Raw genomic sequence first — 72,089 nt, 5'->3', positions numbered from 1 at the left:
CTTCTACTAAGAAAGATGTATGGTTTTAATCTTCTGCTCTCTTATAAAATTAACATCAATCATCACTTTTTTTCATTTTATCCTAATTATGTATGTAAGCTGTTGTTAGGTAGTCTGATCTTATTTAAGTTTTAATAGTTAAGCTTCAATATCAATACAGTTTTACCTCTTTGCACTTGCAATAAAAGTATAGATTCCCATGAATACCAGCCTCATTATTTCAAGTTATTTAATTGTTTCAAAATATGTCCATCTTCTTAGTGTGTGACAAATACCCATTGTCTATCTCCAATATTTGCAAGGCTGGGTTATTGAAATAGAGGCTTGGTTTGGTAAGCAAATTTGTAGCATTAAATCAGCATCAGATGGCTAACAAAGCACTCTTGGGTCCAGCTCTGTAAATTTCAGTCGTGATGGGTCAACCAGGAGGAGTACAGCCACCAACATCAGCATGCTCCATCGATCGGCATCTAGAAAGAAAACGGTAGCTCTCTCCATGCCGGCAACTGCTGCCAACATGTCTGCTCCCAGGCTGATGGAAGAGGAGACATCTTTAGTCACATCCCCAGACCGCAATGTACCAATACACCACTTAGACAGTTTCCATGGGCGGTCCAGGCATCATAGTGTCCATCATACCAAAGGCCACCACCATGGAAGAGGAGGAAGGCATAGAAGCTCTGCTCAAAGTATCGGAAGTGATGGTAAAATTTTGATACTGAGTTCACACAGAAAAAAAAGCAATTCCAGCAATGGTGTCAATGGAAGCAAGGTGCAGAGGGATAGTTTAAAGAACCTTAACAATGATATATCGATAAATTGCTCATAGTCAAAGGTTCTGATCTCCTAGAAATTCCTTAACTTTTGTAGGGACATTATGAATCACCAGTTTTTTGGAATGCTCGCAGACTATGAAGGCAAGTTTGTTTGCCTGTGTCATTACCACTAAATGTGGAAAACAATATTTCTTGGATCAAGAGTAAATCTATTTACATGAAGAGTATTTTGGACTGAGTCTAACATATGAATCAGCACTTGAATATTATAGACTGAAGTTAGTGAGAGAGTGAATGAATTAACTTTCTCTATTAGCAGATCTCTCTCTCTCTTTTTAGACTCAGGGTATCCAATAATGGCTTACTTATTTGCATGGGAGCGCATTTACACAAAAGAGACAAAAAGATTTCGTGATTAGTAGCTACTACTACACAGTTGTACATTATTACCCAGTGTTAGTACTTATCTCTGAATAACAGTGATTGATGTGAGGCATATATTTTAGAGAAATCTCTTGTCAACATGAAATGAATGTTAAGAATCAGTGTACGTCCTTGTGTGTTTTATGGTTAACACCCATAGCATAATGGCTTACAAATTGCATTTGGTGCTTATTTGTGAAATTAATGTTATTAGATTCTATTGCTGAAGTCTCTTCCTGTTTTGACTTCTTGCTCAGATATTTCACCCACTCCATTTTTCTCATGTAAGTGACTTTGGTTTCACATGAAAAATTTACTATTTCCAATCAGGTACACCAAATCAAATTTACCTGCAGTTAGAAATGGTTTTATTTATGGTTAAATGAATAGATTTAATGTATATTTGTAATAAGGAATTCTTTACTGTAAATTATGCTCTCATCTCTAAGCTACAATGATTTCAACCAGCATTGGTAAATCATATCAATCCATTGTGAACAATAATCTTAACATCACGTGAGCCAGGCAGAAATCAAATGAGCAAGGCTTCCAAAGTTTAAGTGATAATTAGACCATAAAAAGCTGTGTTAACTCAGGTTACAATTCAATACCTAGATATGGGGGGACTGCATTCTTCACATTTTTCTGAGGAATTGTCATATATTTTAGTTTCCTTATCATAATTATGTCTCAATGCCCTTGGGTGGTCAACTCAGGATGTCATACGTCATTTTTCTTACCTCATAGTTAGCAATTTTATGAGGTGTGTTCAAGTTCTAAGGTCACACAGTTTTTTCTCATGACTGTGAGTAATTAGAAAGAGTGGCAGTCTTTATAAATGCATATGTAGATGTATAGTAGGGCATAATACAGTGCCCAGGGTTTGTATTGTGAGTACCATTTTTATTACCCAAAATGGTATCATTTAGTGTACTAGAACAATGTACAATAATTCGTTTTCTCTGCTTGCGTTGTTTAACACCCATAAATGTTCTATGTCATTTGAGTGAGGCATGAAGTTTGGTGTTATGGATGTGTATAAAATATGTATTTTTGGGTGCAAAAGTTCACAGAAGGCTAAACATCTTGTGACAATGAATTCAATAATCCTTGGCCACATACCATCAGTAATTTCCCTGTGGGTAAAATTAGCCCCAACAGATGACAGAAAGGAATCATGACTTCAATGTTGTGAAAAAGGTGTGCTCTAGAGGAAGACTATGTTGAGAAACCAGAGAAGTTTCAATTTTCTAGTGAATGTAGCTTATCGGAAAAAGTAGGAGACCATTGAGCTTGAAGGCACCTCATTATTTTCATGTAGCAATAATTACACAGCATGACACCAAGAACTTGATTCGGTTACTTATTTGAACAGACATATGAAAAATTATGATTCATTCATCTCCAGTCCAAAAAATACTGCAAAATAGACCGTACGACCTTTTTCTAATTAAAAATATAATTACACTTACAATAATGAAAATGTAAAATGTTCAATTTTTTTTTAATACACACCCGTGATATCTCGCTGTCTAAAAGTAATGACTCTTCTATTAGATAGCAAAAATTTTCTCTGAAATTGGTTTATTTCCAGCATACAAAAGTGTGCACTTGAATCAAGCACATAATGTTTCAGCATCCACATAATGCAACTTTGACACCTATGGCCTTATCATATAAATCTTCATACTCACACTTAAATGCTGATTGGCAGTATCAATTAGATGGTTACAAATAATCTTCTAGCTTAGGAATCAGTTGCTGAATATTTGGAAAGGATTATCAATAATTTTTTTTGTAAATGCTTTAGGCCTGCACACAAGCTTCACCACCAAATCAAATTGCTCACAACTACGTAGCATTCTAGCATGGTCATTCACCAGATTCACAGAATCATGTGCTGAAATTTATCTCAGAAAACTCCTGATCTGATGGGGAGTGAGAAAAGAAGTTTTATGCTCATTCAAACAATACCAAATGAAACACTCAAAACTGTTCTTCATATGAAGCTCTATGGTATACACAATGTACATGTGGGCAGAAACAGTTTCTGTGGCTTCTTATAAAATTCTTGTCCCAGAAAAATCATACTCTTTTGAGTTTTGGCTAGGATTAGAAGTTGTGTGAGGGTATCAGAACCCTTTGGCTAGCAGCGGAACAAAGTGAGCCATAACAAAGTAAAATCTCTGCTCATCCGTCAAAAATAATTTACGGGTTGATTTGCTTTGTGGTATAAAAATTTGCTACCCCTGAAAATGTGTCTATAAATAATATTGGATGATGGTTTGGTCAATGAAATTTTATCCAATGCTCAATACAAATGTGTTGATACTTAAAAATTTGCATTTTAAATAGAAGATAAGCATTTTTGTAATAATTCAATCAAATTACATTGTATTCTATTGTTTCAGGCTTCACTTCGTGGAAGTAATTAATATCCATTACTAAAAAAGAAAGAAAGACTCGTACTTTTCCACAGATTTCTGAAATCTGTGGAAAAGTACGAGTCTTTCTTTCTTTTTTAGTAATGGAAATTACATTGTATTCCCTTTGTTGTGGGCTCTAACAGGAAGTTTGATACTTGCTTGATACAATTCACACATTCCAATTGTGTGCATTCTTGGAAATTTTATGAATCTATTTTTGGATTTGAGTGCTCTCATTGCAAACTTTGCTATATTTTTTAGGCAATACTGGTTAAGGTAGGTTTTGGATGGACACAACTACCAAATAAGTATCTCCTAACAAAAAATATCCCAGCATCCTACACTACAACAAGTCCCCGTTCATCTCTGAGTACTTCCTTCCTCATTTCATTCTGTCCAGCATTCCTATCCTATTCCTGCCCTACCCACATTTGTCTCCCCTATATTACAGTTGTCAACATTCCAATGCCGATCCATATGCTTTTCATCCTTTTTTCCTGCCTCCTTATGATTTCTCCCAACCATCCCCTCTTCTGGCCCACCATACTTACATACACTTCCTCGGTTGTTTTCTTTTTGATGCATTTCACCTTCTCAATTCTCCTCCATACCCATATTTCAAAAGCCTCCAATCTATGCCTATCCTCCTGCATCAGTGAATATGTTTCCACGCCGTGCATAGCTATGCTCCTTGTCAAAGTTTTGATGAGCCTTTTCTAACATCCTTACTCAATGTCCCAGTCATCAACTTCCTTCTCCTTGTGAAAGTCTCTTAGCACAATTCTTCTCCTTAAATCCCTACCACTTTGACCAAGTTGGTCTAAGGAACTTCCAAGATATGTAAATTGTTCTACCTGCTCTAGTTTTTGCCCTTCTATTTTAATGTTCAACTTAGCCTTTGTCTTTCTGAAAATCGAAATACCTTTGTTTTATATATACTGAGTCTTACCCAATATCTCTCGCATTGAGTTTCCAAGCCACTCCGCAATGCTTGCAACCACTTTGGCTGACTGACAAACTTAAGCTTGGTCATCAGCAAACCTAACTAATTTAAACAAATTTCCCGCCGACTTTTGTACCAATCTCCAGTTCTTCCCATGCCTCTTTAATCATTTCCTCCATGTATACATTGAACAACATGGGTGATAATGGACAACCCTACCTTAACCTCTTCCTAACACTGCCCATCCTGACTCTCGATTCCCCACTTGCATCTGAGCAGTCTGAGACATGTCTAGGTTGCGGATTAGCCTCCTTTTTCTCCAACCTATTCCTATTTTCTACAATATACTCATTAGTTTTTCCCAATTCACTCCATCAAACACCTTTTTGAAATATACTAAACAGGCAAATACATCCTGATTGTATTCTATATTCCCCTTAATTAGTGATCTCATTACTGCAATGGCATCACGTGTGCTTCTCCCCTTCCTAAAACAAAACTGACATCCCCGAAGTAATCATTTGCCTTGCTTTCCATCCATTTGTTGATGATCCTGAGAACCAATTTAGCTGCATTCAACATCAAACTTATTGTTCTCAAGTACTCACATGATTTAGCCTTTACCTTTTTAGGAATAGGAACTAACGCTGATGTCAAAAAGTCTTCCAGCCAGATTCCTTCCTCATAGATGCTATGAATCAGTCCATATCTTCTTATCATTCCACATTTTCCTAACCTTTTAGTAGCTCTGCTTTATGTTGCCTAACCCCATGGCCTTATTTGATTTCATCTCCCCTTATGCCCTTTCTATCTCATTGTCTAGTATGCCTGGGCCTAAGCTATCTTCATCTACATCATGTTCTATTTCTATGTCTAAGCTTTCTGGCCTAAGTTCTTTACCAAAAACTTCTTATATATATTCCTTCCATCTCTCTTGGACCTTTTATGTTTCAACTATTATCTTGCCCGACTTATCTCTAACTGTTTACACAGATCTTTCATTCTTACTTCATGTTAGTGCTTTAACCTTCTTCTTGACCTTGCATTATATTTTACACCACGTTTCTTTTGCTGTATTTGTAACTTGTCTCAAACGATTATTTAACTCTTTGTACTTCTCTCCTCATATTTCTGTGTTTATGGTCTTAATTTTTCCTTTTTCTTCAAACTTTCTAAATATCTCATCCATGATTTATGCTTTTCCCGTCCTTTTTCCAAAAAAAGTTCCTTAATTTCATTTTAGGCTTTCAAAATATCTTTTTTGATATATTCCCATTTTCCTGCATCTCACACTCTACTTCTTTTGCTTTATTTGTTGCCCGTCTCAATTTATTATTTAACTCTTTGTACTTCATTTTGCCTAAATCGGTATTTACATTCTTCAATTTTCTTCTCTCATCCATCTTTGTTATCATATCATCCGTGATCAAGGGTTTTCTTGTCCTTTTGCCATTTACGGTTTCTATAGTTTCTTTTGTGGCTTCTGATATCCCTTTTTAGATATATTTCCATTTTTCATCGATAGTACTCGACTCTTTTCCGTCATCCATGATTTCCTCTAGGGCCTGCTGACACTCCTTCCTTATCAGTCCAGTTAATGCTTCTGCATTACATTTGCTAACCTGCTGCCCCTGCTTTATCTTTTTGAAATGGACCCTACCTTTTATAAGTACTAAATTGTGAGTCAGCATCAGCTCCCGGGTAATCTTTGGCTCTTATCCCCACCACTGTATATTACTCTATAATTATCACTCTCACCTCGCATAGACCTACATTGTCGATACATCCTCATTCTTACTCTCACTTAAATTTTCTAATTTTTGTGTCCTCAGCATTGTCCTAATATACCAAGTTTCTATTCAAACTATTTCAGTCTTCTTCTTCTGCGTCCTCTGTCTTGCTGCTATCTGTTTTGCTTTGAAAGGGTTTCATGAGTTGACGACTAAGAAGCCTTGCCTCTCCCTCTACCAGGCACGACATATTGCCTTTAGGGCTGAGTCCCATAGTTACCAGGACTTATTTTCTCCATACTGTCCATAATAAAAATCATGGTATTAAAATTGGGTAGGTTTCCCTTTGCCATCCTCAATAGTGTATTTAAGGTGACACCATCACTCAACCGCCGTCCCACTGGGGTCAGATGCCTTTGCAGCCACCTCATTGAGGAACAGATTCCACATGGACTACCTTTCATTTGGCTCCTAACCTTTGATCTATCTGGCATGGGTGACCCTACCAGGAGCAATTATGATTGCTCCCGCTAGCACAGCTCTAGGGGTCATTGGGACACACACCCTTCCACCACGTCAAGGTTGTAGTCCACGGGAGGGGCTTCCCTATACATCTTTCTGATAAACAATTCCGCAATGGCTTCCTTATTTTATGACTTGGTTTAAATAATGAATTCAGGCTATATGATATATTTTTGGATTTCAGGATTATGGTATATTTTTGTCGTGCCATACATTTGCCCTTAATGCGCTGCAGTCTTGTCAAAAATAGAGAGGTACATTTGCTGGTTAGTTAGATCCAAGCTATTAGCAGACCTAGGAAATCTCCAAGGGGGAACGCTATTTTTTTTAATAATTATAGAACCTCTTTTCCTACAGAGAAATTAAATTTTTTTAAATTTGTAATTAATCAAATTATTTAATTTCATACTCAGTAGGTATTCAAAAGTGGGGTCAGCATAACTGTTTTCAAGCATATTAAAGCCAGAAATGTCCCCTGGGATATTGGGGACATACATTATGACAGATAGAAGTTATTTATACATGTTGCATATATGATTAAGGGAATAATTTTGAAAATAAAACCTAATGCTAATATTTTGGTAACCATACCCACTCATGGATAAAACACTTAAATTTATGACAAATAGTATAATATTATTGTCGGGTAATGCTAGGTACTGTAGCTCTGATTAAATGTGTTTTGGCGACTTGGAACTTTGCAAATACACATAAATACAAGAGAAAGGTTATTCCTAATAAATGCGCTTCTATTGTTCATGTTATATTTAACCAGCTAAAAAGCATTTTTATGCTTCAACTTTTTGTGGTGAACCAACAGCAACTGTGAAGATTGAAGGAAAACATTAAGGGATCATTGCTCAGATGTTTGTGCCCAGTGTGTATATAGATTCTTAATTCAATATGGCCAAACAATGAGAGGCCCAAGGGATTGTTTTGTGCAGCATTAGATCTCATGCGAATGGAGTGGTGTTTCTTATGACTTTTATTACTTATATATGACTTACTTCATGATTTTTATTCCTGACCCCAGGGCCAGATTATTTGAAAGTTCAACTCTTTTTCCAAGACTCATTGGTTTGCAATTCTGAGTGAAGAAGTGTATATAATGCCCTTAATCTAATGTATTGTGTTCACTGTGCACTATAATTCAGGGTTGCAATAATTAAAAATGCCTACTACTGTTTAAAAGTTCATGGTTATTTGTAAAGCATCTGATATCAAGTCTCTAAATGTATCTAGGTATTATATACCTTAAGAAATGATATATTTGCTGTCATTTAAATTGATATTGTCAACGAAGTAGTTATACTTTGTTAAATTGAATGTACAAACTATTTATTAATAAGTGTCATTAATGATTACCATGGATATTTTTTAATATTTAAGACAATTTAAGTCTGTGGTTGAGACTTTTCTTTCATTCTTTTGTAATGGGAGTACCTATACTATGTAATTTTCAACATGTAAAGAGTGGAGTGTTTAAAAGTTTGATGTATGTGATTATGTAAATACATTGTGATCTTTATAGGTCTAGCATTTATTGCATAGCTTTTCATTTAAATTTAAAATTTCTCTGTCTGTATCAAAAATTACATGTTATCATTACGGTCGAATATTGCTTGTTCACTAAGGAAAAGAACTAGTTAAAGTTCTACTCATTCTTTTCCTGAAAGAAGGCTAAAGTCAAGGAGATGGATGCAATTTTCCAAGCAAGTTGCAAGGAATGGGATTTTTGAATGGTCAGTATCGCTGAAAAAGAAAAGAGCTTCCTTATATGTGTGACTTAATTGTTTTCAATTAAGCTAGTCCTCTTCCAAGTTTCTTTCAATGTGTCATTGACAACCTATCGAGTGGTAAAAATGGCTAGTATTGGGTGGGGATGATAAAATGACAGCGGTTACTTAATATTTGGACTGAAATACTGATGAAGTCCCAATGCTGCCAGTACTTGTTATGAGCATGATATTGACTAATTCATTTTGTCTTCTACCTTGATATTGTCTTTTTGACTACCTTTAAGTTAAAAAATGATGAACATTTATTTCAATTTCTTTAAGATTCTAATATAAGATGTGTGAGACCAGTGGTAAGAAAACCGAATTACTGACATAACTGCCCAGGTTTATTTCCTCATCATGCCACTGAGCACACTCAAATTCACCCTAGGTGTGTGACTTTTTTGAAACCAAATTGCCTTAGAAATCACAGGCGACATAGAAAAAGGAACTGCCGCTGTCAGGAAGTGTAAATTTACCATGCCAATTGCCAGGGACCTAGGTAAGCCCTATCTTCCCTAATAATACCAACCTTCATGTTAATTACTGTGATGGTGGTTAACTTGCTGAAACAACCCTTTTTTGGGGATATGGCATTATATTAGTTTTGGATGCAAATTAATTCAAACTCACTGCATTATATAAAATAATTCGATTATGTATAATAACCATATATAAGTACACATGCAAAATTAACCATTAAGTAATACATCCAAGCCTACCAAATGAACCACCATAGAGACTCATTAAAATCTTGCAGGATAAAACAGAAACTTTCTCTGCACAGCTTGGAAAATTTCTATGGATACTCACTACAATTCAATTACATTACAACAGAATTGCATTTTCTTTTCGAACTTCAGAGAATTGAAAAAAATAGAAAAAACTAGAATACTAGAGAAACGAGATCTATTATAAGTGAAAACATCCTTCCATTGAAGAAAGATCTGCAGTCATCCCGTGCAGTATAATAAATGGACTTGGTCAATTGGACATGGACTTATTCCGTCGGGATTTCAGTCGGCTTAAGTTAGTTGTTGTTCAATTGCATCTCCGCATCTTGTCCTCCCCTGGATCGTCCCTACTCAATACCCTATCGCACTTGCCACGTTATTCGTAGCCCGCTTTGTCATCCTAGCCGTCTCATTCACCGTCCTACCCCTTCGAGGGATCACGTGGATGCCGGCCCTGGATGTGCGCCAAACTTCTTTTTTATTCGACCATCGGAACTGTTGCTTACGCTGAAGTTCCCCCCACGGGGGAACCGCAAAAATGTCGTCCGTTTTGCTGTATCTTTCGCCGTTTCCGAGATATGGCGCTTCAAAGATTTTTCGAAAATTTTCGAAAATTTTTAGCCGAGGACCTCTTGGCATACCGAAAACTCGAAAAACCTTTTTTCCGCGATATCTCGGAAACGGTGAGAGATACAGCAAAACGGACGAAATTGGGGGGGGAATCCTAAAGGGGGGTACCGGATTTTCCACCCCCTCACGATGCTCCGATCAAAAACTGATTTAGGACACATCCAGGGCCGGCATCCCCAGGGCCGCCATTCTCCTTCCCAACACGGTGACGGTGATTTAGACGGCTAGTTTGACATTACCAAACATTGATGGCGTAGGATTGTGGTCAGTACCGGATCCAGGGGTGGCCAAAGACCCCCCCGAGGCGAGAGATGCTTTCCATGGTGCGGTCATGTCTTTCACTCGTTTCCAATGCACCCTTTACCTCCCGAAAGCCATTTCAATTACATTTTAAGAAAATTGTGACGACGTTTCAAATCCTATTGCCCTCACCGCACAACCTTTGGGCCCTTCCGGAAGTCGACCCTGCTTGGGCGGTGGGCAATCCGCAATAATATTTTGCGACGCGCGAAACCGGCGCATCCTCTGAGAAACGGGACGCCACTGCTGTATCTTGTTGAAATCCCTCACCGACACCCAAGACATATTTAAAAATAAACGGAAATAATGTATGAAAAATTTTCGAAAATTCGAAAAATATTTGAGGTGCCATATCTCGGAAACCCTGAGCGATACAGAAAAACGGACGAAATTTTTTCGGTTCCCCTCCGGAGGAAACCTCATCGTAAGCAACCGTTCCGATGGTCGAATAAAAAAGAAGTTTGGCACACATCCAGGGCCGGCATCAACGTGCTCCCTCGAAGGGGTAGGACGGTGAATTATACGGCTAGGATGACAAAGCGGGCTACGAATGTCGTGGCAAGGGTGATGGCGTTGCGAGTATTGACGATCCAGGGGATGACAAGATGCGGTGACACGACCAATTTAAGCCGGCTGAGATCCCGAGTAGATTTGTCCATGGTCTTTATTGTACCGGAAAAATTGCAGATCCTTTTACGAATTAAGAATGTTGGCAATGATAAAAGATCTCGATTTCCTAATTCTCTCACCGCCCTGGGCTCCGGCAAACTCTGCCCTACGTGCCGCAGCAGTGATGGATCATTATCCCGCTGGTTTCTGTCAGGTTCTACGCACCATCTTGGACTGCAGTGTGGCTGGCGCATCATGGTCACCCCGTGGATTGGAAGGATGGTAGCTTTGTATACCGCTTTTAAATGAATTCTCCTTGCCATTGCTTTCGGCCAGTTGGTATCTTCCTCCTTTCACTGTCTGTGCTGCATCGACCATGAAATGCCTGTTTCTCGTGGTTGCATGCATTTCCTTAGGTCCCCGAAATTATTTTTTTTATTCCCCCATGGCATATAATGTAATCGTGCTCTAAAAATAAACACTTTCCTGCTTAATAACTCGTTTTCCACTCATCAAGCCGAGCGTAAAAAATATGGCTTCGATTAAATTCATTTTGTTAACTATGTTTAATTCTGACGCACCCAAATATTCCACATTCCTATTCACATCCCCTGCCACTCACCATTCTTTTTTCGCATGCCATCTGATTCTCTCCTTGCCGCGCAAGTCATTTTTCACAAAGTCAATCAAATTAAACCCCTGGCGACCCCAATTACTGCTCCTCGAAATAATGCATGAATCAGCAGCATGCGATCATGTTTGGAGCAGACTGACAGTTTTTCTAATATCCCGAACCCATCGCCACGACATACTACCTTGATCAAAAAGTTCCCGGAATAACCACCGTGTGGCGCTCCCATCGTTCCGATTTGAGTTCTGTTTTTTTTTGTTAAATTGGTACATCTGTTGTTGATATTCCCTTTAAATCTTAGTGTCATAACTTGACATTTGCAAAAGTTACGGTCGGTTTTCGATATGTCCATCAGTGCTTCCTGCGATTTTTCCATTACTTCCTCTCGGCTGCTAAAACGCGTTCCCCGTAATGGTTTTTTAACTCGATTGAACAGAAAGAAGTCACAGGGAGCCAAATCAGGTGAATTCGGTGGCTGTTGGATGGTATTTGTTGCATTTTTCGTCAAAAAATTACGAATAATGATAGCACTGTGCGACGGTATGATAGTATGATGCCACGACAACAAAATATGAGGGAAGTCTGAAAGGTCCTCGTCGTGAAATAGAAATAAACCACTACTCTTAGCGAATCTTTTTATATTTCAATATAGTCTCCACGTACAGTGATTAACTAGGGCCGGCTTGCTACAATGACATGAACCAAACTCGAAGATGTGATTCCTTCAGTCCAGCATGAAGCCAGTCTACTTCGGCCTCAATTTTTTCCTTCTTCTTAAATCTCAATACGGGAAGTACATCAGAGAGAGTCCGCACCAAAGATATCTTCCCAGAGCGCTGACGCATTACGTGTTTACTACTAAAAGATTACCTATTGCTAAGCGAGAAACTCGTTTGGTTGGTTTTATATCTGGTGGTGACGCCTAAAATCTTTCAAACTACCCAATTATTATCTAGCTCTGACCTTCCTGAAGAACAAAACTTGAGGAAATAAACTTGACGGATCAGGAATCTAAAATGCAACCACGTAAACGAAAACCTCCCGGAATAACCCTAAATAAATACTCGAATGAGCACACTTAATCCTGAGGCTGAAACGGGAACACAGCAAAATAAATTGGCTCGTACAGGAAATAGTAAAGAATATTCCTTGAATCTCCAAAGGTTTCGCATTTGTAATATCGTTACCCACTTGGCATTTAATTAATTCATTATATCATTTCCGAAAGCATTACGATCATAAAAAGTTTGATTGTTTACTTCCACACTTCTGTTCTCCTCATCAAACTGCAGTAAATATAAAAAAGCAAATAAAAAATTCGTTTGAATGTTTGGTAATTTTTATGACGATTAGATATTAATCTTTTAACCGAAGCTTTTAAAATGTTTAGGAGGGAATTACGTACCAGCAATATTATATTAAATATCTATGTATTTGAAAGTTTGATATCATATTTAAAAATGTTACCCATAATATAATGAATGGCCACAGGATAGATATTAGTGTAAGGTACCGATTACAAATTAATCAAATGAATTAAAATTGTACTGGAGTCCGGAAATTGTTCATTATTTTCATTTATTTTTAAATATGTCTTGGGTGTCGGTGAGGGATTTCAACAAGATACAGCAGTGGCGTCCCGTTTCTCAGAGGATGCGCCGGTTTCGCGCGTCGCAAAATATTATTGCGGATTGCCCACCGCCCAAGCAGGGTCGACTTCCGGAAGGGCCCAAAGGTTGTGCGGTGAGGGCAATAGGATTTGAAACGTCGTCACAATTTTCTTAAAATGTAATTGAAATGGCTTTCGGGAGGTAAAGGGTGCATTGGAAACGAGTGAAAGACATGACCGCACCATGGAAAGCATCTCTCGCCTCGGGGGGGTCTTTGGCCACCCCTGGATCCGGTACTGACCACAATCCTACGCCATCAATGTTTGGTAATGTCAAACTAGCCGTCTAAATCACCGTCACCGTGTTGGGAAGGAGAATGGCGGCCCTGGGGATGCCGGCCCTGGATGTGTCCTAAATCAGTTTTTGATCGGAGCATCGTGAGGGGGTGGAAAATCCGGTACCCCCCTTTAGGATTCCCCCCCCAATTTCGTCCGTTTTGCTGTATCTCTCACCGTTTCCGAGATATCGCGGGAAAAAGGTTTTTCGAGTTTTCGGTATGCCAAGAGGTCCTCGGCTAAAAATTTTCAAAAATTTTCCAAAAGTTTCGAAAATTTTCGAAAATTTGAAAAATCTTTGAAGCGCCATATTTCGGAAACTGTGAGAGATACAGCAAAACGGACGAAATTTTTACGGTCCCCCCTCAGAGGATACCTCTCCGTGAGCATCCGTTCCGAAGGTCGAATAAAAAAGAAGTTTGGCACACATCCAGGGCCGGCATCCACGTTATCCCTCGAAGGGGTAGGACGGTGAATGAGACGGCTAGGATGACAAATCGGGCTACGAATAACGTGGCAAGTGCGATAGGGTAGCTAGTATGGACGATCCAGGGGAGGACAAGATGCGGTGACGCAATTGAACAACAACGAACTTAAGCCGGCTGAAATCCCGACGGGATAAGTCCATGTCCAATTGACCAAGTCCATTTATTATACTGCACGGGATGACTGCAGATCCTTCTTCAATGGAAGGATGTTTTCACTTATAATAGATCTCGTTTCTCTAGTATTCTAGTTTTTTCTATTTTTTTTCAATTCTCTGAAGTTCGAAAAGAAAATGCAATTCTGTTGTAATGTAATTGAATTGTAGTGGGTATCCATAGAAATTTTCCAAGCTGTGCAGAGAAAGTTTCTGTTTTATCCTGCAAGATTTTAATGAGTCTCTATGGTGGTTCATTTGGTAGGCTTGGATGAATTACTTAATGGTTAATTTTGTATGTGTACGTATATATGGTTATTATGCATAATCGTATTATTGTATATAATGTAGTGAGTTCGAATTAATTTCCATCCACCACCAATATAATTTCATATCCCCAAAAAAGGAGTGTTTCTTCAAATTTACCATCATCACAATAAATTACTTGTGCTTTGGTTAAAAGATTAATATCTAATCGTTATAAAAATTACCAAACATACAACCGTATTTTTTTCATTTGCTTTTTTACATTCACTGCAGTTTGATGAGGAGAACCAAAGTGTGAACGTAAACAATCATTTTGGCATCATTTCACGTGTCGAAGGGTTCGGGACATTAGAAATACTGTCAGTCTGTGTCACACATGATCCCATGCTGCTGCATTATTTTGGTAATTGGGGTTACCAGGGGATTAAGAAAATTGAGTTTGTGAAAAATAACATGCGTGGCAAGGAGAGGATAATTCTTTGGTTATAATTTTATTTGAAGACATAACTACTATATTATTAATATTTTCATACCTACTTTTAATTTCGTTACAGCAAGATTCAATTGCTTAAATAATGAAAGTGTTCAGAATAGACACTACTGATAAAGACTACGGAATTCATTAACCAATATTTATTTTCTCTCTGCTCACTATGGGTTGTATATGGACTCTGGGGAGGAGGTGCCTCAAGTATTGTGAGGAAGATCTTTGGGGAAATAAATGTGTTAAAAATTGCTCCACAACATGCTGTAGAATTATAAGGCAGTAAATGAGCTTAAGAACTGACAATGTGCTTTAAACAGGTGAAAGAGAGAATTAAATTCCCCTCAATCACACCTTTTCATCAAAGTCATTCCCTTCGCCACTGCAATATAATTTAAAAAATCAAATCAGTCTTACATAGACACATAGTATTGTAACGTCGATAAGTAGAGCCGAGTTGAGTTGAGCTGAGAGAGAAAGAAGAAAATTGCATTGATAATTGGTGTCAGTTCTGTTAGTGTAGCGGGCAATGCTTGCAGCGCTGCACTTAAACATCTCTTACTGGTCACTGGTGTACAACAGCCTTGCATCACCCACTAAATGTTGTCATCATTGGTGACCCTGGATCCACTATTAGGTCATGAATATAAAGTTTCAGTATACAAGTGCATGGAAGGAATACTACTCAGTGTAATGTGTCCATTTAAGGGAGATAATGTATTTGTTTAAGACATATACTTGCGTACTTAGTGGAACAATATGTGTGTGGTTTTACTGAAAAATCTATAGCCTGCGCTGGTCGAGATGGAGTTGCGGTCCAAGTTCATTTAAGCAGATATTTAGGCATAGTCATGTGTGTTGATAATAGAGATTATGTTATTATAATTGGTAGGCTTTTATTCTGTTTTATCAATGAGGCATATTATGTAGCATATAAAGCCTGCGTATAATTTTTCCTCATTCTCAGACCTAGAATTCAAGAAAAAAGTGTAAGGGTGGTAAAAGTGTATAGCTGGTACACGATTTGCCACTCAAAATAAGTAAGCATTAATGTATGATCACAGAATTTTTAATATGTTTCAACTTGAAAATGAAATTAGCAGTTAAACGTTTTCATGTAACTTTTATTAATAACATTAGTTTTCATAATTTTTTTACAAAGCCTTTGGTTCATAACCATCCAAACAATAGCGCCATGGAATTCTGATTTCATTTCAGAATTTCACATTACTTACAGAATTACTGATACTCTTGATAATATAACTTTTTTTAAATATCATGTTGGAAGGAATTATCAAGTACAATTTAGCTGAGAGTGCAGCTACATTTACAATCTCTTTGAAGATTTTACAAACCTTTTTTAGTTGAAGAGATCTTAGGGTGAAATGCAAAAAATATTCACCCGAACAGTATAATGAGCATTTAAATTTATAATAACCATACCACATAGAATGCTTCAATGTCCAGCAAGGCATCACACTCTAACATTACATAGAAAAAGGCTCATTCTGTAAATGCTTCAATATCGATTGCATTCAATGCCTAATTGATGACACACCAACTCATATGGCACAAAAATTTGATTCTGTCCAGCAACATATATGCATATTTACAGAATGAGAAATATTAAATATAAAATCTACTTCAGTCACCGTTTCCCAAAACAATACCAGAAACTATAAATTTTCAAAGTCAACACAAGCCTTCACAAATGTCTAACAAGCTCCAACAAATTACTTGTTCAAAAGATATGGCTAAACTATAACAACCACAATATTCTCATAGATTTCACACTGCCAATGATTTATGAATTGCTAGACTGGATCTCAGGTGATGGTTACACTCTTTTCCTAGCAAATTAAGGTCACATAGTGAAAGAGAACAGGACTAATTCCTTAAGATATTCAGAATTGTACCACTGGTATCAAAAATTTAACAAAAAAGTCACAGAACTCTTTGAAAGAAGCAACACTTATACAGAATATTAAGTGCAAATATTAAATGTAATAATAAATTAGTAATCAATTACACTCAGAACTGCAAGAAAACAAATAATTTCATAAGGTCAACTATTCTATGCAACATCTGATGTGATATAAGCCATGGTGCTTACCACACTTAAATGAGTGTATAGATATACTGACAGTACGAAAACCAAACAATGCACATTTTGGGCAGCGAATGAGAAAATTATAAAGGCTCGGTAAGCAGGGTTTTCTACCTTAAACCAAAGCATGTCCATTTCAACGAATGGCATGTATGCAACCATCACCTAACAAGGCCATGGCCTAACAGGCTAAGGGGTCACTATTGTACAATGCTTATAACAGCTGAAATAATTGCACATCCAAAATTCCCACACATAAACAAAAATAATACACATAACAGTACTTAGAAGCAATGCATGCACAGTACAATTTTGTCCTAGGTGAAAAAAACTAAAGTTAAGTTAGGATAAACTTAAGATATTTTCCAAAATATTTTGCATTATATAATGAAAATAACGGTAAAAAACATGGTTCACATTGCCTCGAAAAATCCAATTTGCAATCTCAATCTATGAAATCCCCTTGATATAAAGAATATTGAAGACATTACATCAATTCCATAAAATGAAGGCTGAAGACTGAGAACAAATTTTACCAAACAGTAAGAAATTAATTTGGGATCATCCTCTTCAGCATGTTATCTGTACATTTAGCTAGATAATAAAAATATTCATAGCCATCGAATGGACCAAAAAATAAATAATAATTTGATAAACTGAGAACTAAATTTCACGTGTAATAATTCTGAGAATAAATACTTACATATAATATGATAAACATCCAACCAAACTGTAAATCAAGCAAACTTTTTTTCAGAGTCTCATATACCATTCATTCACTAATGTGGAAGAAATATGTTTAAATTGCATTACTATGAAGCAGCAGGAAGCCACCAAATGGTTTCACTCGATATAAAAATATATTACTACAGGCCATCAAATACAAATCAGCTGTAAACACTCTATGATCCATTTTACAAGCATCACCTAGGATTATTTTTATCTACTGTACACTCACAACCAAGTAGTGACCACCAAGTCCAAATCTGGTAGTGACTACCAAGTCCACCAGATAATATGTGATTACTGCACATATTTTAACATAGTATACACCAGTCAAAGATAGTTTCGGAACCGATTGTGACATATGATGGATTGTATGGTGACCAGAGCAGCCATAATCTACAAAACATTATAAAATATCACAAATAGGTAAAAAATACTGCACCTATGCACACATGAGATTACCAAATGAGATTACCTGGTCCTCAATGCAATAACTGGTCAAATACAACAAATTAAATTCTACATGAACCAACTGAGAGATCAGCTTTAGAAAAAATAAAATCACAGATAGAGACTTAATGGTTTTTAATACACATTCTCTAAATTGCATAGTGATATTTTTTTCAACATTCCATAAATACTACATGCACAGAATTATTTTATCTTGCATGTAGATGCAAAAGCTCTATATCTGTATACATAAAAGTTGTTATTGGACCAGTATTCTACACAGAAGTTTTCATTTCTTGGATAGCACTAAACTACAATTGCTTAGAAAACCATACCAAAACATCCATTTTTATCAAACTTTTAGTTTACTCCCTTACTATGAATCATATATTTAATTGGATGCAAGAAACATGTGCGTCATGATACCCCCGATCAAAAGTATTATTTGAATGACTGCTGTTCATCAGAAATGATTGACTAATTACATTGCCACTAGGGTAGAAATACAAATTATTCAAGCAACTTCAAAAATCACCCCTCGAGTCTTAAGGAACCAGTTGATAGCTCACTTCTTTCAGAAATAAAATACTTGTCTGAAAAAATAACAGCAATAAATTATTAATTATAATAAAAAACCAAGGATTATTCACATTTCAACCACTTTTTAATTTTATAGTGAGACCCAGGAGTAAGAATGAGATCATGCAAGTAACATAAAGGCCATGTTGTTATTTTATACACAAACTACTAGGATATATTTTGCCACCACTCATTATCTCAGTAACAAAAATTCTCTCTGAAATTATTGAATTCCATGAAATTCCCTAATATGAAAACTGGCTGGCATAGAAATTTCTTTAAAATAATAAAATAAATCTGCGATTGAATTTCATGTTTCATAGCTTACAAAGAATTTGATTGTGTCCTAGACTGGTAGTTTCAGTACCAAGTCCTATTTTTATGAAAAAAAATTCAGAGGAAATGCAGGAATGAGTCTTTCAGGAATAAGTCAAGCATACATACAATTTAACGTTCATATTAGAAGGCTGAGAGAGAGGTTAATGTTAACTATTTAGAGTAGGCCAATCAAAATTGGATATTGAAGGACATCACCATTTATAATCTTTAGCAACTGAGGAGCTTATCTATACATATAGTAATAACAAATGAAATCCGAAAGATGTCACTCCATTATTTTGTAACCTTCATGCGAACTTTAAGGTTTTTCAGAACTTAACAAACATTTTTCTTCCCCAGAACTACAGATTTAATGTTACTCCTCAATAGTCCAATAGAAGTAAAAAATTATAATAGCCCTCATAGAATATATACCAACTTATCTTATAACATATAATTCCTCATTCAACTTCATATAGTTTGATTTAGTGAAACTAATTTCAAAATAATTCTGACATTTTCAGTCCAACTTAATAAATTAACAGAGAGAACTTCATCAATTAAAAAAATTCATACAAGTCATGCAATTACATTCCATATATTCAATGAATATCTTAATTAAAAATGCATGGGGTGCATATTAATCAAATCATCAGTAATATCCAAAACTAGGTAATGAAGTTGCAGTTATTCAATGTACAAAACTTAATGTTTGAATAAGTTCATTCGGGTTTCCAAAAGGCAGGGTATTGATGGGGTAAAACAGCTATGTCCTGTTTGTAATATTATGGCATTTACTCTTCTCGAGTATAGAGTAATAGGGTAATGTACACTGAAATTATAATGCCAAATCTACTTATTTAAATTACATTGAAAAACCAGCATGAATTTAAGGAAAAAAGGTAACAATACGGCTTAGTAACCAATTAAGAGCTACATCTTCATCAGGCCATTTATGCAAACTTAGCTGCGTCTCAATTAAATGATTCATGCATATTTTTTCTCCTTGCCATTCAGACTCATTGGTGAGGCAAAATGCCTTGAAACTAGTTTCTCCCAAGGTCTCAAAAATATATAACAAAATAAATAAAAACCCACTAAAAAAATGCCAGGACAACAATAATGCTATCCAACACCAACCAAAGCGTAACAAGGTTTCACTGAGTACAGTATGAAACCGAACATTCAGAGAATCAACTAGGTATTTTGTGCAAATTGAAAAGATTGCAAAATAAAACATTGGAGATTAAAGCAAAAAAAAAAGATAATGGTAAGCACCTTGAACCATCCTAGGTAAGACATGTAAGTTTCTAAAACATTTCTTGGATTAGCTTTCACTTTCTGGGAGCAACAACTTGTTAAGTGCTTCATCTTCATCATTCCCACCTGTAAAACACACAAACCTCTAAAACCTCGGTTCGTTGCGTACCAAAACTGTGGTGGGTCCCTATAAATCATGTGCACTGTGATAAACATTAGACAATAGGCATCACTGGCTTCAAAAATATATACGTCAGAATCACTAGTCATACATGCTCACAAGATAACAATCAACAAGATTCTCTCAATAAGCACCAAGAGATGCAATATGGAACTTGGGAGCCCCATGGTTGTCTTCAGACCTCATCCACCTTTATGCTCCAAATGTCAGAGGTAGAGAAAAGGCTTTCCTTCACAAATATGAAGTCATTTGCAAGCCAGTTTGGATGTGTTACTTGTGCCACCACCCTGTACCCCTTGCTTTCCATCCAATCTCTTAGGGCTTCCTTACCTAATGGACCATGAATGAATTCCACAGAGAGTGTCTGTGAGGAAAGAAAAAATTTTCATTAGTTATTTCCAGGAGCCATCTGACAACAATTATAATTAATGTAAATTAGGTGAATTTGTACTATGCCAGGGTTATTACTCATTTAATGGATTCCCATTAGGGACAATACCAATTTTTCAAATGAATACATCATTCCTTCTCCAGTTTTTTCCCTCAGTTTTTGGAATATAAATACATATTTTTAATGGATCATTACCTCATCAATTTGTGAGTCACTGGTATAAGTAAAATTGATTTGAATATAGCTTAGGCCCCTCCCATGAACTACAACCTACTAGCGGATGGCGGGCTTGTCATTCCGATGACCCCTAGAGCTGTACTAGCGGGAGTAAATATAATGGCTCCTGGTAGAGTCACCCATGTTAGATAGGGCAAAGGCTATGAGCCAGAGGAAAGTTAGTCCACACAGCATCTGTTCCTCAGTGAGGAGGTTGCAGAGGCATTTGACCCCAGTGGGGTGGCCATTGAGTGATGGTGTCATATTAAATACATGATTGATGAAGGAAATGGGAAACCACCTCAATTGTTATTGCCAAGACTTTTATGATGGACAGCATAGAGTATAACAGTCCTGGTATGATACTCTGCCCAATTGGCTGCCTGTCGTGCTTTGTAGAGGGAGAGGTAAGCCTTCCATGGTCATCTTCTCATGAAACCCTTGCAAAGCAATTAACAGCAGCAGCATAGAAGATGCAGAAGAAGAAGACCGAATTGGTTAGAATTGGAAATTCGAATGTGACAAACAGACACTGTTGAGAATATATAATTTAAAAAATATAAAGTGAGACATGGAAAGAGGAAATAAAGATATTTTAGGTCTATGTGAGGTGAGATGAAAGGACAGCGACATTACTGGAGTGATAGTTATAGAGTAATATTCAGCAGAGGGAATGGGAGCCAGTGAGGGGTTGCCAGAATAGTGAATAAAACAATAGAAAGAAGCATAGTAAACATAGAGCAAGTAACAGGAATATTACTAGCAAAGATAAAAGCAGAACTGATGAACTTTGTCATTGTTCAGATATACATGCAACCAAGCAATCATGAGGAGGAAGAAGCCGATACGGTGTACTATCTGTTAGAGGACATAGTTGAGTGTGTTCCTACAGGGAAACATTCAATAATGATTGGGGATTGGAATATGACAGTAGGTGAAGGACAAGATGGTGATGAGGTAGGGGAGTATGCTTTAGGTACCAGGAATGACCATGCGGACAAAGCAATTGAATTCTGCAGCAGACAGGGGTTAGTCATTACCAACATTTGGCTTAGACACCACAAAATCCATAGGTATACATGGAAAATTCCAGATGACTCAGAGAAGTATCAGTTGAATTTTATATATTATAATTAGGCACAGACTTAGAAACAGCATGAGAGATTCCCACAGTTTCCAGGGGGTGGATGCCGACTCTAATCACAATTTAGTATTTATTAAGTGTAGTGTCCATTTCAAAAAGATAAAGCAGGGGTCGTGGGTTAGGAAATGTAATGTAGAAGTATTAAATGGCTTGACAAGGAAGGAGTGTCAGCAGGATCTAGAGAAAATTATGGATGATGGAAAAGAGCCAATTACTAACGAGGAGAAATGGAAATATATCAAAAAAGGGATATCAAAAGCCACAAAAGAAACTATAGGAACTGTTAATGGGAAAAGGCAAGGAAACCATGGATAACAGATGAGATGATTAACAAGATAGATGAGAAAAGGAATTGGAAGAATGTAAAAACAGAGTAATGCAAAAGTAAGTACAAAAAGTTAAATAATAGTTTGAGACAGAAAACAAATAAAGCAAAAGTAGCATCGTGTAAAATGCAGGGAGAGGATATTAAAAGTTGCAGAGGAGTTGTAATATTGGTGTGCCATGCAAGAATGTTAAAGCACAAACGTGAAGTAAGAAGGAAATATCTGTATAAATGGTAAGAGATAAGTCATGTAAGATAACAGTTGAAACGGAAAAGATCCAAGACAGATGGAAGGAATATTTAGAAGAACTGTATGGTAAAGAACTTAGGCCAGAAATCTTAGACATAGCAAGAGAATATGGCGTAGATGATGATAGCTTAAGTCCAGCCATTCTCAACGATGAGATGGAAAGGGAATTAATGGAGATGAAATCGAATAAGGGACATTGGGGTGGACAACATTCCTATGAAACTAATTAAAGGTTTAGGAAAATGCTGGAGGAGTTTTCATGGAATAATTTTGTTACACACATGAGATAGGAATCTGGACAGAAGACTTAATGAGATAGGTGTTAGTTCCTATTCCAAAAAAGGTAAAGACTAAATCATGTGAACACTTAAGTTTGATGTTGCATGTAGCTAAATTGGTTCTCAGAATAATCAAAGAATGGATTGAGATCAGGGAAAATGATTACTTCGGGGATGATCATTTTGGATAAAGGAAAGAGAGAGGCATGTGCAATGCCATTGCAGTAATGAGATCACTTAAAAAGAGGAATATATATTACAATTAGGACATATTTGCCTGTTTTTTTAAATTTCAAAAAGGCACTTGGTAGAGTGAATAGGGAAAAGTAATGAATAAATTGCAGAAAATAGGAATAGATTGAAGGCGAAGGAGGCTAATCCATATCCTACACATGTCTTACTCTGCTCACGTGCAAGTTTGAGACAGAGAGTCCAGATGGGCAGTGTTAGGAAGAGGTGTAAGGCAGGGTTGTCCATTATCACCTGTGCTGATCAATGTAGATATGGAGGAAATAATTACGGAGGCATGGAAAAATGAAAAAAAAGCACGGAGAAATGGAAAAAAAAGAACTGATCTCACAACTAAAATGAATGCCGCGTTGAGGGCAAATTCCTGATTCATATATCAAATTACAGACTTGCAGGTTGGTTTGAGCAATTTAAGTGAAAAGAGTCGGATTTTTGCATCAATTCATTACTGTAGATTAAACTTGGATCCACCACTACATTCCTGAGATGAGAGAACAATCAACAGAGGGCTACAAAGGGTGAACCTGCTCTGAAAAAGGCTAAGATGGTTCCATCAGCCGGGCAGGTGATGGCAACTATTTTTTGGGATATTCATGGAATGGAGTTCATCTATTATCTTCAAAAAGGTAAGAAAATAACAGGAGACTATTATGCATCATTATTTGGAAAAATGAAGGGATAAATTGCAAAAAAAGGACTATATTTGAGGAAGAAGAAGGTGTTTTTCCATTGGGACAACACACCTGCTCACAATTTGGCAGCTGCCATGGATAAAACTGATGTATAGCATTTCAAATTGGTTGGCTACTCATTGCACAAGATTCACCAGATGCTCCCAGCAACTTTTCCCTGTTTCCCATCCTTAAAGTTTTGATTGGAGTAGTAGTAGTTTTGAGGGGAGGCGACCGACAGCTGAGGTCATTTGCGCCATAGGGGATGGACAGGAAAGGATGAAGGGTGGAGAGAAACCCGGCGTCGGCATTAGCCTACTCTTTACGAAAGGCGCCAAGGGGTCCGCGGCTTAACGTCCCATCCGACGGACGGCGTACTCACCCAAAGTGCCCTCCACAAAGCACCTCAAGTAGGGATCGAGATACCTCTGAAAAATATTCAACACCGCCGGGATTTGAACCCGCGCCCTCAGGGTGGGAAGCCAGTACGTGAGCCCCCGCACCATCTCGATCCCCTTTTGATTGGAGGACAGAGATTGGAGGAGGTTATCACATATGTGATTGCCTATATTGCAGAGAAAGAGATCAACTACTATCTGGAAAAGTTAAAACGGTTAAGAGCATCACTGGAAAAAGTGTATGGACTTAAAAGGAGACTATGTTGAAAAAAATTAAAAAATGAAGAAAAACTGTCTCATTCGTTGGTTAGCTAAGAAACTTTTCAGGCTGCCTCTTTATCTCATAATGACAGTCAAGGTAAAATAGGAGGTAGTGAGAAGAAGATGGTGACAGTACACTTCACAATATGTTATGCAATTTTCTCCACAGTAGCAATGATTCTCAACAAATAACTGGGGTAACCATGGGTTTGAAAAGGTGCAAAAATTCTGCACTCCAAGGAATACAAGTTAGGGACACACTTCTAATAGTCTAAAGTAATACATTACTTTTCTGATCTATATGTTTTATTATTTTCTGATGATATGCCTTCTTTCATCACTAATCGTAAAAAATGCTCGTAACTGATGTCAATAAAAAATCTCATCTATTTTTATACAGTAGAACTTATTAAATTCTGCGCACACATCAGTGTGCAATTAGAGGGGATCACGTATTGCCAAGCTGAGCAAATGAAATTCTAAGAAAACTTTTAGATTGATACACCTACCTGAATGTCCACCTTTTCAAATGGAATAGTCTTGAGTACATCCAGTTCAGATCCTTCCACATCCAAGCTGAAGTAGTGAACAGTAGAAACATTCAGGGCCAACAGCAAAGAGTATAAGGGGAGACACTGAACATCAACATATCCTGGAATGGGTGACCCAACCTCACGATCTGATATCTTCCCCAAATTTTCTTCCTGCTTAAAAGAAACCTGTTGAAAGATAAATTCATGCTATTAGCAGTGTTATGAAACCAATTAAATATAAAGAAGATCTCCAATTCTCGATTCATATGTGCAAGAAATAAGACAACCATAGGTAATCCAAAAATAGAAGTTTCTTTAAAAAAGGTAGGCATGGTCAGCATATTATGTTCTCCACAATTGAGGTCTCCTATTTAATCAACTTATGATAATTAATAATGAACCTTCTATTATCATGGCCTGCTGCTGTCTCATTGACCTCAATATATACATATACCCTTGTCTAAGAAATTCAATTTGGTAATAAACTATGCTCTGGTTCATCTTATTTGTCATCCCTTAAGATGCAGCATGAGAGTCCATCCTTTCCTCATCTATCCCTACTATTCTTTCTCTTTCTCCTGAACTCAAAGGAAAGCTTACCATAATCTACATCTATCAAGAGGGAAAAATGAGCAATTTATTCTGAGACATTCTAATTAAGAGCAATTCCCCAAACAAGCAAACATATTTTTCCACTAGTTAATTTTTGATAAATTAAAATTACTTAAAAGACTCAACGAGAGATTTTAGTTCACTATATACTCAGCTTGGATTATACATCACCATGATCACTGAAATTTTTTTTTATTTAGGAGAAGGATCTTGACAAATTTACCCAAGACAAACTTTTTCATAAATTAAAACTTACCCATATTTTTTCATGATATTATCTGGATGACAAATTTTTTTCTGAATGAGAACAAAAACAATTTTTCTTATATAATTTGATCCAAATTAAATACTTAAAAATGAGGACATTAACAAAAGGCTCAAAATTTTGCTCTAAATATCTTTGTCAGCATCAATTTGAGTTTTCATGAAAATATGTTACATATGCAGAAACTAATCCTGAAAAATTACATAGAAATAATGTTAATCGGAGAGGAAACCAGATATTTTATAGAATCCAATATGCTGCAATTTCTGCAGGTAAAACATAGCTCATGCAATGCATATCTCAGGGTGATTGGGACATAAAATGACAGAACACCGTATGCACCTTAATTAAGCATTAGCTTTTCAATGGTATCAGGAATAGTATGCATTTAATCATCAATAAAATTGTTAACCCTATTTTTATATAATCTGCTGTAACAGTAATAAGCATACAAAATAATTTTGGCCAGCTCAGCAGTTCTAAATACAGATAGGACCACTAATGACTTAAACTATCATTCATCTTACCGTCATAGGGTATGGCTTGGTGCTAAGACAAGTAGGAGAGGACCAGGCACGCCGGTTGCGAGATACCAAATTAGCAAAATTGTAGGGATCTGCTTCAACTAGTAATCCCCTCCAACCACACTCCTTTTCCAGGTAAAGTGTGTTTGATCGAGTTTCCCCATCCATTGCTCCAGCTTCCACAAAGAAGCCATTCCTCTGAAAAATGTGAATGGAACAATTTAAACCATCATTCTCTGTACAGAATATATCCATTTTGGATGCTTTTGAAGGATGTTCCAACACTAAATACATTTAAGATGGTGTCCTTAGTGTAGATCCAAGGCCTGAGGATGGTCTCTAAACATCAAATAACTCTCGATTCTATAAAACATTGCTCTTATTATCAGAATGTTATCATGGTGATCAGAAGAAAAGTTTTCCCTTCAGCATTTAAAAACATGAAAAAGAAGAGTTCAAAACAATTCAATGGCAACCTTGCAAAATTGCATCTTGAGGAATTAGAAATATTTTGTAATGGCAAATAGATGTATTATTGTACAAGGATAATTTGAAAAGCTCTCAGAATGGAATAGAAATAAATGACTTACCCCCCTATGAAACTTTTTTAATTTTCAATATAGTCTCTCTGTACCCTAATGCATTTGGTCCAGTGATGTTCCAATGTCTTGATCCCATCTTAAAAATTATATTACTTCAGGCCTGAAAAATACCTGTCTACTTTGGCTATCAGTCCTTTGTTTAGAGAGAATCTCCATCCACTGAGGAAAATTTTGAGCTTGGGGAAGAGATGGAACCAAATCAGGCAAATAGGGTGGGTGTGACAATAATTCGTATCTTAGTTCAAGTATTTTTGCCACGGCAATGACACTTATACAAGGGTGTGCATCGTCATGATGAAAGACAATTTTCTTCCTTGCCAAACCTAGCTTTTTTTGGCATTTTTGCAGAAGTTAGTCCAGGAGGCTAGCGTAGTATAGTTCAGTAATTGTTTGACCACTGGGAAGATAATCTATCAGCAAAACCCCTTGCACATCCCAGAAAACTGAAGCCATCATCTTTCCAGCTTTTGATTTCTTTGGGTGGTGGTGAATCAATATATTTCTACTGCTTTGACTGCTATTTTGTCTCTGGGGCATAGCATTGGACCAAAGTTTCATCGGTGGTCACAAATCAGGGCAGAAAATGTCGTTGATACTCTCAAAATGGGTTGAACATAGTTTGGAAATCCCATTCTGATGTTTTTGTGATCCTGCATCTGAAGTCCCATCTAGCGGATAATTTTCTCGATTCCAGGGTTAAAATAGGATATGCCTGTTCATATGACATTCGTCAAGCTCCAGTAATTTCTTGCATTTTCAGTCGGCAAACCTCCATGACCATTTCATGCACTTTTGCAATAATTTCTGGGGTTGTGGCACATATTGGCTGCCCATTATGCCGATTATCATTTAAGCCAACCCAACCAAACTTAAACCTGTTTGTCCACTTGGTATCAGTGGAATATGAAGGAGCAGAGTCCCGTATGTGTTTTCTGAAAGTCAGTAAGAATTTCCTTTGTTTTCATGCCTTTCTTTACGAAGCATTTAATCACTACACGAATCTCAATTTTTACCATCTTCACAAATTACCACAAGGGAAAAACTACAGAGAGGCATCTGCACCACAGATCTCTTCCCTAAGCATTGATATGTAACATGTTCACTCATAAATGAACACCTATTACTACGTGAGAAACTAATTGTGCTAACGCTGATATCTGGTGATGATTCCGAGAACCTTTCAAACTACCCTCGTACAACTGGTTTCCTCACTTGAAGATGTCCAATAAGTGATGAAACGGGGTCGTATCAAAATATAGTTAAATCTACAAAGTTTTTCAAATGAGTCAAGAGTTCAAAATTTTTCAAAACATGTTCATTAAAAATACATACTTTAATTTCAAGCATAAATTTTGGTAGTAGGCCATCCTACCCTTCCACTTCAACACATTGTCACATGTATGTAAGCATAAATATTCTCAAACACAGGATAAACAGAGAAATGTCTTGTTTTTGGTAGCATCTCCACCTTTTAAGTGCACGCAAAATCATGATTTATGATGGAAATTCAACATAGATCTTACTATATTCAACAATGAATCATGAAAAATGGAAGGAAAATCAATAATATTTCCATCTAAACTGTAATTATACCCAAAGGCATCAGCAATGCAACCATACAGAGAAGTAGAATATTCAGAGCTGCTGCTCATTCAAATCCATTTCTGAGTACCATTTTTGCCTGCTCCATTGTAAAAGTAGACAGCAGCTGAGGGGTCACCAAAAGTCATTTTAATGAATTCTGGAATGTGGCCTGATATCATTACACCTTTTCCTCAACATTCCAGATTGCTGAAACCTTGCCAATCTTATGCTTGCTTACTTAGCCGAATGGTGTGAATGAGGCACCCCCTATTCATAATCAATTTACACTATTGTACTACAGAAATGCAAATATGTTTAAGCATTGTGGAAGATATTTATGCATTAAACTTATTTCTTGCCTCAACTGTACCCAGTTTATAACCTGCACAAAAGAGAAAATATCACTTCAAAGGAAAAATTTGAGATGACAAATCATCATAAGAATATGGTACCTATATAAAAATGGCATTGATGGCTCAATAAAAAAAATGCAGAGGACTGAGAGTTGAAATCATTGAATCACTATCAGAGCTGAAGGCAGAGAGTTGAGTTTCAGTGGATGTCAGAGATGGCAAGCACAGCACTGAAGTGAGACATGGAGGGATATGATTCAACTTTATCTGTCCATTCAACTACACATCAGCAGTTTATTTTCTGTAAAGGAAAGTATCATTGATTCCACTTTGATACTTGGGATTCATCATTGTGATTAGGTTTTGGCCAAGTGAGTAACACAGGAATACAATCATATAATAAGAGACAAATAGGGGCATTTAATAGAAATAGCAGATATTAAGTGAAATTGATTGAAAAGGTCACAGTGACCCTAACAAGTGATTTAAAGCCCTGCTCTATGCTACACCCCAGTCAGGTGAAGTCCATGCTGCCACATAAGGAATTCGTTTCAATTCACTTTTTAGAACTGATCCCAAACCAAATGGATTATTTGAGTAGGTAAAAAAATTAAAGAGTGCATTAAGAGATATCCTGTTTAGTAATCAATAACTTAACTAGGAATTTGATAGCCACTTTGGTGAAGAATACACCCAAACAGTCATGTGATTAATTCTGCTGACAGAACAAAAGAAATGATTCACAGTACTAATTCATAACTGGAGAGTCGAAGACAAAGATACCCCATTGATAAAATTTGTTCTATAATGCATTGATTAGGTCAGTGACCAAACTTGCTTGATGATGAACACAAAACAACAAGAAATTGTTGAATGTTCATTCAACCATTTTTGAATGAAGATTTTTGCCACTTGTATGACTAGTATTGTTTAATTTTTGGGCTTGCTACATCATTATTTCGAATGTTTTTGACCAATCTTTTATGTTTGATGCATGTTAAATCACCAGGGACATGTTTCTTATGATGAGGCCTGCGATGGAAATGGAATCTCAGAAAGTTAAAATCTAATACAGACGCTTCCATCCAAATGAAGATACAGCAGCTCATGAAAGCCAACAATACCTACAGTATGCCTTCATTTGCATGTTTCTGGTAATGATTCAACATGAGCCAAAACATATGTATCTGTTAGGAGTTAGAAGGAAATTGTCCTAGCAAACATGCTTTTAACTGCTGTGAGAATAATAATACCCCAACTAATTATGTGGTAATATTCTTAAGCTATTCATGATATATTTAATCCTGTACACATTTACAAATATGCATTAAAAATGGCTTTAAGTCACAAAATTACTGACAGAATTTCCTTAGCCTGCAAATTTTTGTACACCTAAAAGATAAATGACCACAAACTACGTGTTAGAATAAGATTCAGAAGCAATATTTAAAAAATTCCTCTGTAAAACATTTTAAATGACGAGAGGATACTCTTCTACAAGACATTAAAAGCATGAGAAAAGTAAGATAAAACACACGAAAGAAATTGGACTTGTCATCAGATAAGATTTGAACAACTGCAGAATCATTGTCCATTTTGTTAGAGTCAGTTTTGTTTCCCATAATAGTCAATTTTATAATGAAATGAAAAGATAACAAGAGTTCAGAATTCAAAAACTGACTATTTCAAATTTACAACAGTATTTGTTTCAATAGCATTCCATTTCGAGTTTAACTGGACCAATTGGTGGCACTTCTAAGTCTCTACATCATCTTTTGGAAATGATAATATATATCACCTAGTCTATTTGTGATAGGCACCTGAGCCAAAACAGTCCATCATACCTTATTTTTCAGGATCTGCCGTATCAAGGAAGACTGTCCCATGGATGGATCAAGAATGTTTGGTTCTTTCAGCTGATAGGGCTGTGATGTAATGGCTGGTGGAATAAGAAAGTGACTTCGAATGCTGGCGATAAACAAAGGATCATCCATACGGACCATTGGGCCATTGAAAATAATACTGTCTGAAAAAGGCATGTAAGAAATCAATTATAATTTTAGCTGAACAAATATACATATACCTCATATGAAGGTATGCTGGTGTTACTTTAGCGCACATTCGTTTCAGGAGATGCCATCATGAAGAGGAAATTACCCTCAAAACCTCAATTTAGTGCATTAAGACACTTCACGTGGAATACTATTTTTGTGTTCTCTAAATTTTCAGAACCTACTTTTTTAACAGCCTCACAATAACAGATTCTCTTATTCAATTGTTCCTGGCTCAACCTTGTGGAAATTCATTTTAATGAAATTAAGAATACAAAGTAACTTTCCGCTGTCCTTTATTAGCGTAAAACCGGTTTCAACGCTCAATCGATCTGATGATGACGCTTGAGCGTTGAAACCGGTTGTACTCTAATAAAGGACAGTGGAAAGTTACTTTGTATTCTTAATTTCATTAACAGATTCTCTTTTTATTTCTGTATGTACTCCGCCAAGGAAAATTTTCCGATGAGGAAAGTACAAAAATAGCATACAAAACAGAAGTATTATCACCTAGTAAGTGGTGGGCAATTGGTAACCTGTTCAATCTTCGAGAGATGCTTGCCATTGGGAGAAAATTATGCAATTCAAGGAATCTCTACTCGCAGCTTTCATTTTTTTTAATATAGGCCTTTACTATAAAATAACTCAATACAAAAAATTATTTGTTGTCTCTTTAGGGAATACACATAACTTTAGGGAATTCACATAACGTATTGAAAAGAAATGAAATTATTTACTTTGTAATTCCACACACTTCATTTAAAAACACAGTCCAAGGTTTGATGGTGAACGTCATCATCAGGTGTGATCAACCTGATGACGAGGTTCAACGTCGAAACCTCGAGCCGTGTTTTTAAATAAAGTGGGTGGAATTACAAAGTCAATAATTTCATTTCATTTAAACAACCAAGATCATCAGTTCAGTCTATTTTTCTTCCAAAACGAACACTTTCACTTGACATTAAATGACAAATATCTTTAATAAGCAAGCAACAAGAGAGCATTTAACACTGACCTGACAATAATGAATGGTCAATTGGAGAGCATAAAGATATAAATTACATTCATAGTAGCTAATTGAAAATCCTAACATTATAGGGTCACAATGCAATGATTTCAAAGTGTAAATAAAAATTATTCGCATTGACCATGATTCGAACCCAGATCCCACATTGTCCAGCCAAGTGGTTTAGCCAGTTTAGCTACCAAGGCATCCTCTTACAATCCTAAATTTGGTGAATTTATGGGAACCAGATATTATAATGAAATACCATACATACGTGTAAATCTCAAAAATATTTGTAATGTTGTGTGTAGCACCTTAGTCAAACTGAGTAAAGCCATTTATATGTAAGACTGCTAAACTTTCTCATTTCCAATGAGAATCATTTAACACTTTACCATTCTTCTTTCAATGTTATTTAAATTATGGTGTTGAGTTATGGGATCATTCCCCACATGTTAAACAAATCTTGCTACTACAAAAGAGAGCTATTCGCTTTCTAGCTAATACACCACTACGTGATTCCAGCAAGCCCTTATTTTAGGTATGGAATCATGACTGTATTTAGTTTATAAATCTTTAAGGCCGAGTCATGCGAAAGTTAATCTAGAAACTTACCCACTAAGAACTCACATCCATAACTACTCCATTAGGGGTTAAGCGAAATCTAAATACTATTTATTGTAAAATGTCCTCAACTTACAACATTTCATAAGGTGAACATATGACAGTACAACTATGTGCCTACTCAGTTGAAATTGGACTGTATGCTGAGTTTTAAGAATAGGTATAACTAGTTACTTGCTCACCCACTTCACTCATTTGATGAATTTTTTCAGACAATCTTCATCACATTTAAGAGCTTAAGCTCATATATTAAGTAATATTAATAGTGATGACACTTAATAAGCTTGTACCATTTTTCAAAATAAATAAAGTATTATTATAACTATTACTAGATATATTCGTGAATATCCCCAAAAGAATGTTCACCTAAGTACAGCCAGCATCTCTACCTTATAGATATCTCAAGAGAGAACAGCCAAAAAGATGCCTTAAAAACCTTTTGAGAAATATCTATCAATTGATACACTCCACACAAAATAAATGGAATCTCACAAATCTTCCAAAAATATGTTTCTCAGGTGTTAAAATTCAAAGGGTACACTAATTAATGCGTTCCCATAAAATCCATGTTAACAGATGAATTGGAAATCAATATCTTTACCATAAACCAACAGGTTAACCTGTCTGACCCAGTTACAAAATGCACAGAGGGAAAACTGTAAATAAACAGGCACACAAGAAAACTTAAAAAACGGTTATAAAATATTTCTTAGGACCACTATGAAAGAAATTATGCCAAATTTTATGTTCTATCAAAAACATACAAAGCAGTATAGAGAAACAATTTTTACACAAATTTAGGGAACAAAGTCAAAAAGCAATTGGGTTTTGCCATGCAGTCTAAAGCACCAAATTACAAAACACCCTAAATATGGATAGCATATTAATTCATCAGTCAACACAAAAATATTTAATATTGTTAGTTAATAGATGTTAAAATAATTTCAAGTGGGTGTCATGATAGTAGGAACCTCATTCAAAAGACATTTTACCTGACTCTTTGAGCCAGCCTTTCCCAAGTAAACTGAATGAATATTCCATGTATGAAATTAAAACCTGGTTACATACAAAATTTCTTTTAAATCCACTTCAGGTAAAAAGCCCATATCCTGGCTATAAGCTTATTGCATTTTCTAACATACTAGTATCACCAGATAGGACGAATTCTTCCAAGAATTTTTAATTATACGATATACCTGTTCATTAAAAAATCTTCACTTTTTACTAATGTAATTTTATACTCATCGCCATTAAGTAACTGCACCTGTCACCAATATTTTCCTTAAGTTAATTACCTATGAAAAAAGGTACTCTGAGTGAAAATACACTCAAGTTATTTTTGCTATTGCAAAAGTAGAAAAGGAGCAAAAAATAGGGCAGTTTCAACATGAAAATCTAAGAAGAGTAAATAGATGAAAAAATAAAAGTGAGATGAAAGTTTTGTAAGTAGTAGTTTGTTCCAACATCACCCACTCCCTTGGAAGCAAAAAGCACAAGAGGTTAGCCTGTCCATTTTCTGCTTTGCATTGCACTCTGAGAGTTGGCACAAGAATAAATCAACTTGCTTGTTAAATAAAAGTAAGTTAAGTTGAGGTGCAGCTTATGATTAAGTGGATATGGGAAACATTTTTATTGGAATCATTGAAAGAGTAAAGTAAAGTGGAGGCTAAGAGTAAAATAATCAATATGGTTTTTTGATTAATGGGCTTGCACAAGGATTATTTTCGCTAGGATATGTGTCGCTCTCATTAAAATTTAAAGGAAATTGCATTTAGTAGGATAGCTAGAGCTCTGTTTAGATAGAATATCCCAATTATACTGGGTAGGCTTCTGTGCAATTCAGTCTAACTTAATAAGCATTGATTTGCAGTTAATTATTATGTTTATTAGAGAGAAAGGTATTTTCTTTCAATGCATCAAGGAAACAAATGTTTTATAAACTCTAACATAATATAACATATCTGTACAAATTTTTCTTCTTTACCGTCTATGTGCACACAATTTCTGATTATGCATATTGGTACAATCAAATGCCCACCACTGGATTGAAGTAATACAAATAAGATCTATAGCCTTCATCGTTTGAACATATTTGGGCCAATTGATGACCTCATAATGCCTTTCGATTCATTTCTATTTTTTACTTATTTTCTCACCAAAATGCACTAAGTGAGTGGTTGGTGCGTTGAAGTTTACTTTAACCTTTCTTGGAACAATCTGTGGTGCATTAATCGAAATGGCCAATGCATAATTAGTAATTTACAAGCTCTTAAATTTGGAAAAACTGGTAGGGTGTTTCCAAGTCTATATTGCAGATTTTTAAAAACTTGTCATTTTCAATTTGTACACCATCGGCCAACAAGACATTATATTTAAATATTTTGCACATATAAACTTTTCACTCCAATAACTAATGAACATTCTATCTCTGAGAACTCTTTTTTATACAGTTGAATCTGTATTATAAAAACCCTAAAATCTTAATTGGAGACTCACCAAACCATAAATTTTGCTTCAAGTCACTAAGTGCCTAACTCCTCCAAAAGTATGCCTACGCTTCATTTCTGTTTACTGCGACACCCTCCAACAAAATCTATGATGTCTCTTCCGAACTTATTGTGTTTACCTAAGAATAAAGGCCACTGATATGGAAAGCTAATATGACTTTTCCAGAAGCAACACTGCTGATAGTACTGATGGGTTGGATGATAGCAAAATCCTTTCTCAAAGCACACCTGCCCAGAACAGTTATCCAATTCAAAAGGGTACATTTGACAATAAGAAATGGAGAACGGATTCATTTCAACAGGTTAGCAACTGCACATTCATTCAATTGAAAACAGCACACAAAATTGCTTGCTGTTTGACTGACAATATGAAGTTTGTTTCTCAAATCAAAGATAAGCTTATCTTAAGATCACTTCCATGACAATCCAGCAACGTCTCTTAGGCAAACTGACTGTGATTTTCTTTTGACTTCATTTTTCTATTGATCACATTATTTTTTGATAAGCAAAAGTTAAAAAAAAAAATATCTAAGAGGACTCTATGTCTTTGATTAAGGAGACCTCTCAAGATTTTCTCACTAGTCTTTAATGCTATTTATTTTTCCTGCTTACCTAGGTATTTGTATGCTACTGATAAATAAGTAAAAGCCCATGGTGTGATTTGAAGGAAGTTTTATGAATGATCTCGGCTAACACAAGAGAGTAAGGATTACCAAGGGAGCTTTATAACAATCAGAAATAAAAGATATACAATAAACTGATTCTGAGCAACTGTTAAAAGGAGAAATGTAGGAATTCCAGGTTGAGCATTAAATAGTTCATAAACAACATCGCCTAGAAGACAATGAGTGAGTCATTCATTGATATTTCAGTTGAGATGAGGGACGTAACTCGGTGGAAAATGCAAGAAGAATTCCCTAATAACATGGGCAGTAAAAGCCCCAGAAGTTGTGCACTCACTAAATTTTTAAGTTACAAATAATATCTTTGGCTTGGATCATTTTGAGAGAGGGTGACTTATAAATAAAAAGCTTTAGTTTGAAATAACCTGAATGAGAATTGTGTGTACTTCTGTGAAGACTGAAGCCTTATAGTGCAGGTAGATATTTTTATAGTAATATGGTATAGCATATTTCTAAGCTCAGATAAGCAAGCATCAAGGCTTGGGAGACAATAAAATATTTGTTATCTGTAAAAATAAATATTTTGAGTAATAATTTCATCACTAAACAACCATTAAAAGATATTAGATTGAAAGACAGCAATTAATTTTGCAAAAAATATTGAAGGTGAGCACAGAGCAAATTAAGCAAATTCCCATGGCTGAAGTTGTGACAGAAATTATGCCACTTAGAGGACTACGAAAGGAGGATTGGCCCACCGACATTGGCCTACTCTTAACCAAAGGCGCATAGGGCTCTGCAGCTTAATGTCCCATCCAATGGACAGAGAACTCACTTAAAGTGCTCTGCACAAAGTACCAAAGTTGGGACTGGGATGCCAATGAAAAATATCTGCTGCCTCAAGGATTTGAACCTGGGGCCCTCTGGGTGGGAGGCCATTATGTTAGCCACCCTACCATCCCAATCCCCTTTGGAACAATCTAGTATAAGAAGCAGTAAATAATGGGAACAGATTATATTATCAGTAAAACATTTTCAGGGGGGAAATCTGGCAACAATGTGCCAGAAACACTATTTCATTAAAAAACTCAATCTTTTAAGAAAGATTTTGACTCTAGATTGGTAAATGTTATGCAGAGGCACATCTGGAAAAGAACACTGAAGAGAAGTAGATGCAGCTGTCAGAAATTCAAGGGAGGAAAAATTGAGTAGAAAAGAGAGAGAGGTAAGGTAGTGTTGAAAGATGCTATCAAAGAGAATGTCAATAATGTATGAAATGGAAGAAAAAACATCCTGAGGCACAATGAGCAAGTGAACTCTAGTAGTAGTAGTTTTTAGGGGAGGCGACTGACTGCTGAGGTCATTTGCGCCATAGGGCATGGACAGGAAAGGATGAAGGGTGAAGAGAAGCCCGGCGTCGGCATTAGCCTACTCTTTACGAAAGGCACCAAGGGGTCCACAGCTAAACGTCCCATCCGACAGACAGCGTACTCACTCAAAGTACCCTCCACAAAGCAACTCAAGTAGGGATCGAGATATCTCTGAAAAATATTCAACACTGCTGGGATTTGAACCTGAGCCCTCTGGGTGGGAAGCCAGTATGATAGCCACTGCACCAATCCTGATTCCCCCTGTGAACTCTATGATTGTAGTAAACACAAGGGGGTTAGACTTGCATGGCGAGAGGCCTAGGATGAACTGTGAGAAGAAAATGATGGAATATGTTTTTGTGAGATTTGTAGGAATGAAGAAATCGGCAGGAAACAGGATAATTTGGGAGAGCTGCCACAAATCCTACAGATGAACTAGATAACTCATGATGATGAATTAAGAGAGTAAAATAATAGAAAGTTTGGACAGCATATAATTAGCATCATGAGTAGAATGCAGAAGATAAATTGAGGAATAAATTCGGAGACAAAATGTTCAACTGGATGTTTTTGAGAGAAAATAGATCATAGGGCAAGGTTTCCATGCAACAATCATAGTCATTTTAATAATGACTTGAAACCCTGAAGATACAGTAGTTGTAACCCCAGTCGTCTTCACGATGACCTAACATGGGACCATTTTCAGCTGAATACCAGAATAAATCCACATGTACTCACAGCCCCATAATCATCAAATTATATTAAGATCATCATGGGGGAGAGACGTCTCCGACATACAAAAATATACTATTTAAAATATATCAATAAGACATTTGTGTTGACATGTGTCACTGATTAACCGACTTCACTGTGTCTCACAAAATGAACTTTTTTCAAAGTACTGCAATAAGCTTACTTAAAAAATTTCATCATACTATTTATGCATTTTATTTCATAGTAATGTCCACAAAGGAAACTGGTTTATTGGCAAAATTGACATAAATGGAATGGTACAAATCTGTTCATTTCTCTACCTGGCCTATGACATGAAACAGTAGGTACATTTCACATGCAGATGAAATATGCAGCATTTTATTAAAGTATCCTTCCCTCATGTATCTAGCATACCTACCAGTTTCAGTTTCACTAATCAGTAAGGCTGCTAACCAGAAATTATAAAGATGGAGAAAGATTCTTAAGCTCAACGCAAAGAAATTAAAATGAGGCTATATACAGTTCAGGAATGCATTTTGTAGTTTTTTACAATAACATATCAAAAGAGGATGAAATGAAATCGTGGGAAAACCTAGTACAAATACTCATTTGTTCACAAGCATGTTTACACTAGTTATAAACTGACTTTATTAGTAGCAGAGATTAACAGGGACCACCAATGGCATGTTTAAAGCCAAAGAACGTCAATTTTCAATGCGCAGAGATGGTAATCCTGCTTTGTTGTAATTCCGACGTCTTGAAACCCCAACTAAGCAACTATGCCTTTTCATGCAAAATCAGATGCGAAAACAACTGAAGTACTATATGTAACCGCTATGCTATAGAAAATTTCCTAATGATACACCGATTTCACTGAAAATGCGCCGATAAATATAACATACACAAGCATGTACTAAAAATCGGGTAATAATTCAATGATTATTTTTTAAAGATCGACATTCATCTTGGGATATTGACAGCAATTCTACGGAACTCGGTTACATGATCCTTTAATCAATTGTACTTCACAACAAAGCAAATGACAAATTCATAAAAATTTAATCCATTATTTCCTCTACACATTAATTCATCAGAGTAAGTGCAAAGAGATGCTGTCCCGGATTGGACCAATAAAACTGTACAAGTTCTTTCGGACAAACTTTTTACACACGCTAATATTACGAAGGAAATGCAGGTATATATTGAAATAAGCGAGGCGTGTTAATGCCCTGATTTTGTTAAATCAAGATATGTTAGCATGCGCAGGGTCTATAAAACAAGAGTGGTACCCAACCACTGCTATATCCATTCACACTCACCCTCGGAATAGCTGAACCACTTCATGAGGCCTGCAAAATATGGAGCTCTTATGAATACCGACAAAAGTGACTACCACAAATCATTAACATTCACTTTACTGTCATGCAACTGTATTTTTTACCGAAACATGGTTTCATATCGCCGAAAATTATAATTACTTTAATCCTTATTTTATACAATATGCGGCAGTATAATGTTTGAAAGTCCTGCACGGTGGTATTAATGACTTATGAGAAATCGCACGGCGAATTCGTTTGCTGACAGTCGCGTAGTTAAGTTCACACCTATTAACATGTACTTACAAAGCACTTTTATAAATTAATTGTTCATATCACTCACTTTCTTTATATTCCTTCGTTCTGTACTTAGCGAAAGGGTCAACTTTCCAGGATAAGGATTCCAGAATATCTCCATCGCCGAGCAGATACTGTATGTACAAAATTGCAGATAGAAATACCAATACCGCTCCAACAACAACTAATTTTCTCCGTACCATTGCTGTACTTTGAGCCCTGACAACAAAATATATTATTAGAACGTACATTTTAACTACCCTTCATAGATAATCTAAAAATAAGAATCACCGCGTTAGACTGAGTACCAGCTGTTACGCGCTGTCAACAAAATAGTAACTGATAACTATAAGAGAATGAACTATTTCATTTACCTTTGTCTTTTAGAATGAGGATGCCAATCATTTGGCTCGGTGGGTGCTACCTACAATACACAATCCATAACCCAGCGTAAATGAGGTGACCAAGGGAACATCCTTGTTATCGTTCAGCACGTCTTTTCAGAGTAACAATTGAATAACGTTATGCAATTACAAGGGACAGCGTATATCTTAAAACGGCGCCATTATAAATTCATACTAATTTATTGAATGTGTTTACATTCTTCCATTTCCTTCTCCTATGTATCATTGTAATCATCTCATCCGTGATTCATTGTTTCCTTGCCCTTTTCCTTTAAACGGTTCCTATAGTTTCATTTGCGGCTTTCAATATGCCTTTTATGATGTATTTCTATTTTTCCTCGATAGTACTCAGCCTTTACCGTCATCCATGATTTTCTCTACAGCCTGCTAATACTCCTTCCTTGTCAATCCATTTAATGCTTATATATTTCATTTCCTAACCCACTTCTCCTGCCGAGTGAAACGGATGTTACACTTCATAACAACCAAATTGTGGCCTGAGTCCGCATCCGCTCCCGGGACACTGTGCGAATTGATCACACTATTCCTAAACCTGTGCCTAACCAGAACATAATCTAACCGATACTTTACTGAGTCCCCTGGAATGTTCCATGTATACCTAATTCTTTTATGGTGACTAAACCAAGAGTTGGTGGTTACTAACCCCTGTCTCATGCAGGACTCGATTGCCTTCTCCCCGCGGTCATTCCTCGTGCCTAAACCGTAGTCCCCCACCTCATTACCATCTTGTCCTTCACCTACTGTCGCATTGAAATCCCTCATCACTTTCAAACGTTTCCCTGCAGGAACAAACGCCATAATTTCTTCTAACATATAGTATACCGTATCGACTTCTTCCTCATGATTGCCTGGTGGCATGCATACCTAAACAATGACCAAGTTCGTCGATTCTGCTTTTATCTCTACTAGTAATACTCTATCCGTTGCTTGTTCTATGTTGACTACGCTTCTTCCTACCTCTTTATTCAATATTATGGCAACCCCTTGCTGGCTCTCTTCCCCGCCGCTGTGTGTTAGTCTATAACTATCACTCCAGTAATCCCCGCTATCCTTACATCTCACCTCGCATAGACCACAAATATCTGTATTTCCTCTTTTCATCTCCCGCTTAATATTCTCTAATTTTCCTGTCCTTAGCATTGCCCTAATATTTCAAGTTCCTATTTTAACTAATTTGGTCTTCTTCTCCTGCGTCTTCTGTTCTGCTGCTGTCGGTTTCCCTCTGCAATTGATCGATTGAGCCGAGTCCCATAGTTGTCAGGACTAATATTCTCAATAGTGTCCATTATTATACACTTGGGAATGATGATTGATGTGGTTTCCCGTTGCTTTCCTCAATAGTGTTTTAACGTGACACCGTCTCTCAAACCCCACAGGGGTCATACGCCTTCACAGGTGGATAGACGGACGGAAAGGCGGCGTCTGGCTGGGTTCGAGGATGAGGAGTCAAATGAAAGGCTGGAGACCGTTGGCTGTGGGCTCTCAGCCTTTGCGGAGTGCGGATTGTTCCCTTGCAAAACCTCTATAACGTGACCTCGTTGCGCTCCATCATGAATCGGTTATCGGAAGAGCACTACGCCATCAATTGGCGTAGTGCTATTCCAATTTGCGTTAAACTGTTCCAAACCGGGAAAGAGACCCATGAAATCCTCAAGACAGCTTATGGTGATAACACCATGGAGAAATTGGTTGTTTTTGGGTGGCATAAGTTGTTTCGGGAGGATAGAGAAGATGTTGAAGAAGCCGAACGTTCAGGACGCCCTTGGACCTAAAAAAATGACGACAAATTTGCAGGACTGAAGGCTTTGTTGGACAGGGATCGCAGATTAAGTATTCGCATGATTTCTGATGAACTTGGCATCCCGAAGTTATTGAAGTGCATCGACTTTTGGTCGAAAACATGGGTATGAGAAAGGTGTGTACGAGTTTGGTGCCGCGATTGCTCTCGGACGCACGAAAGGAAACTCGCAAGCGGATCTGTCAAGAGCTTCTCGACCATGTGAGTGAGAATTCCAATTTTTTAGACAAAGACTCACCAGACTTCTCCCTCTTCCCCCGCCTCAAATCCATGCCGAAATGGCATCACCACAGCTCGGTGGAAGCGTTACAACAGACCGTGACGAGGGAGCTTAACAGCATTCCGGGCACCGCATTCGAGAAGGCGCACAAGGCGTGAAAATCTCGCTGCTAGCGCTACTCGTATATGAACATACAATCGTGCTTCTTCGAATACTTTTGAGTGAATGTATCAATTCTGGCAATTAATTTTTTTTATGCACTCAGTACTACTACTTTGGGGACATACCTTGTGTATCAGCGATTTTAATTTACAGACGATGTTACGCAGTAACGAAATCTAGGTCGTATTAAAACTATTTTATATGTAAAAGCCAAGTGTCTTCTTTCATCATAAATGATTTCCACCATGTTAAGCCCGAAACTGTCATTTACACATGGCAAATGAAAATGAATGTGATAAAAGAGAAGATATCAGGAGGTGAGGGAATTGACACCCAATGGAAAACGGAGGGCTGCAGTGAAACAATCTTAAGATTGAAATACGAACTACAACGGCGGTGGGCAGGAGGGAAGTGAAAGTCACGGAATCGTCGACAGTACTGCGATGTAGAAGGCGACAGAAAACCCCACTTTCCATCCAAATTATTCTCTCAAAAAGATGCGGCCATTCATTAAAATGGCATTCTTCCCGACAAATGATGGTGACAAAGGTTTTATACAGTTAATTAAGATGAGAGACGTTTGAAGGGTGAGGAGAAAACGTGATGTTTTGAGTGAAGGAGGATTGCATGTCCACCGACTTTTTCGTTGCAGCTATCCTGTTGTTATTGGCCAAATACTTAATTCCCAATAAGTTCCTGGACCTGACTCCTTACCCACCTGCCTCTCGTCATTAGTTCACCATATTACTCCGTAAATCTTCGGTTCTGTAGATCCTCCCGTCATGGTCTTCAGTAAACTGCGTATGAGGTAAAGGGGGATCCGGATGGTGTGGTAGTTAATTTGTTGAGTTTGTTTTGTTTTCTAACTGATGTGCTGACATGTATCATATGTCCTATGTGTCCTGTTTGACGAGGTCTAGTGTATGTCTCATATAATGACCAATAAAATAGTAATAATATTGTCCTGGCTTCCCATCCAGAGGGCCCAGGTTCGAATCCTGGAGGCGGCAAATCTTTTTGGTGGTATTCTGATACATACTTGAGGTGCTTTGTAAAAATCACAGGTAAGAACGACGTCCGTCAGATGGGAAGTTCAGGAGTGAACCCCTTGGGGCCTTACGTAAAGAGTAGGCTAATCCAGACGCCGGGTTTCTCACCACCCTTCCTCCATACCCATCCATCCCTAACCGTGTAAATGAAACTCGAGCCCGTCATAATTATCGTCCCCCCTTTTTAAGAGTTATAGGCGTATCCTACGTAAAATGAAGAAGAGAATGGACATTTTTGACGTAGGAGACTTGTAAGGCTAGGTTCATAGGTGGCAGGGGCGTGAGCTCTTCTGTATTAGCACTCACTCTCCGAAGAATAAACGTAAATTTTATGATTCAATCATCATCCTTTCGGAGCTCCTTTCAACCCTCCTAGCCTCCATTCTACAGGACTGACAAATTATTTCTTTTGTCAAAACAGAGCATTGAAGTTCAATATAAATCACGCAAGGCTTGCAGCCAGCCGGGTCCAGCTTCCCAAAGCTAGTAGTCAGACTCGTAGTCGATTTGCCAATGATTTTTTACATTATTTTTCATAATTTGAACATTCAAATACTGCAAATCGAAAATGGAAACAAGTGATATACATCTTTGATGATGTTTGGCCATTAGAATTCTCTCTACAATCAAACTAAAAAGAGTCGTGAGTGGTCAAATCACTTTAAGAAAAGGGCTCATGGTTCTCTCCCATTTACTGTTTTCCATACAATTTAAATGAGAGAGATTTAGCGTAGAATAGATAGGTTTAAGACGTCATTTTTTCCAGGAACAATAAGGGATCATAATGACTTTGTCCGACCGCGGTAAGGTCATGTTCGGGTAAAAATTAATCTGGTACGTATTCACTCCCAGCCACACACCCTAGTGGTGGCTTGCAGGGTATATAAATAATAAAAACAGGTCCATATGATCAGCGCAGACCAAAGACCGTTCCACTGGATCTTGCCATTCATTTGGCAAGCGAATTCTATGCATCAATTCGCTTTAAGTTGGAAGATTCAGACTCCTGTAATCGGTGAACAGGAGGAAAAAGTATTGCGGCTTCACGTTCAAGGCATCGAAAGGAAAGAAAGTGACAGGGATTTCCATTGAGCTGGCAAGCCCGTAATTAGCGTCGGAATGGTAAAAAAATCTGAAAGCACAACTGCATTGCGGTAACACTGGAGGAGAAAGTCGGCTATCGATATCTAAATACCTTTCCGCAAGTTTTCGTAGCAGACATGTCAGACGAATCTGTACGCGAAAAGTGCCTCATGAATATGTATCGTAAAGCGACGTAGGTACCATTTTTCCTAGAGAGATACGTATGTGGGTCAATGTTCAAATCACTGTCTACATATTACCTCTTAGATGAAAACCCAATCACCTAGTAAAGATGGAGAATTTTATAAGTCGCAAGGAAATGGCTAAGTTAACATCAAGACAAGACAATAGGATGAAAGTTGCTTCTTTTTGAGTATTCAATACTGCAGCCTCGATTTCAGCTTCCCGTATTTCTTTTATTCAGTGTCCCTTCTTTCTAACTTAGAATTTAGCTATGCGAGTAGGAATGTTTCGCGTAAATTTTAGTGAAATATGCGAAACTTATCAATCAATAAAACTTGATAACATTATAGAGTTAATCAAGATAGCGTCAAGCATACATACTTCCGAGTAGAAAAAGATTAAGGCGTACTAGAAGTAGTTTCTTTGAAAAATCCAAGTCGCTACGCTTCCACCAGAAGTAAATTACAACATTCCTATCGCCGCTGACATACCCACCATGAAAAAAATATGAGACTAGAAGAAGAAATCGATTCCCCTCGAACACCGCAATACCTACTTGGAACGAGAAATGCAAGAGTATTATGGCGGTATATCGTGGTTTTCCGAGGAAATATTGATAAAAACGTGACGTAACCAACGCGCCTATCATCATACGTATTTTTTCCTCCATTGCTGTAGTGATAAAAGGGTGACTTACGGTAAGACGAGGAAAAACACGCAAATGAATTTTAATTTAGGTTCCCTTCCGCGCACACAAACTTCGTCGAAATTGTCGACGATGATTTTCCTGGTTTTGTTGAATGTTCATTTAATTTTGAATTATTTTGTCCAGTTATTACGAAAGTCTGACTATACAGCCATTTCATTCCGTCAGTACGCCAACTGATTTATTATTCGGAGTCCGATCTCTGCTTTTCCCAATCACTTGCACTGAAGTATTTACACTAGTCACATTTTTACACCATACCATTTGCCTACTATACCATACCATGCGAGGTGCGTTCAATTATTAACGGGAATTAGTGTTATTTTAGGAAAGACTTTTATTTATTCGTCTATTTCAATGTTATCACCTTCGAAGTAGTCCCCATTAGATATTTTACACTTATGCCAGCGCTTTTTTCCAATTATCGAAACACCTCTGGAACTCGATCTTTGGTATGGCTATTAGCTTTCTCAGAGATGTGCTTTTAATCCCATCTTTGCTTTTACAACGATGACCCTTTAAGGTTCTCTTTATTTTTGAGAAGAGAAAAAAGTGACACGTGCCATGACTGGCGAATATTGAATCTGAAGCAACATTACAGTGCTGTTTTTGGCCGAAAATTGGCAAAGCAGTGAGCAGTGTGAGAAGGCACATTATTTTGGAGCTAATATCAAGAATTGTTTTGCCATACATACGGGCGTTTTTTCACCATTGTTTCAAGTAAGCGACGCTGAACTATGTAAGTAACTGAATAAGTAGTACGTACTCTTTATTGATCGCTTGACCTTGTGGCAAGTACTCATGGTGCACAATACACTGAACAAAATTACGAAATTCCCGTTACCTTTTAAGCACACCTCGTGTATTATACTCTGCCTATCTGAAAGGATAATTTTATTGACCACATCATGAGATGCTCTCAAAGCTGACCCACAAAAAAAAAGAGTAGAGGCCAATGTGAAAGTGTCCAACAGGTCACCTGGGAGATCTGATTTTCAAGTTACTACATATACTGCCTCATTATAGAATGCTGTATATTTTACGAAGTTATAGTTATGTAACAATTAACCCTTCCCTGATCCCAAGCAGCTCATTTCAGCACCCAACTTCTGCCCAGGAAATTTAGCTGCTCTTGTTTGATTACGGCTAAGCATGGACCACATCATTCTGCCTTCTCATCTACAGCAGGTAGGTGGTCCAAATAAATTTGATTATTTTTATCAGCTGCTGCCTATGAGGTTAAATCAAACGATATACTACCGGAAAAAATTGATCATAGCCATAAGGAATTTTTTTCAGACAAACCCTAGACTCTATCGGTCTACGTCCATACCTATCAATAAATATCATTTGTGCATGTATGCTCACCTGTTTATCAATGACGAATTTGATGCCATGATATTTTGACTGAATAAACAATAAATACCAGTTTAAAGACGGTCCCCCAATAATTTCAACAGAGGATTCAAATTATACTATTATTTCCTACGCGCGCAGAAAAAAAAAATCGCCACTACTCTATTTTACTAAAGACGATAAAAGATAAGCCCCCTGCCTCTGCTTTAGTATTTTATAAATATTCGAAAATTTTTCGTCGAATCATTTATTGGCCGGAGTAATGGATACAAAGCAGGATTATCGGGGAACTCCCCCTCTCCCAATAATGGATGTGCAATTTTCTCACGCCTCACTAAATACCAATCTTCGGGTTAATTACTATCGCCCTGTAAGTTGGATAAGGTTTAACTCCACTGAGAAAAGATCATCGGGGCCCAAGCCTACGAAACTTAAAGCAAAGACAGAAGAGAAGTGTAGAACGGATATGGACGAGAAACAATAACGACAGGTAGCGCTCAACTTTAAAAAGAATAACCATTTTCGATGGCCAAAATAATTCGGCCAGAACGTATGTATATCCAAAAGTCTGAAAAATGTTAGTCATTATAGCTACAATAAGCCTCGTAAACTAATACAAACTTTGATTATGTTTAATGAAGGTTCAAAAACGCGATTATCAGTGAAAATGGGAGCACTGGAATATTTTCCTCATTGATGTCTATATAGTTAAATATTCACCTTGAGTTAAATATTATGTATCTTCTGACCTATTTAAAGAAAAATATACCCTCTAATCATAGCAAAGTCTTATTTTAACTAAAAAGGAATGTTGTGAAGAAATTTTACTTGAAAGCAAACAAGTACACATACGTACATTACGTTGGTGTATTAATACGGAGACATGGTACACAGCCTACAACATTCTAAGTTTCTGTTCATTTTGCCATTAGTGGTTTCCCAATACACTCAAGTGTTTTCAAGGTTTAAACTACATTTCGTTTCCTACTTGCTGCATCTAAATCTACATAATACCGCGCAAGCCACCGCAAGGGCATGTGGCTGAGGATGTTAGGGCACTAGCTATAAATGTAGGTGCAAATATTATTTCATACACACACTTGAATATATGTCACCACATGTACAAACACACTTTTATACACATACATGTCCATATAAATTATGTAATAATGTTTGCGATTAAACTTCATTAAACTCTAGTATTTAAGTTACTTAAACTTTTGAAGTCTCTTTGGCCATGCTTACGAATCATGCGGGGAGAGAACGCGTACTTGAATCTCTCTGTGGCAGTGTCTATCTCTCTGTATTGTTGCCCTTCATCTTTCTAAAAGTCTGCCTTGCCTGCTCTCTTCGAGAAGTTCACACCCTTCGACCTATCTGACATAGGAGTAATTACGTATCATTGCTCAATTTACTCAGAGCATATTTCTATGCTAGTGAATTATTCGGTTCATATTTGGAAATCGCGGTAACTATGTATTTGGGATTCCATGGAAGAAAACGATGTTAAGGCTTTGGAAAAGAATCATGGAACATCCGCTAGATTTGTTAAAAAGTGCCACTAGAAGAGAGCAGGTATGCGTGACGGGTAAGTTAAAAGGATTAAATAGGGAACCCCTTGATTCATAAAGGGAGCGGAAAAGATTAAGACCACTACAGAGGCTTTGGAAAACCAAGTTTCTGGGAAAATCGAGGTAACTATTATGGCCTAATTTTATTTCTGGATTTGACCATTGAGATTACATAGGGAGAGAGGCACCGTCACAGAGAGATTAAAGTACTCGTTATTCCCCCGCACGATACATAATTGTGACAAAATAGAACACAAGCACTCGAATATTTTTATTTAAAAAATAATGATTTAAATAAAACAGTTTCTGGCGTCACTTGGCGGAAAATCTTCATATTGAAATTGAAAATAAATATATATTGCAGTGAATAATAAATTGTTATTTAACTTTCCATTTACAACTATTCTATTATTAGATTATTCAATTAGAGTTTCATAATCGTTCCACGACAATACCCCAAGCTTGATGTCACAGCCCCGATAATTCCCATATCTTGTTCATAAAATTCATCTAGGTCATGGGGTCAAGATTTCGTCTTTTTCGATGGACGAAAATTCCAAATGTTTATCGAAAAGCCCCAGTTCTTAATTACGAAGTGAGGGGCGAAACCTTCTCCAAGCCATCCGCATAGGGCGTTGAATCGACACTCGATTTCGGGTCGGAAAAAAACATCCTTGCCCGTATTTCGAAAGGCCATTTGCTTCGTGGCAGTGCAAAAGTAACAGGTGAATTTCACTCATACGAATTTTATGTAAACGAAAATATACGTAATGCACCAATGTGCATGCACCATCGCAGGCACGATGTTTCAGTCAGCACGGGACATCGTCTGTGTGACGCGTCGTTTATTAAGTCATTAATGAACAGAGACGAAAAATCAATAAGTGCTCAGTTCCTCTCTTTGCACCTTTCTCAGGTCTGCCTACTCCGTAAATAGTCAAGGGCGAACGACGTGAAGGCTTCGCCACAAAGAGATATAATGCATGAGCTGGATATATAAAAAATTACTGCATTTCGCTGAAATCACAATTACAGTCACGTTCAGTGCACGCTCCAATAATCATTCACTCGAAGCCTTAGTATACATTTTACGGCACCATGCTCTACCCTGGTGCCACACATAACGGAAATTTATTTCATCGCTCCATTTTTTTAGGGTTACAGCCGGCGGAGGCTATCGAAAAAAAAAGTGTACAAACCACGGACGATATGCGAATGAGGTAAAAATAGATTGAGGACGCTTCGAAAATTTACTGCAGTGAACATGCAATACGTGGCATAAACTTTGCAAAAAAGTGAAAACTGTGAAAAGGCAACATATTTTACTATCGTCATTTTCAAGGGCACAAATTGGTTTCTAAGGTGGTTTTTGCACTGATAACAGAGGGAATAAAAGTGTGCGTGTGTAAAGGCCGTTCAATGTAGAACTCGGTTTTTAGTCTTGATTCTCAAGTTTCGCACCAGAAGTTTCGCGAATGATGCGACTCCTTGGAATTTGATTGACGCCAATTGAATTGAACAGAGCTGCTCTTGAGTCCTTCGCCTAAAATGTAAAATATAAATGCCCTTCTGCAATGGGCCTAGCAATTTTAGCCAATTAGCCTCGAGTCACAAGTCCTACGCAAATCCCAACGGGACATGACACGCTATTTCACAGCTGTGGGAATTAAGTCTCGGCAGAAGATGTCTATACGTATTTAATTTTTTGAGACCAAACACAAAAGACTAATTCCTTTCAATCCAATTCAAGGTTAACCAACCGCCGTTTTCAGAATTAAAACCAATGACGAGACTTCAGCTTAAAGACGACACTCGAGACCTATTGGAACCCATTGTTCATAATATGGTCTCGTTTTCCTCAGTGCGGAGTTCTTCTACTATCATAAGTTAATCCATGATGGAATGGATTTTTTCTAGGGTGACAACAGATTAAAGTATGTATTAGTGGAAACGTAGTTCAATATAAATAAAAACGTCTTCTGTACATACTCGTATTTACTAAAAAGGAAACTCAATGGCTGTTTGGTATTCTTTAAAATGGTACAACTTATTAATTATTATAGTATTTTTGTCTGTTACCATCAAATAATTCTCTTATACTGTACTTTAACAAGTGCATTTTACTAGTAATATTTAAAATATTCTTTTTACCCTTCTGTGAGGGTGATCAGGTATGCGTTCCTACTCGATTACATTGCATGCAGGAGCAGGGGAGGGATTAAAGAGACCCAGAACTGCAACCACAGGGCGTCCCTCTATCTCCGGTTCTCTTTGAGCGAATTCTTCCATTAAATCTCTCAGGCATAATTTATCCAGTTTATATTTTGCGTGGCCATCGATTTATGGATTCCCGACATACATTTTTCACGCATATCCCTCGCTCCGCTAATAATTTTATAACCTGAGGACGAATGCCGATTTCACATTGATTTATTTGTCTTTCAACTACAAAACTTTTATTGATAACTAATCTCGAAAACCATAAATTTGAATCCCCATCACATTAATCGACCAAATTTGAATAAGACGAATCCCATACACCAACGATGAAGTACGTGAGGTAGGTTGGAAGATGGGAGCCCTCGAAGTCACGAAGAAAACAGACAAGAGTAAAAGTATTAGAAAGACATGTTCATAACAAAATTAAACGTAGCCACTCCTACCATAATTCAAAATAATTAAAATTTACAGTAACCACCTACCATGGTGTAGACTGACGAGTAGTTATTTACGGGAGTATACACGTATGCATGTGCGAATATCAAAATGATAAATAGCAAGCCACCGCAAGGGCGTGTGACTGAGAGTGTTAGGACAGTATAGGCATAAATATTCTCTAAAAGTACGCGTAGAACAAAATTATTTTATTTCCAATTCCGAACTCCATCTTCAATCTCTAGGAACTGCTATTAGATTCCCCTTTTGCTGAAATATTTACGAACGACCTGGAGGACAAAAATTACGATTCAGATCCCCCAAAAACGGATACAATTTTCACAAACCATCGTTATGCTGATAACACATGTACATTTTGTGTTCAGAGAGGTTCGGCAAGACAAATCAGTTTGTGCCAAATACACATTCGCTTCATAACAGCATGAAATTAAAAAGATGTGTGAAATAGGAGGGGAGAAAGGAGCATCATGAAAGGTCACAGTGAACGGAAGACTAGAGCTAGCGGTGTATACATTGAGGCATGAAAAGCTCATTGAAAAGCATTAGAAAGAGTAATTGAGGGCGCAATATGTTCATAGCGAGGCAAAGGCTTCATGCTATATCCAACACAAGAGGAGAAGGACGTAAGGAAAACATTTTACGAAGAAATTAACAGGAAGGTTCGGAGGAAATAGTTGAGGTGGATTCAAACCAGTCTAAAGATTGTTAACTCCAAAAAAGGAAAGAAAATTATGTTTAAGATGAGTCAGAGAAATGAATTTAATGAAGGTAGCACAAAATACGTGGGGGAATAACTGGGAAACGAACTGATTCACCTGCATCGATTACAAGCGAAAATTCCAAAAAATAAAAGAAAAGTATAATGCGTCTTTTAGAGCCGGTAGAGCGAAGAAATCAAGAAAAAACGTCCTCATTTGGCAAAGAAAAAAATCTCTTCAGTCAAGACACTGCACGGGTGCAGATTTGTGCAGTATCGATGGCGAAAATTATAGAATTAAAGTACGAACTGCTATTACAACATCCACCGTATTTACCAGATTTGGCCCCCAGTGCCTTTTTTTATTTCCAATCCTAAATTAATGGCTCCGCAGAAAACGATTCACGTCGAGCGAAAAAGTCATCGCCAGCACATGTCTATTTTGAGGACTTCCGAAATCGTACTTTTTGGGAGGCTTAAAAAATGTCGGAGAAACCCTGAAAAAAGTATATCTAGCTAAAAGAAGATTATGTTGAAAAATAAAAAAACTACCCAAAATAATATGTTTCCCTGTGAAAAAAGACACTGTTTTTCCACGTGAGAAGTTTCATTTACGACCTAGGTTACGCTACAGCCTAACATTGCAGCATCTTCATCCTGAAGATGTTACACTGTAATGTAACCTAGACCTTAAATACATTCTTAATGCGGAAAATTAAAGTTTCTTCTTTCATCATAAAGGATTTCCATCATGTCCCGCCAGAAACTGTGATATTTGTTTTTCTCTTTTTTCCGAAGGACCTATTGAACAACCCACGCATTTCCGCGTTAAGATCCCCATATAAGCGATCAATACGCAGGAAGTTGAAAAATACTGACCAGTTTCTTAGATTATAAGCTTTCAAACAAATATTTGATGGTCATGGATGTAATTTTCCGTAACTCCACACTGTGTGGTCCTGCCTACCAATTTAATGCGGTGGCACGCTAAATCTTCCCCGGTCAGCGTTAAGCACGATTTATTTGTACGTTAGGTTAAGATCAAGTTAGTGAATTTATTTGATGGAATTCAGAAATCAGAATTTTGGCTGAATATGCTCCTTAGTTTTGGTTCCATTTGCAAATAAGTGCAATTTTAAGGATCGCTAAAGAGTATAGCATAGTCAGCTTCATGTAAAAAGACCAAAACTGTGACCAAGCGGTGAATACGTGAAATGTTCAGTCTCAGAAAGCGGAGAGGGGACAGGTATTTCAACTGGGTGTTTGAGGATTCTTGCAGAGAGATTGTGTACATAGTGGAGAGAGGGATATTTGCTTGTTCTGTTTACTGAACAAAGTTGTTTAACCAACTGGACTGAAGTACGCTGCTATAAGTTCAGGACATTGGTACACATTGAAAGGGTAGGAGACTGATAAAGCCTTCGTAAACAGGGCAGAAAGTGGTGGTGAGAGGAGGTTGATACGGAAGAGATAAGCATTCGAAAAGGGGGTGTAACTCGGCTGATGTATTTCGCCGAAGCTTTTTAGGCACTTAAAAGTTGGCGATAAAGGTCTATTAAAGACCGGCTGCTTTACAGTAGAATTTTTAAAAACCATCAAGTACACATATATACAAAAAGAACATGGCAAATACTTAGGTGCTACACTGACATAATACCTTTCATGGGGGACAAATATTGGGAGAATATACACATATTATGTACGTGGTAGGCCTGAAGAAACTAGGCTTCAATAGACGGGTTACAGGAAAATTCAATGTAAAAGTGGGGCGAGGCCATACTTTAGTTCGGTCGAATTTATAATACGTGGCAAGCATTGGAGGTCCAAGGGAGGGAAGGGGGCTCGGGAGGAATCTTACCTAAGGTTTAATATTGCTTTATTTTAACCACTATTTCTGAGTAAAGCATTTTAATTATCCTTGATCACTGAATAACACATTGTTCAACTGCTCGCCTATGAGACTGTCACTTCCGAGTTATTTAAGCATTTATTAAACTGTCAGAAATTTGGAAGGAATTTTTCATTTCATCGCATGGTTTTGTATGGCACAGAAACATGGTCATTAAGCAAAACGAAAGGCGTATATTTGAGTTAGGCTTTTGAAATGTGGGTGAGGGAAGGAGATCCACAAAATCGGCTCACCAATGAGACCAATTGTGAGCGCCATCAGCTTCCCAACCTACAACCTAGCGAAGCACCTCACCAGTATTCTGGCGCCACTTGTGAAAAGGATGGAAAAGATGAAGCCGACAGAAAGGGAAACAAACGAGGGAGTGCTGGGCATGGTGGGGGAGGATAGAGGGTTGTTGGGAGAAATCCAAAGGAGGCATGATAGATGGATGCAGAGTATTTTGTTAGGCGATAGGATATTGAAGACTGTGATGGGGGAGAACGTTGGTCAAATGAGGAAAGGGTAGGAATGGCATAAGGATGTTGGATGAAATAATGGGAGGAAGGAAGAACATGGAATTTAAGTGGGGCAAATGTAGGGCAGGTTGTGTTTTGTTAGGAGAGGCAAGGGAATTTTCACCGTACAAATTATTATTTATGCCGACCAGCTTAAGTCCACTCAATACTCACCTTTAAAGGTGTACTACTGATATTATAATACTGAAACTCGAGGAATGACCGCAAAGGGAGGGCAATAGATATATGAAGGATGTACAATTTAGTTATGATGAACACTTGGTGCAGACACCATAGCAAAAATGGATGAACATGGAAAATGATGGGGAGATTCAGAGAAATAACAGAGAAGAATAAATATTGCTAGGCACAGGTTTAGGAACAGCGTAATCAACTTACTTTTTCCAGGGAGTGTATGTTAAATTTGATAAAAACACATATTATGTTAGTCTTGTAGAACAATAAATTTGATTTCACCCACAAATATTTTGCATGAGGCTAAGGTACATAGGATCAGAGGATGGAGAGCGGAGCAAATGATTATTTAGGCCGCAGTTTGGATTTAGGAAGGGGAGAGGCATGCATAATGAATGAGGCCACTGATAGAGACTAGATAGCGCACAATCAGGGTGTATTTTTCTGCTTTGTCAATTTCAAAAAGCCGTTTGATCGAGTGAATTGGGTTAAATTAATGGATGCGTTATAGAAAAGTAGGAGTAGATTGGAAGGACTGGAGGCTAATCTGCAACCTGTGCATGCCTCTGCTCCGACTGCTCTGATGAGAGTGGGGAAGAGAGAGTCTGGATGGACAGTGTTAGAAAGAGGAGTAAGAAAGGGGTGTCCATTAACACCCAAGATGATCAATGTATATGCAGAGGAAATGGCTTAAAAGGCATGGGAAGAACTGGAGATAGGAATGAATATTGGTGGGGAATTCATAAAATCAAGTTACACTTGCAGATGATCAAGCTAAAGTTAGCCAATCACCTGGCGTTAGGAGGTTACATCCACTTCTGAGCACACTAAAAATCATGCAAGACATTTTTGGGAAGAAAATATATCATAAGACAAAAGTTATGAGGTTTTCAAGAAAGAGGATGCGAGGCTAGGATACTTTGTCCAGACAAATTTAATTTAAATGGATTAGCAGAAAATCCTAGATTCTTATTCAGATTTTAAATCATGGCTATGGTGCCAAGTGAGAGTAAACATTGTAAGTTCAGAATCAAGGACTGACTTTTAGTGCATATTGGCTGGTTAGATATCACTCGTGTCATTCTCAGGAATGGTGGTAATTTATAGTAAAATGATTTATAAAACATTTTGCAACTTCACACCACAGACAAAACAAGTAAAATGGCCGGTACCATTCACTGTGGCATTTTGTTCCAGTTGTCTCCGCATTTACAAATCCCCAGATGTAACACTGTTTCATAGAGGGACTGGTTTTAATTGGTTGGCTTTTACTTACAAATTGTCAGGACTATTCCATGGGCACTATTCGGCAGCTTGAAGTGTCCGGCGATAAGTTTTGTCTCTCCCAAACAGTTACCAGCTAGACATTTCTCCTTGGAACCAATTCTGTAAGGTACTTCCTCAGCATGGGCTGGACAGGCCTCCAGGAATTCAACATCCATTAGGTGTGAGAAACAAGTTGCTGGATCACGACTGGTCATCCTCATTTGCCCAATGCATTTTCTTTCAAGTAGGCATTGCACACCCAAATTGGAATGCAAGAAGAGCAATACCTTCTCCTGTATGAATAGTATTCAGATGAAAAGGGGCTACTTAAAGAGACAAATTTAAGGGGTCGTACAATGTGGGTAATCACTTTGAAAAGTAGGATATCATTAGTTTAGTCTGTTTATTGAGGATTTTTAATATTAATAGGGGCATTACTTATATTCAGAGTGCATAAAGGAACCATGTAAGCAAATGGGTGCAAATTAACCTTGTATAATAAAGCCTAATAGGTAACAGAGACACTCAAAATTGTTCCTTCATGGGCTACGTCATAACCTCCATTCAAGGTCATTTTTCTTTATTTCAAGAAATCATCCATATTTTTATTATTATTTTTTATAATATCACCATTTATTATCCCATAGTGACAGCTGCCTCCTTAGTCAAATGATATTTGTCTATTTACTTGTAGGCACAGAGTATGTATGGCTCACTTCTGAAAATTCTCATATACTTAATTCACACCATTGAGAGTTAATCAGTACCTGGCAAGAACTGAACTACCCAGTAGTTGCGAAATTGCCAGAGTTGACTAGAAGGGGGTGCATTATGGAATAGCCTTCCAGAAACAAACTTCATGAACAGTGCCATAAAATAAAAAAAAATTAGATTTTTTCCATCCATTAAACTGAATCTAATCCCAAGCAACATATAAGCATATTTCATTAAAGTAATAAGGGGACTCAGTGGAGTATTTATGGAAATTATTTAAAATTGACTACTTTAAGCTGCAAACCAAGCCAGAAGGAAAGCTATCCATAGGAAACCAGACCTCACAAAGGAGGCAATAGATAAGAAAATACCAGTTTTAAGGACTGATAAGAAGTGCAACCAGATTAAATATTTACTTACCAGGGCACCAAGAAAGACTTAAGAAAAATGTGAGAACATTAAACAGTCTGACATGGGGAGGAGTTGCAGCAGAATATAGGAATACATAAGAAACCATACGTCAAAGAACATGGTGAAATGCAGTTTGGGACAAGCAATGGCATACATTTCCGAAAAAAGCAAATAAAGTGAATAGAGAGACAGATCATATAAAACGGTTGACATTGTAAGAGTTTAGTATAAGAACAATTAAAGGGAAAACATTAAGGACATATAAAAGCATATAAGAAGATAGCAAGCAGGGGAAAAGGGATCTAATTTTACCCTTAAGCTTCCCAATGAAGGCTTGGGATAGGGATTGCAGATACTAATTTCATTAATGGAATCAAGTATTATGTAATACTGTCAGGAATATACTTTCTCTTTCTGAATGACAAGATACTGTTTTAAAATAACATAGAGGAATTACTGTTATACCCTCAATTTATTACAGGCTTTTCATTGAGGACAGGTGGCTGTACATACCTAAATTTGGACTCAAAATTAAAGATGCAAGGAGGAAATCAAAAATGAAAAAGAGGTGTTCTTGCAGCCATTACCTTGAACACTGACATAGAGAAATGAATCGATAAAATCAAAGGAAATGCTATTAGATAGAAATGGGCCAACCTGGTCAGATGGAGGGTAGAGGTGAGCCAGAGTAATCCTCAACATTGTCCAACCCTGCACAAGCCTTACCTAAAAAGAAAACATCCCATAGGAGCTCAGCCAAGTATCTGAAACAGGCGGTAGGTTAAGCAAAGAAGGCCGGGACTGATTCCTGGGTTAGAAGTTGAGCATCTCTGTTTCCACGTTTGATGCAACAAACACAGAGCTAATGGGACATTGATGAAGCACATATATCATTGGCGTGAAAAAAGTTTTAGCTGAAAGACCAGATTTCAGTAGAGTAAAATTATGTAAATTTCAAACCCCACATACCATTCTGAGCAAAACAAGGCATGGCTGCACTTGTCAAACAAGATGAAAAATTTACAGTTTAATTCATCTCAAGGTAAACACAAGTTTTAAACACAAACAATAATTGAAAATAAACAGGAGATACATTTTAAAATGAGGCATTTCAATTTCAAAATGAAATTTTTTAATTTAAAGTTGTTAGTGGAATACCAACTTTGCAATGAACCCAACTGATACGGTGTCCCATGAGAATATTATACCAACAGAGCCAGAGTTATGGCAGCTCTAAAGCTTGATACATATAAGATCAAAAGAAGACCAATCTATGCTATGACTTTCACATATGCAATTGATATCCTAACAGCATTAGCTCTGAAGGATAAATAATTCTCATTAATAACCATGACAACAGGTTTTGGATTATCACTTCCATGATACCAGTTAACTGCACCAAGAGATATATAAGCCAATTAGAAAGATATATCCATTATTAACTGTACAGTCATAGTGAATTTCAACATATCAAAATAACTAATTTCGATTATCACCAAGCATAGCATCTTCATGATCCAGCAGGCTAGTGCTCTCACCAGGTAGTTAGCGCTTTGCAATAATATAATGCTGTAATCTTGTAAAACCAAACATTTTCAAAAAAAGACAACCACTGTGACTTAATAGTATTCATATATGTGTCGATAAAGCACAGGTCCCATTTGGAGTGGCTATCCTTAAAGTGAATTCAAGAATAATAAGCATTTTTCATGTACTATCAAAGTACTTTATTGTCTTTATCAGTCAGAAGTTTTCATCTATTTATACCAATACACGTTTGGAGCTGAAATCACATAATCTCAGATTCAATACAAAGTTGGGAGAATGTTGATTAACATATCATACCATATCTACCACAAATATAAAGTTTAGATATCAAAAATGTTTTTAAACTGTTGAGGACTAATATGTAAGTAAACTTTTGGCTTTTAATTATATTTTAAGCTACAAAATTTTGGAGATATTTCACATAAAAATAACAAATGGTTAAAAGCACAATATTATGTTAAAAAAGTGTATGAAATGATAGTGCATCATAACACATGCACAGTTTTTTACTGAATTATTTAAAATTTAATACAAAACATTATTTATAATTAGGGATGTATAACTGACCATATCATATTATTCACTGACATAAATCAAATAAATACTATTCATTAAAAAAAGGAGAAGGGCAACAATATCACAGAGTAATACCTTTCCAAGCACAGACATATGCGCATTATGACACCATCATCATATCATTCACCATCTTCCTTGCCAATTAACCACAGAAAGATAAGTGCAAACAAGAATAGTGAAAAATCTTGGAAAAATTCATTCCCATTATCTTCATCGCAACTATTCATTCAATTTTCAACTGTCAGGAATACTTTCCCAAAGAATCTTTATTTCTACATGAAAAACCTTGCAATACCATTTTAATCACTAGCCTTTCAAATGGAAAGTCCTTCACTTGAACTCCCACAACGTTCTTTAGATATTTCAATGGACCACTTTTAAGTTCTGATTAGTCAATACATGCCTCTTCTTATGCACAATACTTTGAACTTTAACTTCGTGAAGTGCAAGTCTTTGTAAATTAGTGAAAACAGCTTCATGAAAACTTTAGTACGTACTAAGCTTGTCTTCATAAATATTAAGTAAATGGAACCACTGAAAATGCCAGTGGTAATGCATCATGCTCAACGATGTGTAAATATCACCATGTGTATTATGAGATAAATTTACAAGGAATATCCAGAAAGTAATGCAATTATTTTTTCCTACATTTCTATTCATTCCAGTGCATTCAGACAAGTTGGGTTAGGTGGGTAAGACTCTCCAGATTGTCAAAGCTGCCTAGCTCAGTCCGTTCTGAACTCTTAACAGAGTCAGGAACAATGTTTCCATAAACATCTTCATGGAAAAATTGATCCTGACACACTAAGATAATTATCATGAGTCATGATGGAGTCAATACTCCAGGAATGATATGCGATTAAGTTCTTTGTGAAACTCAACAAAAGTTTGCAAACACCAACCAAATGATTCAGAGAGCCAACTACTGATGTCATATTCCCAAGTTTCCAGGTGGTTGAAGTCATTTAATGAGGGGGCATGAAGAGATGGACGATAAATCCTACACAGGAGAGTTATCATCCAGCAAAAGTGGTGACAAGCGTTTTCTTTTGTGAACTTTTGAATATCGACCATTGAATAAGTGCGCAGATGTTAGCAGACTCTCAATATTCTGAAAACCACCGTGCACAACATCGCTAGCAGAGTGAGAGCCAAGCTGGTCCCTAAACTGTTGATTGACGACCCCAAGAACAACTAAGTGTTGATCACAAGTGAACTTTTAGAACATCTTCAAATCTAACTCATTTTTTGGTGGACAATGGTATTACTGGCATCAACAGATGGATATATGTATACGACCCTGAGATGGAGTTCCAAAGTTCGGAAAGGCATACCCTGGAACCCTCTAGACCCAAGAAGACAAGAATGAGTAAGTCAAAAGTGAAAACCATGCTAATTGCCTTTTTTGATGCCAAGGGTAAGGATCACAAAGATTTCACTCCCTAAAGGCTAAGTTGATACTGCCTACTACATAGATGCACTCGAGAGATTGAGAAAAATGGTCACCTGAACACAAAAGGAGATTGCTGATACTGGGCAATTGCACCACGACAATGTTCCCAGCCACATCTCTCTGCACGTGTGGGAGTTCCTGGCCTAGTGCAACTTGGCAACATTACCCTAAACCACTCCCTCCCCCCTACAGTCCTGACCTGACTCCAGCAGACTTTTCCTGTTCCTGAAAATCAAGACTGGCTTTAAAGGAGACTATTTTGGGACCATTGAATCAATCCAAATCACCATGACAAGGACTTTAAACAAAGTAAGATCTGGTGCTTTCCCGGCATATTTGCTTGATGAAGTTTTCTCGGGTCTTCAACCGGGTCAGGGGTTCCATGTTGGCTGACGTTTCGATGCCCAACTCGTGCATCGTCCTCAGGGTAGATGCACGAGTCGGGCATAGACACGTCGGCCAACATGGAACCCCTGACCTGGTGGAAGACCCGAGAAAACTTCATCAAACTCTAAACCAAGTTCTCATCCATGCCTTCCAGGATGCATACAGTGAATGCCACAGTCACTGGCAAAGATGTGTAGATGCGAAAGGGGACTCCTTCGAAGACTTTTAAAAGTTTTAACAATACATTCAATTCATTTTTTCTTACGGATATAATTGCATTATATTCTGGATAGACTTTGTAATGTTATCCCATGGATGATCTTCTAAATGTTAATGTGCACAAAATTTAATGTATGGCAACAGTGAAAATGTGATTTACAAGGTACTCTAGAATGTTGAATATCCATGGTAACTGAGGGCAAAGTGCCTCTGAATAATCTACCCATTGAATAACCAGATCGAAGATAATCAGCACGCTATTGTATGCAAAAAAAATTAATTACAACTTTCTACAATTTCTTTTCCTTAGCCAGTTAATGACAAGACCATTGAAGCAAGGTGATAATCATAGCTTGGTGGCTATTGAAATATGGTTGTGGAGCAGGATGGAAATGATGTAGTGGACTAAAAGGAAAACAAACAAGGAAGTACCAGCCAGGGTGGGGGAGGATAGAAGATTGTTGGGAGAAATTCAAAGGAGGTAGGAATCATGATTCATAGCATTTTGATTGAAAATGGGATGTTGCAGACTGCACACATTAGAAAAGAAAATACAGGGTGGAAATTGTTGAATAGATTAAAGGGAAGAAGGAAGCATGAGGAATTGAACAAGAATTTATTGTAGTGTCAAATGTGACGTCCTGTTTTCTTGGGAAAGGCAAAGAAATGTATCATTGTATTATTATATAGTCTGTATCCTTCCAAAAGCTACCTTAAACAGTAGAATGCTATTACTAATAATACATATACATGTATGATACAATTCAATAATGGTAAGAGCAACATACTCTCTTTTATACTGCTGCCATGCTATCATTCCTGACAAGCTTTTGAATACACACATTCCAATGAGGTAAAAATGAACAGTTACAAAACATTTCACAACTATAACTCTCTCTCTTAGCATTAACAAACAGTTGCAAAATACTATGACCCATGTGCATTGTTAATTTAAGACTCAGGTTCTTCAGTAGGGATAGAATATATAGTGTTAGAATTGTACTTTAATTTATAATTAAGTAGCAATTTATTTTACATTGTTTTTATGAATTTTGGCATACACATAGGAGCTACTGTGAAGAACTTTGAGTGTAAGTATCAATTCTGGCAATATATTTTTTAATCAACTCAATCTAACTACTTTTGGGACAGACCTGGAAGGTTTTGATTAGAATGTTATCTTTTTTTAACAGTTTCTATTATTTCACCCAAAACCTACACACAAGATAAATTAAGAATTTAATTCTTAAACAGAATTATGCATAGTTGAAAAACTGCTCTTTAAAAAGTTATCTAACTTTTCATGGACTCAAACAAACTCATGCACAGAAAATTTTGATCTAAATTTGTACTGAAGATCTTAAGTTCAATGGGGCTCGCGATGGTGCGATGGCTAACGTACAGGCTTCCCACTGAGAGGGCCCGGGTTGAAATCCTGGAGACAACAAATATTTTTCACAGGAATCCTGATCCTTACTTGAGGGGTTTTGTTGAGAGCACTTTGAGTGAGTATGATGTCACATGGGAAGTTAATCTGTGGACCCCTTGGTGCCTTTCCACAAGAGTAGGCTAACGCTGATGCCGGGCTTATCTGCACCCTTCCTTTCCCATCCATCCCTAATGGTGCAAATGACCATAGCAGTCGGTCACCTCCCAGAAAAAACTACAACTATCTAAAGTTCAATAGATATACAGGTAGGTGTGCTTCTTCCTTCATTATTCACATCATCATCCCTCATTATTCACATCATCATAGCCCACTTAGAGATTCAAATTTTCTCAGTCAAATTATTTTTCCACATAAATTTTACCTATTTCTCTACCAATAACTATACTTTGCATAATAACAAAATGAGATTCCAGCAAAATATCTCACTTTAGCAACTAACTGAATAAGAACTAAACAAAAAAGGCACATTGGAAGTATTTGCCAAATTCCCAACAGAGATAAAAATATTACAGTAAAATCTACGGAAAGGCAGACACTGCGTCATTATTTAATTAAAATTCCTCACAACCAATCATAAAAGTATGGAGTAAAATAAAATTTCATTTCAACCAAATATTGCAATAACAAACAATTACTATCAGCCTATCTGTTATGACATGGAGATTCATCCATGACTCACAATAATTCCTCCCTTCTTTAATGAATAAATAATTTCAATAAAAATCTATAAAATGCATTAAAAATCATCTGCTGAAGATAAAATAAGTTGTCTTTTTCTTAATTGGTGAAAAATGTATGTAGTTCTAGTGTATTCACAATACATTTAACTTACTACGACATAACATCAAGTAATAGTGTTCGGTGGTGCAACTCTCTTTAAGTACAGAATTTTAAGAGCAAAGTTTATCATATGGCCTTCTGCATATCAATGATTTATAAAAAACAATGGCCATTCTTTAAAAAATATGGCTTTAACAAAAAATAGCCTCTCCTATCACTTTGCAAGATTTTTCTTTGAAACACAGCAAGTTTGACCCAGGTATTTTTCAACATACTGATTATAAAAAAATATATATTAGGTGCTCAAAAATTAAAATAGATTCTAAAAAGTGTAAAATAACGTGCAACCTTACGCAGCCTGCCTGCTATCACAGAAATAATATCTATCAACAATACAATAGTACAACCCCATCTTGGATGAGGTAGTCATCAAAATCTGGCAGCAACACCACCACCCCTTGAGTCAGCATGGGATGCCAAGGTATCAACTACTTCTTCAATTCCATTGACACTGGCATACGGCTGGGGAAGAGGAGTAGCTTTCAGGGCGGTTGTTTCTTTGGACACATCATCACCCCACTTACTTGATTCAGGTCCCACTGTTAAAATGATAAAAATAATCATACACTCATTTATGTCAAAAGTAATTCCATGAGGTTCTCTTACAGTTTAACAATTTATATCACAAATATAAGCACTAAAGTTGGGGTAGCAAACAAGAACAGGTACAACAGCTCAACTGCTGTGAAAGTGTTCTCGAAGAAAGAATTCAAGAAGGTGGGTAAATTAGTAAAAGCAGTGAAAGAATAATTACATTAGCCAAAGAAGGTTTTACAAAGACATGGGGAGTTGATGACAGGAACCTTAAGGAAAAATGTAAAGAAAAGACTCATAAAGGCTAAAATTTACTAGTAATGTTTTGATTAAAAGGCAATATTCAGTATTAGCTTATTTCATATGGAATCCTTTATGTTCAAAACACTGAAAAGGGATAGTTTTTGTACCATTTCAGACTTAAAAAAAATACTCTATATTATTAATTTAACCCAGGGTTATATACCCCAAAATGGAGTACATTAGGCCACCCTACTCTAGTGACCTGTACATCCCTGGGATCCTAATCAGCCACCCCTGGCTTGTCAACAAACTCCTCAGAAAAAACCACCCAAGTGTCACAAAACCTGTACCTGAGGTAAGACTTGACCTGAGGACTTTTGGGTTACAAGGCAGGTACATTAGTCACCCAAACTAACCTAGCCATCTTTATTATTACGTAAAAATATTAATCATGAAGATGCAAATATCAATTTGAAAAATATCTGAAACATCTGTTTCAGATAGTTTTAAAATAAAACAGTGATTTGGAAACACTATTCTCAACATTTTGTATGTGCTGTAATTATAGGCTAAAAGTAATTTTTTCAGACTAATCCCATCACCAATATAATCAACCCAAGTGTTGGATCGATTGATGGGGAAGCCCGAAGGCATGAAAAATTCACAGTTTCAAGTATGGGGGCCAGTTTCTTTCCCTGTGTCATCCATGGTTTCACAGGACTTCATTTTGGAGCTTTTAGACCAATAGTCAGATAGAAATATTGATCCAAAACCATGCCATAATGTATTGGCTCTTTTCTTCTTTATGAGGATTTTTTATCAATGGTATATTTCAAAATTTCAAAAGAGTATCTATGATGCACATTCAATTGACTGGGATAATATAAAAATGGGCTTCCCAGGCTACAGGCATTTTTAACATTGACTCATATGGACAACTTTAGAATATAGTTCAATCAAAAATATATCAGCCGGAGTCTGTTTATTATTTTGAAGAATTACATTTTGAAATATTTTGCTAGCAGTTGATAGTAATGCCATATTTCACATACAAGTTTTCCAAGAGGACATAAAGTGAACTATTTAAAATAAAATAAGACAAGAGAAATTTTCCACCATATGGTAATTGATTTTTTGGAAATAATATAAAATGTCACAGGTAATAGTTACAATTATATAATGCTGATTTCTTCCAAGAAATGATATGTACCATGAGTGGAGCTGAAATCTAGTTGCACTATTATGTACACTATACATAGATTTACCATATCGTTATTGTACACTCATATAAATCATTTTACGTGCTAAGGCATAACTTGCAACAATTAAATGACTTTATTTATACGATCCAAGAAGTGAATACATACATACATAGGCCAAAGCCATTGTAACTTGAAATACCAGCAAGTTTGTGGCAAAATGAAGGTTTTTATAGTAGTCTAAAGGGTTACGATATTTTATGATCGACCCAGGTACTACACACTACTATAATCTTAAGCCCTAAACAACATGATAAAGAACAAATATTCTCAAATCTCATATTACAATAACCTATACATAGTGCTCTGAAATCTCAATCTTCCATGATTCCATCCAAAATGGCTACTCTTTCCCTCCATCTATCTAGCTTTCCCAGCATTCTGCCCTCTATTATCATCTTCTGCATCCCATTTCTTATCAGTATCTCCTACATCCACTGGTATTACCATCTTCAAACTTCTCCGAACAATTGTCTCTCACCTTCTACCATATCCAGAAGTTCATTGTTGGTTTTCCTTTCAGTCCACTTTATTTCCCCCATCCTTCTCTATACACATATCTCGTAAGTTTCCAAACTACAGTCATGCTCTTGCCTCAATGACAAGGTTTCTGTGCCATACAAAATTACCCCATATTAAAGTTTTCTTTAATCTTTTCTTTACACCTTTACTCAAGGTGCTAACTCCCACCAGTAAAAACCTCTTTACCTAATGCAATTCTTCTTTCAATGTCCCCCACCACTCTGTCCACCCTAATCCAAAACACTTCCCATAAAGGAGAACAGATTTACCTTTTCTAGTTTATATCCCCCCAATTAATGGCATCATATTGATTTCTACAATGTCTGCAAGGAGGAAATCAAAAGGAAAAGTCAATTCCTTCCTGAATATTTCCCAAACATTTCTCACCCTTTCTCCTTTGAAAAAAATGCTAAAATTGATTCCTATACTTCACTTGATAATTGCAGTGCATAAATTAATTGAAAAATTAAAATTATCTTACCTTCAATTCCATAATTAAATGGAGCGGGAAGTGGTTTCATCCTTGTATATTCAATGCCTTCCACCAAACTTGAACCTGGAAATTAAAGAGACAGCTTTTTCTAAAAATTTATCTTGAATTGGCTGATCTGAAGGAATACAGACTATAAATGGTGTACAAATGCACATTAAAAATCAATTTGATGGTGGAGAGTAAAGATACTCCACAGGTTCCAAAGAAATTTCAGAGTTTAAGAGGATGCCTTGGTAGCTTAAGTGGCTAAAGCACTCGACCGGATATTGAGGGATCTGGGTTCGAATCCCAGTCAAGGCGAATGATTTTTACACTCTGAAATTGTTACATACCCCACAGACTTTATAAATAACTCCTAAGTTAATGAACAGCACATGAAAACATATTGCGGAGAGATACATTAATTCACACAAACAAGACTTATTTTAAAGTAAATTTTCTAAAGACTTTTGAGCTACCACAATTCACCCACATGATGACCATATTTAGTGTTGCACATTTTCAGCCAATCATCTCTCCAACTGTACCCATTTCATCAGCCTCAACCTGTCTGAATACCTCCTTATGCTCACACTATATCAATTAAGATAGTTTATCACCAAACCATATTTGGTTCAAATTAGTCAGATAATTGGTCAGGTGCATCATCACTTAAGCACTTTCAGATTCTGCGGCACAAACACATTTACCTTTCAGATAGGGCTATTATCATTACTGGTACCCTACCGTTTAAGATAGGTTTGGGATGGTCACAAACTGAACAATGCTACATTTCTTTGTCTTTTCTAACAAAACAAAACTTAACACAAAACACCACAGTAGTTCTTTCTTAAATTCTGCATACTTTCTTCCTCCCTTCATTCTATCTAACATGTCTATTGTTTTCATACCCCTTTTTTGCTTGCCTAACATTCTCCCTTCTATAATGGTTTTCAACATTCCACCTTAAATTCAAATGTTCTACATTCATCCATTTCCTTACATTTCTATCCTCCTCCACAGCTACATTTCAAAACCCTCCAAACCAACACTTATCACCTTGCCACAATTACTATGTTTCAGTTAGTACAAAATCACACTCCATATTAAAGTTTTGAAGTATTTTTTTTCATTTCTACACAATGTCACGGTCATAAATTTCCCCTCATGAAAGCTTCTTTACCTAGCACAATTCTTCTTTGTATGTCCCAACTAGACTGACTGTTCCCTTCAAAACACTTCCAAAATAGAAAAAACTGTTCCCAATGCTCTAGTTTGGAATCTCCTTTTTTCACAGTTCTCTTGCCTTTCTCTTTATTGAAAACCACAAAAATTTTGTTCTGTCTACATTGAATCCAATCCAACGCCTTTCATAGCCTTTCTAATGAACTCAGGAATGCTGTCAACCCCTTGGCTGACTGACTTTCTAAATCTTGATCACCCACAAACCTGATTTATTGAATTGAACAGGGTTTTGACAAAAACTTTTAGTAGAGAAATTTCCAGCCAGGGCAGAGTATTCAATCCACATAAGTAGCATGAGGTTTTCAATGAGACAGAATCAACTGGTGAACCTTACCTTTTAAAATAATCTGCACCAAAACTTGGACCACAGAGAGGGCATCAGCACTACCCAGGACAATCCTCTGCCCACATGCCCCCACACCTTCTTCAGAGCCATTATCTGACAACTCTTTCCCGCCTTCTTTCCTTGGAACCACAAATGCGACCACAGACGATGACAGAGGCCTTCTACCACTGCCATAATCATTGCAAGTGTGCATAGAACTTTTTTCATCAACATTCCTCTTAGAGATTCTTTCTTCCCGCAGAGATTGGCTTGCTTTGTGGTTTGGTGTGGCAGCCATTTTGCTCTTGAGAGACGAGGTGAGTGGAGTAGGAGAAGGTAGCTGTTGACTGTGAGGATCAGGGGATGGAGACATTGGAAAGCCCAATAAGTGCAATGGAAGTAGGTTTTCCTCATTTTGAGCAAAATTGGTAAGGGCATCGTTGAGAAGGTATCCCCTGGATGTTAGGATTTGTGACCCAAACCATGAACTGAGGCCACTGAAATACAATAACATGTTTTATTATCACAATAGAACATAACTCTCAAGTAAAGCATGCATGCCGTATCCAACCCAACCACAGTTATGAACTCGATGATCAGTTTGGAAGGGGAGATTAAATCTCACCAAGCATTTAGCCAATGGCATGTGCCAGTTCCTTTCCCTGTGCCATCTATGGCCTCCCATGAAGATCTAATACCCAAAAAATCACAAAGAATGGGTAAAGCTGAGGAAGCTCACAGGCATACATACACTTTTGACAATTACAAGGTAAAATAATTTTTCTAAACCACCATTTCACATTCAACATATTTACCTGTACTGTGATTTTAAGATTTCTGTCGAGCTATATCAAAAACAAAAGCTCACATTTTTATGAATATATCTCTGGATTCAACAACATGAAAATGTGCCTAATAATTTGAACCTGTACTACTTCACTGGTCTCAATGACCCAATGACTCTTTTCACTGGTGCACCATTTTAAATAACTGAATCTCATTTGATGCTTAAAATTATGAATTACATATGATAATTATTTCAAGTTTTAAGTATTACGACATTTTAGCAATTTCATACACATATTACTACAAACATTTCCAAGAACACAAACTCTATGGGAAATCTACTAATTTTTAGGTCCAATACAAGGCATGGGAATAACTTGATATAGAATTTACACATACAGAACACACTTCATCTATCTGGTTCAAAAATGAGAAGAAAATATGGATAAGAATGTAAATAAATAAACAATGTAAGTTCAATCATTTCAAAGTCCAATCAACGGAGTTATCAACACAAAAATTGGTTTGAGAGGCAAAGATAGAGTTCATCAAGTGTGGAGCTCAAGAGCATGTGAAAATTATGCGTCATGGTGGGAGGGCTAATTCCTTTCACTATGCTACCTATGGTTTCCCTGGGAAGATCAGGCATCTGAAAAAACACACAACTTGGGTGAAGCAGAGGGTGCCCAGGGGCATTCCCAGGAATTGAATATGGGCCCTCAGATCAATAGCCCACTGGACTAACATGTTACCCATTTTTTACTGACTTTTGTCATATTTAAAATTCAGCTACATGAAGTATTATAACTTTTAAACTATGACTGTAATACTTATATCAGTTAATGAAATGAAAATGTGTTAAATTCATGCTTCTTTATTCTCTGTATTCTCCCCATATGAAGTAGAGTAGGCTCTGTAGAACAAAATGAATGCATTATTCATTTGCATTTTATTTTTTTTAACTTTGTTATTATTCACTCATTTTCTTCCCATAGTTATTGCCATTAATCCTCCTTAACTTTGTGGTTTGTCATTTCCATTAAGATTATTTCACTCCTTAATATTCAAAAGGGAGCATCTGAATCATATGGCATTCACAGTGTTTTATGGTACTAAGCCATAGCAGAAGAATGACAATGTCACAACATGAGGCCTCAAGAAATCTTTGACTACCATTCATTAATTTCCAACTCATTAAACAGTTTTAATATAAAGAAATAGACCCCAAAGGGGTGGCCATTGAGTGATGGTGTCATGTTAAAAACACTACAGAGGAAGGCAATAGGAAACCACCTCAATTATTATGCCCAAGATTGCTATGATGGACATTATATAGAATATCAGTCCTCGCAGTTATGGGACTCGGCCAAATCGGCCGCGTGACATGCATGGCAAGAGATGTGTTGATGGGGAATTATGGTTAAGGTTTGAGAAATGGCCATGAAGAGAAAGCAATTAAAATCTGAAAGAGACTGGGGCTGGTGATCACCAACACTTGGTTTAGACAACCCATGAGGCAAAAGTATACATGGAAAATGAAAGGTATCTCAGAAAAGTATCAGTTAAATTACAGTTAGGCATAGATTTACAAACAACATAATCAATTTGCACAGTGTCCTGGGAGCAGATGAAGACTCTGATCACAAGTTAGTAGTTTAATGTCTGGTTAAACAAGATATGGCACAGGCAGCTGGTTAGGAAATGAAATGTAGGCACATTAACTGGAATGCCAAGGAAGGAGTATCAACAGGTCGTAGAAAAAAATGACTGATGGAAAGGAGCTTATTACTATTAAGGAAAAATGGAAATATATTGAAAAGGGATGTAAAAGCCACTAAAGAATCTATAGGAACTGTTGACAAAAAGGAGAAGGAAACCATGAATTATGGATGAGGTGATTAAAAAGATTGATGAGAGAAGGAAATGGAAGAATGTAAATAAAGAATTATGTAGAAGAAAGTTAGAAAGAATAGATAGATGAAAAGAAAGAGTTGAAAAATAAATTGAGACCAGCTACAAATAGATCAAAAGAAGCATGGTGGAAGACGTGGTGCGAGGATATGGAAAGTTTGCAGAGGTAGGGTGAAATTGGTACGCTATACAAGAAGGTATTATTTGGTATGTATTTAGTATCATTCATACTACGCTATCGGGAAGTAGGAAGGAAATATCTGCGTTAACAGTTAGAGATAAGTTGGATAAGATAATAGCTGAAAGAGAAAAGATCCAAGAGAGATGGAAGGAATATATATATATATAAGAAGTTTTCGGTAAAGAACATAGGCCAGAAAGCTTAGACATATAAATAGAACATGATGTAGATGAAGATAGCTTAAGTCCAGGCATACTTAATAATGAGATAGAAAGGGCATTAGGGGAGATGAAATCAAATAAGGCCAAGGGGCTAGGCAAAGAACTTAGGCCAGAAAGCTTAGACATATAAATAGAACATGATGTAGATGAGGATAGCTTAAGTCCAGGCATACTTAATAATGAGATAGAAAGGGCATTAGGGGAGATGAAATCAAATAAGGCCAAGGGGCTAGACAACATAAAGCAGAACTACTAAAAGGTTAGGAAAATGTGGGAGGATAAGAGACTGATTGGATATTGGATTGGACTGGATGAGATATGAACTGATTCTTAGCATCTATGAGGAGGGAATCTGGCCGGAAGACTTTTTGAGATCAGCGTTTGTACCTATTCCAAAAAATGTAAAGGCTAAATCATGTGAGAACTAAAGAACAATAAGTTTGATGTCGCAAACAGCTAAATTGGTTCTCAAAATCATCAACAAATGGATGGAGAGCAAGGCAAATGATTACTAAGGGGATGATCAGTTTGGTTTTAGGAAGGGGAGAAGCACGCGTGATGCCATTGTAGTAATGAGATCACTAATCGAGAGGAATATTGAATACAATCAGAATACGTCTGTTTCCAATATTTTGAAAAGGCATTTGATAATATAATAATTGAAAAGATATATGATAGTATCAAGGCACATATACAGGGTCCGTACTAGTATCGTGACTGGTTTGCTGTAGCCTCAATGGAGTGGTGGATGGGGGTCAGACTGGTTGGCTCGGGAGAGGGGTCCCCCACCACTCAGGTGCAGTTTAGTTCAGTTGCCTCCAGGCATGCGTTGAGACAGGAGGTGGATTTTTGTGACGTGTGATTGTTTGTGGTGTCGTCACGCCAGCATGGAGTGCACCATCTAGCAATGCTACGCTGTGAAGTTTTGTGTTAAACTTGGGATTTCCACATCGGAGACCCTTGAACTCATTAAAAAGGCGTGTGGCAATGATGCCTTAAGCTGCACAAGAGTTTTTAAGAGGCACAAAATGTTTAAGGTAGGCTGGGAGCCAGTTGAAGACGAGCACCGCATTGGACGCCCAACGACCGCTCGAACCGATGCTCAGGTGGCCAAAGTGAAAAAAGTTTTGGACTCTGACAGGTATTTAACCATCGTCCTTAACAGTGAGGAGACAGGCCTTTCAGTCAGAACTGTCCACACCATTGTAACATTGTAACAGAGGATCTTGTGATGAGGAAAGTGTGCACGAAGCTGGTGCCGAAAGTCTTGAGGGAGGTACAAAAACTGTCTCGGGTGGATATTTTGCAAGAATTTTGGACTGCGTGCAGGAAGATGAAGATTTTCTCGACAACATTATTACCTCAAAGGATAGCTC

General features: G+C 37.0%; 3 protein-coding genes across 4 annotated transcripts in view; 1 reads left to right on the top strand and 2 right to left on the bottom strand.

Annotated features, from left to right (window-relative positions):
- Positions 1 to 829, top strand: part of LOC139686954 (gonadotropin-releasing hormone receptor-like) — a 122,575-nt gene extending 121,746 nt beyond the window's left edge. The window contains exon 6 of the mRNA XM_071583990.1: positions 409 to 829. Within this exon, the coding sequence (XP_071440091.1) occupies positions 409 to 829 (421 nt within the window). The remainder of the gene's footprint in view (positions 1 to 408) is intronic.
- A 15,118-nt stretch (positions 830 to 15,947) lies between these two features.
- Positions 15,948 to 40,108, bottom strand: LOC139686952 (uncharacterized). Of its 2 annotated transcripts, XM_071583987.1 has the most exons (7): positions 39,998 to 40,108; positions 39,670 to 39,842; positions 39,330 to 39,359; positions 30,960 to 31,141; positions 26,580 to 26,774; positions 25,152 to 25,361; positions 15,948 to 20,823 (listed from the first exon to the last, which is right to left on the bottom strand). In XM_071583987.1, exons 2-7 carry the CDS (start codon positions 39,824 to 39,826, stop codon positions 20,635 to 20,637), a joined length of 963 nt encoding a protein of 320 aa, XP_071440088.1. In that variant the 5' UTR covers positions 39,827 to 39,842; positions 39,998 to 40,108; the 3' UTR covers positions 15,948 to 20,634. The 2 variants fall into 2 exon arrangements, with proteins under 2 accessions (XP_071440088.1, XP_071440089.1); XM_071583988.1 differs by lacking the exon at positions 39,330 to 39,359.
- A 20,556-nt stretch (positions 40,109 to 60,664) lies between these two features.
- LOC139686953 (uncharacterized) overlaps positions 60,665 to 72,089 on the bottom strand; it is a gene marked incomplete at its 5' end in the record, with an annotated part of 23,090 nt that continues 11,665 nt past the window's right edge. Inside the window, 3 exons of the mRNA XM_071583989.1 lie at positions 60,665 to 63,553; positions 66,054 to 66,128; positions 67,624 to 68,111. Of these exons, the coding sequence (XP_071440090.1) occupies positions 63,384 to 63,553; positions 66,054 to 66,128; positions 67,624 to 68,111 (733 nt within the window). The remainder of the gene's footprint in view (positions 63,554 to 66,053; positions 66,129 to 67,623; positions 68,112 to 72,089) is intronic.

This window comes from Hetaerina americana, unplaced genomic scaffold (genome assembly GCF_022747635.1).
Source record: "Hetaerina americana unplaced genomic scaffold, ioHetAmer1.1.p SCAF_155, whole genome shotgun sequence".
Lineage (NCBI taxonomy): Eukaryota > Metazoa > Arthropoda > Insecta > Odonata > Calopterygidae > Hetaerina > Hetaerina americana.
Note: the sequence above shows the minus strand (reverse complement) of the source record. Positions and strands in the feature narration are given on the sequence as shown.

What these genes read in the sequence shown, in the direction of transcription:
- LOC139686952 (XM_071583987.1), bottom strand. Translation starts at nt 39,826, where the DNA reads ATGGTACGGAGAAAATTAGTTGTTGTTGGAGCGGTATTGGTATTTCTA. An exon ending in GTGGTTCAGCTATTCCGAGG is followed by an intron (nt 31,142 to 39,329) that starts GTGAGTGTGAAT and finishes TGCCTTTTTCAG; the next exon opens with ACAGTATTATTTTCAATGGC. An exon ending in CCAAGCCATACCCTATGACG is followed by an intron (nt 25,362 to 26,579) that starts GTAAGATGAATG and finishes ATCTTTCAACAG; the next exon opens with GTTTCTTTTAAGCAGGAAGA.